Source organism: Boleophthalmus pectinirostris, unplaced genomic scaffold (genome assembly GCF_026225935.1).
Source record: "Boleophthalmus pectinirostris isolate CB_2022bp ecotype Guang Dong unplaced genomic scaffold, ASM2622593v1 HiC_scaffold_20, whole genome shotgun sequence".
NCBI lineage: Eukaryota > Metazoa > Chordata > Actinopteri > Gobiiformes > Gobiidae > Boleophthalmus > Boleophthalmus pectinirostris.
In genome coordinates, this window is record NW_026571153.1 from 15,461,953 (window position 1) to 15,522,900 (window position 60,948).

The 60,948-nt window shown below is 38.9% G+C and overlaps 2 long non-coding RNA genes across 2 annotated transcripts; one reads left to right on the top strand and one right to left on the bottom strand.

The window, feature by feature from the left end:
- Positions 1-17,411: 17,411 nt before the first annotated feature.
- On the bottom strand, positions 17,412-60,518 carry LOC129409861 (uncharacterized). The gene is made up of 3 exons (XR_008632620.1): positions 60,380-60,518; positions 57,982-58,168; positions 17,412-17,603 (listed from the first exon to the last, which is right to left on the bottom strand). It is a non-coding gene; the product is annotated as an uncharacterized LOC129409861 (long non-coding RNA).
- LOC129409862 (uncharacterized) lies at positions 25,875-26,413 on the top strand. The gene is made up of 3 exons (XR_008632621.1): positions 25,875-25,989; positions 26,068-26,143; positions 26,295-26,413. It is a non-coding gene; the product is annotated as an uncharacterized LOC129409862 (long non-coding RNA).
- Positions 60,519-60,948: the final 430 nt, after the last annotated feature.

Genomic DNA, 60,948 nt, shown 5'->3' on the forward strand with positions numbered 1-60,948 from the left:
GGGAACGCTCTGGTCTGTAAGCCAGCATTCCCCTGACCTGGGATCAGCTGATAAACATCAAAGTTAATGGTCAATAGAGACTGGTCTGACCTTCAGTCTGTGTGAGGCCGTTCTTGTGGAGCGCCCATAGCGACTGCTTTCTGCTCTCAAAGGTTAGCCCCAGCTCCTTCTTCTCATCTGGGGAGCCTTTTACCGTGAAGCACAATTACTCAGCATTAGTCATAAATAAATAATTGCATTTGATTTGTAATTCAGATCAGACTCCCCAGCATATTCCCTCCCGGAGACCTTGGCACAACAGAAAGCTTGTCAGGGCAAACACGCAAGCTTGTGTTTAAGTAGTAGTACAAGGAGCCTTACAGGACCTCAGCAGCGTGGCGTACTGCATCGGCATAACAATGGTAGTTACAGAAGCACTCAAGGCTGGCCTCATTTTAGTAAACAAAAAGAAAAGATTTAAAAGGAAATGTATTTTGGAGATGACACTTGATTTAGGCTCGACATTTATCTTTGTTCTTTTGCGTTCAGTCACTGCTCAAACAATGCGATCTGTCTTTGGTACATTTACAAACAAGCTGGCGTCAAAATTGTAAAAAATAAATAGGCTTTTAAATGACAGAAAAGGCTTTTGCTTCACTGAGGAAAAAATATCAAATGTTATTCAAGGACTGTATTTCTCTGATTTGTTTATTCACAGCATGGTTCAACATCTGGAAACCGTCTCTAGGAGCTGAAATTGGTAATCCATGGGTACAAAATAGGAGAGTGGTTAGCACTGCCTCAGTCTTTGTTGCTCGTTGCTCAGGTTATTACACACATTGCTACTGCGCTATAGAGTTGAAAACAGCACCGCACACTTACACTACCAGTCACAGGTTTGGACTCACTCTCTCATTCAATGCTTTTTTCTATAGTTACTACTTTCTACATTTGATATACATACAGAAACAAGGGCCTAGGTTTGCATAGGGACGGTGGGGACAAGTCACAACCAATATTTGGGGAAGACAAAATAGTCCCTACCAATACTTGCCATTTTAATTTAATAAACAAATAATTACATTTATTGTGATATTTTTCCAAACTCAATATTTAACACGTTTTAGTTCACATTTTGTTGATTAGACGTTCTGAGATGTATTCAGTGACGACAGAGTTACCCCTGCTGCTATTTCATTGGCTGTAACAGAGTGATGTCATCAATGGAGCCAGGAGCCTAAACGGGAAACGGCAGGACAGGTCCAGCACCCGAAGATGGCGGCTTGAGCAGGCGTGAGTGAAGATGCTGTGAACCAAACTTTGAAAAACTTTTCAAAAGGAACTTACTTGGCTTCATCTTCAGTTAAACTTGTCTTATAATGATTCACCGCAGAAAAAGAGCGACTATCACCACAAGGGCACCTCCCAAACGGAGCGCTACTCGTGCACTGTGAGCAGTCAGACTCTATTGACAATATTCCATGGAAAAATGTACGGACATGACCTCACAAATATCTCATCACCAACAAGCAAAGGGAAGTCTGCTACAAACTTCTACATCACTGTTATCTGGTAAAGAATCATTTTAGAAGGGCAATGGACACAAACTGTACATTTTGAGAACTGAAAAAGTAAACCACCTCTCACTTATTTGGACCTGCCCAGACTCTGTGTGTTTTTGGAAAGAATTCATAAAACATATACCATATTTTCCGTACTATGAGGCGCTCTGGATTATAAGACGCACTGTCATTAAATGGTCTATTTTCGAACTTTTTTCACAAATAAACCGCACCGGACTTTAAACAAAACACAACAGTTGGATGGGTCAGTGGGACTTTGTTTGGCATGTTCACGGTGACTCTGGGCTTTGTTCAGTTGTGGCGTGTAGGGAGGGTGCTGTCTGGGACGGCTGGATTGTTGACGTGTTCGCAGTGACTCAGTTGTTCAGTTGTGTCTAGAAGTGACACATTGCACTTGCTTTTTCAGTTCATTCCTCCGTTCCGTTCCTCGTCCCCGTGGAGTGGTGAGTGTGTCTACGGGTGTGTTTCGCTGCGCGGCCGCTGTCTGCTCCGTGCGTGTTCGCGTGCGCTGTGGCTGGTGTGGCTTTGTAGTTTACTGAAGTCGTGCTGGGACAACCGAGTGGATTCGTGTATAGGGCGCTCTGGATTGCGGGGCGCACGGTCGTTTTTTTATGGGGTTGGAGGCTTAAGAGCGCGTCTAATAGCCTGGAAAATACAGTACACAACTTCTTATCCCATTTCACCCTTTCTTATAAAGATGTACCATTTTGTTTTTTGCCGTGTGCATCATACAAAAAGTAAACAATATGATATAATTAATCTGTTAATCATCTTGGCAAAATTCCATATCCACAAATGTAAAGTCACTAGTCATAAAGCTGAGACCAAACCTACGTCCTTGTACAGAAGACATCTAATATAAGAAGATGCATGGAATTGGTATGTAGATTTAACCTGGACAAATCCACAATGAGAAAGCTTGTAAAACTGGAACTACTAGTGTTGTACAAAGTGTTCCCTATACAAATCTGGGTTTATCTACACATGTATAACTATACCATGGATTGAGACAAGACTTCTGGCTGCTGATAAACGATACTGGGCAATGGGATTTTATGAGTGTCATTTCCATACAAGTTGATCTTCTTAAGGTATTTAAAACATCAATCATGCTAAAACTATTTTATCTTGGATTAAGCAGTCTGGCCAAATCTCCTTCCATTTCCTGACTTTATTAGATTTGTTAAAGCAAAATTGACTCTCGTGAGCTTTTTGCCATGTTAGAATGTCGTTACCTCATCAAAAACAGACCTGGAGTTGTGTTTTGTTTCATTCACATGTTTGAGTAAGTGTTGGGAAGGTTACTTTTAAAATGTATTCCCCTACAGATTACAGATTACATACCCCAAAATGTAGTTTGTAACGTAATCCATTAAATTACTTAAAGTGAGTAATGTAATCTGAATACTTTGGATTACTTGATTTGCTGTAGAGAAGCAAAGACCAGGATATCTTTGCATAAGATATTTTGTCTGCTAAAAGACATTAAAAAGCCCAGTCTTTACTTAATCATATTAAAAATATTATTGATAGAAGAGGAGACACGTCCACACAGCATGATTTAGTCCTGTTAAATCCTGTTTTAGACCTCGTTTAGACCTGGTTTTAGTCCTGGTTTAGTCCTGCTTTAATCCTGGTTTAGGCCTAGTTTAGACCTGGTTTTAGACCTGGTTTTAGACCTGGTTTAGACCTGGTTTAGATCTGGTTTAGACCTGGTTTAGGCCTAGTTTAGACCTGGTTTAGACCTGGTTTAGACCTGGTTTAGACCTGGTTTAGACCTGGTTTTAGACCCTGGTTTAGACCTGGTTTAGACCTGGTTTTAGGCCTGGTTGTAGACCTGGTTTAAGACCTGGTTTAGACTTGGTTTTAGACCTGGTTTTTGACCTGGTTTTAGACCTGGTTTTAGACCTGGTTTAGACCTAGTTTAGGCCTGGTTTTAGACCTGGGTTTAGACCTGGTTTAGACCTGGTTTAGGCCTAGTTTAGACCTGGTTTAGACCTGGTTTAGACCTGGTTTAGTGTCTGGCAATGAGTGGAATTACGGAAAAAAAGGGGGATATAGCCCAAATGTAAAAACAGGAAAATATCGCCATGTAATCCATTTATTTCAACAAAGTAACTGTAATCCAATTACCACTCATGGAAACAGTAACTGTAACTGAATACAGTTACTCATAATTTGTACTCTGATTACGTAACTCCAGTACATGTAATCCATTACTTCCCAACACTGTGAGTAACCCTTTATTATTACTCTGTCTCCATCTCCAAAGCTCAATTTCCAATTTAACAAAATACAACTCCAGGTATGTTTTTGACAAAGAAACAAGATTATAACATAGATCAGAAAGTAGCATTAATACGGGCCCTTTAATGTCTAATGACTTTTCATCAACGAATAATCTCATATGTAAAAGGAGAGAAAATGTTCTAAATTGTTGGTTGAGATTCCCTGGGTAGACTTCATTGTCCTTTTTCTAAACTCAGTGTGGACTATTATTCCAGAAATCCATGTCTTCCATCCAGGGACGAGTGTTTTTGCGGCTCTGCTCGATGACCCCTCCACAGCCGAGCAATCACGTTGTCAGCAGTAGCTTTGCCTTCGCTCGCACAAACCACAAGCACAAGTTTTCAGCATGATAAGGTAGTAATACTGCGGAAATAACCTTGCACGGTGACGCCTGTACACCATCATTGATCCCCCAAACAGCAGCAAATCAGGAAAAGGGAGACAACGGGAGAGAAATTGGACATTTTCCATCTCTTGTGCCTTTTAATAGAGAAATAGTACGAGGGATTCTTTGCTGTTCTCAGCGCAAAGCTTCTCCAGTCTTTAACAATTTAATAACTACTTGTTTTTCTTATCGGAGGGGTTGCTGGTCGGATAAAGGACTAGCTTGTCACCAAACCTCTCTAGGCACAGAAAATAGTCTCTGCATGCTTCCCACTCTCTCTTTTCTTGTCATCTACAGACATGCAAGAAAACAACAGTGTACAAATGCATATGTTAATAGTAAAATATGTTTTGATTCAGGTCAGGGCTTCAATAAAAGCGAGCGAGTGTAGTCTTTGCACGAGTCTCAGGAGAGCTGCATCAAGCAAACTAAAATGTGAATAATTGGATGGATCATATTTTTGTCCTTCCATCTCTTCCTCGGCTCGATCCCCACTTGGACCAGAAACTACTGTTGTTGTGTCCTTGGGCAAGATGCTTCACGCACCCTGTCTAGTATGAATGCTGTGTGGGAGTGATTGGTTGGCGGTTGGAGTGGTTGATGAGGCAGACTGGCAGCCTCACTTCTGTCAGACTACCCCAGGCAGCTGTTATATTCAAGGTATTGTTATTGCTTTTATCATCATGAAAAGACACAAATGTATAGAAGTTAAATGTCCTATATTATGAAAATGGGTTATTATATGTACTTCTGTACAAGTTCTCTCCATGGCCGAACGCCAAAGTACATCTCTGATATGTTAGTGTCATATGAACCATCTCGCACTCTGAGGACCACAGGGACCAAGTCAGGACTAAACACACGGGGGATCAGTGTTTCAGATTCATGCAGCTAAAACCTAGAACAGTGTTCCTAAACATCTTAGACAGACCTCTAGTTTGGCTCAAAACAGGTCAAAAACAGTTCTGTTTAGCTGTGCATATGACTGAAAGGTTTTCATTTTTCATTCTGCACTCTTCTTTCTAATTTAAAGTCTTTCTTTCTCTTAAATTTGATAATAATGATTTATTTTTTGTTTAGTTTTTTACTGTGATTTTAATATATTTCACTTTAAATTACTTTGTGTATGAATTCTGCTATACAAATAAACTTGCCTTGCACCATGTTAGAATATTGTTACCTCCTCAAAAACATTCACACATGTAGTTTACATTAACAGCTCCATTTACCTTTAGTTCAGCAGAGATTGGCATTCAGTTTAAAAACACAGTAAAGCACTTCCTGTATTACCACATGACATCACAAGGTGGAACAAGGTGTTTTCAGTGTGAGCGAAAACTCAGCCTAAATATGCAGGGTTTGTGTTAAACATGTGTGAATGAAACAAAACACAACTCCTGATATGTTTTTGACGAGGAAACACCATTAAAACACAAACCAGAAAACAGTGTAATACGAGCCCTTTAAGGAGAGCACCCCGTCTGCCTTCACCCACCCCTCGCTGATGTACTCCTCATTGATATTCCACTGGTCAACTCGAACCAATGGGCTCTGTCTCCTTTGGGTTTTGGCTTTGGTGCTTGAAAGACTGACAAAACAAAGCATGGATTTTATTTTTTATCAAAGACTGTCCTCATCGCTAATTGCTACTGACATCTTTGTTTATTGCAGTGAGCGTGAAAGGAGCTCGGCGTAATTTTAAATAACTAATGAATTATAATAGCATATGCACTTTAAGACTGACGCTGATTAAAATATAGTGTCGGAGAAGCAGGCATCATTTTGATAAAGTGGTAAGGGGGTTTACACAAAGACAACAGGTGGCGTGTCCAACTGGTTTAGACAAGGTTATACTTTAAGTGAAAAAGTCCATAAGGCTCACCGTGCCAACCTAATTAACTCAAAGTGACCTTAGCAAGAGTGAACTTTAAATAAAGGAAAAAACACACCTTTGTAATTAACTTTTTAACACAACTATACACTTTCATTGAAAAAGCAACAGCACTGACATTATTTGGCAAATGGAAGTAGACATTTTTAATTAAGAACAGGAGACATCTGCCAAATTGCCCACTATTGTATGTGTAGCAATAAGAAAATCCATAAAGCATGTTTTGCTTTTTATTATTACCATTTATTTTGATTTATAATGAAATTGTTTTAAGCTCTGCATTTTTGAAGTTCTGTGGAGGGGAAAAAATAGAAATTAACGGATAAAATTACACATTTTGATCACCATCTTACCTTTTATTGTTTCGAAAACGCCACATTAGCTGAAAACGTCACACACCCCTAACATTTTTATAATTTTCAGTTCTGTTTTTGAAGCTCTGAGTCTCCCTTCACTTTGCTCCCCGCATTAAGGCAACGTTCAGACTGCAGCCTGAAGTGACTCAAATCTGATTTTTTGGCCCCTATGTGACCTGTATCTGATCTTTTAATGACAGTCTGAATGACACAGATCCGATTTTTTCAAATGCGACCCAGGCCACTTGGATATGTGGTCCTGAAACTGATACATATCCAATCTTTTGACATGCAACTTCAGTCTGAACAGCCAAAGCGCATTCATCCGACCTGCTCTGAAGTAGGCAAAAATTGTTAATGAACTCCGTGTCACTGAAGCGAAGCACATCACCACTCACCACTCTTGGCTACGTCTCCACATCCACACATTCCTTTCAACGGACGTTGCTGCCACTGCCCCACAAAACGCCACGGCCAAAAACCTCGTCTTTCTCCTTCTCAATCTCCTCCTTAAATCAAGTAAGTTGTTCATGTTCTGGCTCCGGTACGAGAGGAACTTTAAAATCTCCAGGTGCTCAATGCTCTCGTCCATGTTTGGACAACTTCCATAAACACAGAGCACGTTCGCTGCTGTTGACGTCGTGTCCTCCAGTGCGCATGCGGGACACTTTCGGGCCGTTTACTGTTCACACTGGAGTTCACATACAAGTCACATTTAATTGGAAATGTGAACAACCTCACAAAAACATCGGATTTCACAAAAAATTCTGAATTGAGCATTAAGCCCTGCAGTCTGAACGTAGCCCATGTCACTCCCCTTTCAGAGCGCCATCAGAACACAATCTGAATATACTGTATCCTGCTAATAAAACTACTGCACATTGTAGTTTTGTGAAGTTGCCGTGTACAGTTTTGTATCATCATTTTGGATATTTATAGAGAATTGTTGCGTGGGAGCCTGGATGACGTTACGCAGGCTTGTGGGCTGAGGATTGTACAGAATCTTACAGCTAAGTGTGAGGGTTCAAATAAGGCTGAGCTAATAACACTCAAAAATACACGGATGACATCTAAAACCTCTTCAGACATGTTTTTGAGGAGAGAACAATGTTACAGTAGAACATGGTAGAAAGAAAAAAAGTATTTACCTAATGCGCCCTATTTAAAGGTGCACTGTGCTGAGGGTCTGTCACCATGGAGATGTCGTTGTTTTCCCTGGAATTTTTCACAGTATGACATTAAACTTACTTATTTTCACAGAGACAAGCACCAAGCTATTAATTACAGATACAATTTGTAACATCTATAATTAAATAATGAGCAAGTTTAATGCAGAAGTCATGACTTGGACTCGAGTCAGACTTGAGTCACTATTTTTAGGACTTGAGACTTGACTTGATAAAATGAACTAAGACTTGGGACTTGACTTGGACTTGGAGGTCAGTGACAGGAGAAATCTTGATGCTTCTCCTAAAAATATATGTTTTTAGAAAATACTTTTCTCTTTACAGTTGATAAATGTGATGCTTAATTTTACAAGAACAAACTGGAACATGTCGCTCCCACTTCTCTGTTTGTTATTTTTATGTAACTGAAGTACTGTGAGATGGTATCAAATGTACTACACTAATATACAGTAAAACAGAGTGAAGTACATAGAACATGATCCTTTTCAGTGCAGACTACATGAGAAAATAACTGTTATTAAGCACTTTTATATCTGAATTCTTTCTATTCTGACTGTAATGATTCACACTAAGATCTTGACAAGACATTTAAAAAGGAAAAATTTACATTCCTACAACTCACATATAAATACTCATATACCATTTACATACAATTTAACTTAAAAGCCATAAAAATTGGAAAAAATCTAAGCTGTATTTGGTACTTTCTTGTTTTAAACACTTGAAATGACTTGAAGCTCAAAGCAGACGACTTGAAACTTGACTCGGACTCGGACTTGAGGTCAAAGACTTGAGATTTACTCGAGACTTGCAAAACAATGGGAAACCAACTAGGGAAACCAGTCTCCTTAGTATATCTCCATGGACACAACAATATGCTGGACTCTTACCAAAAAAGTTACATAGTGCACCTTTAAGAAACTACTGATTTAACACAGTTTGAACCAGTACACCTTGAACAAATTAAGTAGTGCACTATTTGATCACATTTGTTGCATTTCATTTCCAATATGTCATGTTTTCCGGCCCACTTTCCCCATCTGTGCCGTCTGATTTGGTGAAGAACGTCGCGTTGGATGTTGTTGACCTGAATCTCGGCAGTGAAAATCGTACTTTTGCAGAGTACACTTTGTCCTACTTTACACAACACTGCAGAAACGCTTCAAGTATCTTCTTAAATCCTGTTTGAAAAAGGAGAAGAAAAAGAATACAGGTTATGTCTGGGCAATCCCAAACCTCCTCGCCCCTTACTCTGTCAATCAATAGCGCTCTCATCGGCAAGACTTGAGGTATCATTAATAATACCTGACATGCTCCATAGTGGTAATAAACTGGAGGAATCTGGTATGTAATGGTACAGTAATGGCACCAGGGCTGGCTGTTAGGCACTGGACAGTTCCTGATGGATAAACCCAGGGTAAATAGATTTTGCCTCAAACAGGAAGGAGAGGAGGGGAGCGGGACTACAGCTTTTGAATCAGATTTGGACTTTTTGGAGAGAAAACCTCAACACTCTTTGTAAGTTTAAATTTAAAGGAATTGGGTGGAGTGGATATATCTGTCAGTAGGTCAATATCTTTGCTGTGCAATAATTTACACAACAACATAATAAAAGCATGCATATTATTAATCTGAATTTCAGAATATTACAGTTTTAAAGGTGGACTATGTTATGTTTCTGGAGGAGGGTGTGCCACTTTTTTTTGTCAGCAGTGACAGATGATTGTTTGGTCTGGAATATTCCCCAATCTGCAGAAGCTGGGAGGGGGGGTCACAACAAACGCCACAACAAATACAAATGCGACAACACAATAAAAAGCCACAACAAACCAAAAAAAGCCACAACAAACCAAAAAAGCCACAACACACCAAAAAAAGTCACAAAGGAAATGACCGCGGGACTATTTTAATGCAAACGCCGCAACAAATACAAACGCCACAACACAAACGCAAATGCCGCAACACATTAAAAAGCCACAATGGAAGTGACCGCGGGACTCTATTTTCCGACGGACCGATCAAGGGGGAAGTGAAGAAGAACTACAATGTGAAACGAATGATAAAACAATAAATTACTTTTACTTACATTTCCAACTTCTCCGTTCCTTTACTTTTCACGTTGTAGTTCTTCTTTTTCACTTGCCGCTTAAGCGGTCCGTCGGAAAATAGAGTCCCGCGGGCATTTTCGCTGTGGCTTTTTGATGTGTTGCGGCATTTGAATTTGTGTTGCGGCGTTTGCATTAAAATAGAGTCCCGCGGTCATTTCCGTTGTGGCTTTTTTTGGTGTGTTGTGGCTTTTTTTTGTGTTGTCGCATTTGTATTTGTTGCGGCCTTTGCGTTTCCGTACCAATCTGCTATTAAACAAATGTATGTCCATCGAGATAATCACTAACAACCAAGTTACTAGTCAGATTTGTGGAGAGGCGAGCCCACTCATAGCAAGTATTTTTGAGCAGTAAAAGCACATATAATTACAAAAATACAGGATAAATTCAATGGCATAGGCAAATCAAAACTACAAAGACACGCAGGTGCAGACCACTACTTATATGATGAAATTGAAGTCATTTATGTATAAAAAAATAAAGCATTATGCAAGTCATGTACACAAATGTTAGTTTAATACGGAAATACTGTAAAAAACTAATTCTTAACTTTTTTACACTTTCTTTTTTACAATATGGACTAATTCTTTTACATTGTAGTTAAATATATTCATTTTTAGAAAAAACTTTCAGCTACTTTTGGATCCAAATGTATTAATTTTTCTACTGGGAAACTTGTGGTCCAGTGAAAAAAGTGTTCTCCTCTGAACTCTACTATTGTGGACCTGGTTTAAAAGGGCTGAATAAGAATTGACTGAGTGAGTGCTAACTGGGGCATGTTAAGGCAATTGTCATCCCCCTTTTCCCCATGCAGCCTCACCGGAAAAGAACGATTTTCCACTGTGGCATTTTATCTCCTCAAAACATAGACAAATGTGGACCCAAGGAACGCCTTCAAAATCACCCCAAGAATATAGAAGTCTAGGATTGATTTTTTTTTTTTTTTTGGCTATGATGACTTGTCACTCTAGACGCTGGGAATAGGAGCTTTGGAAAAACTTGAGCTGGAGAGATGAGAGGTATTTTTACTTCTCTAACTGACAAGCTTGAAATATGGTCTATTCTGGTTAACCAAAAGGAACACATACATTTCTACATTAGAAAGAATTCCCATTATTTCTCCGTGAGCCATGAAAATCAATTCTAAAATGATTGCTTTCAGTGACGATGGGGAGAAGGGGAGAGAAATAGTTGATGTGCCTTTGGCTGGTCCAATAGATAGAAATAGAGGTTGTTTTCCCCAATTCTATTTTCTCTCAAGAAATGGCTGGAGATGGGGAGTGTCTAACTATTGCAGTTGTTCCTTCTTTATTCTCTTGTCATCTTCCAATGCAGCTCTTTCTGTTTATTTTCTGCCCTCACCAGCAGAAGCGAAAAGTCTGGGAGAATTACATGGTTTGTTCAGTGGTTTTAAACCATTTATCACACTGCGTTGTTGTTGTTTTTGTGCAGAACGGCAAAAACAGACTCTTTCAATTCGATGGCGGCGCTCATCAGCGTGTTGTGCTTTCTCCATCTAATGAAGCATTTAGCAGCAGATTAGAAAAAGAGCTCATCGAGTGTCAATTTAACAGATTAACTAACTTTGCACCAAGAGTTGGAAAATACTGCCTATTTTAACTTAGTCTTTTCATCTTTGTGAAAGCGTGGCATTGATTGTGCTCAAGTCATCAAACTGCAGCATCCATTACAACTCAATAAGTTTACTGAGAGCATGACAACATGTGCATGCATGGAAGAAGATGGTTCCTCATTTAAAATATGGCTACTGTAGATACTGTAATGAGAATAAATCACTTTTGTTACTTTATGGAATTCATGTTCTCAGTAATCAGTGATCATCCAACTTTAAGTGCATACACAATACTGTAATGATAATAGTAGCAATACACATTTCTCATGATACGATATCGTCACGGTATGAACCTCACAGTACGATATTTATTGCGATATTGTGGGAAAGCTCATGATATGGTGGAGAGGCTCACGATTAGGGATGTAACAATATCCAAATCTCTCGGTACGATATTTTTGCAGTATACATCTCAAGGTACGATATTTATTGCGATATTTTGTGGAGACTAACAAAACAGTGAATATGCTACTTTTTCCTCTTAAAATGCCTTGACAAGACTTAATCCAAAGAACTAAGACTTAAAAGTGCTTAGAACTGTTATTTCTTCATGTAGTCTACACTGAAATGAGCAAAGGATCATGGTCTATGTAGTTCCCTCTGTCTGTTTTTTGCTATTGCTGCACCATAACTCTTAATTTAAGCAAAGAGACTTGTAATTCGATATATTGTGAGGGACCACGTTATGATATCACGATATTTCGGTTATTGTTACATCCCTACACATTTCACATAAAAATAATTTAACAATCTGGAGAATAACTTATTCCTCAGTCACTCTTGTTGGCGATGTGCTTATTTCTGTTGCCACATATAAAGTGATGGTTGCCAAAATGTTTCTATGGCTTCTCAGAGCCAAACGCACAAAGGTAGAACCACTGAGCCCTTGTCTCTAATACAAAAATGGTGGCATGGTTGATTGTCCAGGTTGTGGTTGTGGCCAGGTTTCTATGTGAAGTTTGCCCGTCTCCCTTCATGTCTGGGTGGGTTTTCCTCTTGGCACTATTTTTCCCCATGAACCAGAAAAAAACCCAGTTAAAATCCTTCAGCTAAAGTACTTCTGACGGATGGGTCAAATTTCTCTAAAGGAAGATTAAAGTGTATCTTAACCTTAGATGGACCCTTTTGTACATTTCTGACCTTTGTTGCTTTGAGTACATTAAATACCAACATTACTTTAAGTATGAAAGTACCCCTGCACTGACCCCTTTTTTGAAACTCCTAAATGGCCTTATATCTAGCGCACTATTTCGGGTAGCAACGTGGAATCACTAAAGGCTCGATAGATGCTATAAAAGATGCGGAGAGAGCTTGTCTTCACTTAGCTGAATTCTTATTTCATGAGAGTCGGATAGGGTTTCATGGTTTGATCCTGCATGTAAAGTGAGCCCGCCTTGTACTGTGGAAGTGAGCGCTGTCTAAAATAAGCAGAAGGTGGTATTGCCCTGAGAAATCCACACGGGACTGAAGAAGTTCTCTGTGAACTCTACGTACTGGTACTCGTTTTAAATCCAGGCTTTTGAGGATGAGTTCATACTATGTGCCTTCAATTTAAATTTCTGTAAGAGAGGCTCGTGTGCATCAAGTAATGTATACAAAATATTGTGGCACTGATACTGAACAGGTATTAACAGGACATAAACGTTTACTTACAGTTTATTTCGATCCGGTAATCAAGGGTCCACTACCTACTCCATGGTGATGTTAATGTCTGTAATATTTGACTGTACGGCATTAAACTTCATATCTGTCAAATCTGTGGCTAAGAAAATGATACATGTCATTCTTGTATTCTCAAGTTAAACTTCTGAGCTGAAAAAATGCAAAATTTAGTCAAGGTTTAATGCCATACCAGAAAACATTCCAAACAAAGCAATAACATCTCTATGACACAAACAGGGATGGGACCCTCCATCAGTAAAGTTACATAATGCAGCTTTAGTCTGGAACAAATACAGTATTTTTTGGTCTATAAGGCACACTTCCTTTACACAATCCTTTAATTTTCTCAAAAATCAATAGTGCACTTTATAATCCCGGTGTGTTTTATGTGTTAATTCTGGTTGCTCTTACTGAACTTGAACTGATTTTACATGGTACACGGTGCTCAAAAATCTGTCAAAATGTTTTAGTATGACTTTGGTAAGCTACGAAGCCGCACACTTGATTGATTGTTGGAGCATTGTGGCCACCGTAGTCAGGAGTCTTGCGGAGTAACCATCAGCAGCACATCCTCTGTCACAGAAAGAACACACATATTCCACTGACTCATGTCCTTTAGTTCAACAGAAGCTGAACTGCATCAGCGCACAAGGAGCGAGCTGTTTTTTCAGAGCTTATAGTTTATGCAAATTAGCCATGTGGTTTTAAGTTTTGTTTCCGTAAAACGTAAACAAATGTGTACAAAGCTGCATTAAACACATTATTACTCAATGTATATCTGAGTCCTCCTCGTAGGAAACAAAAGAAAACTAACTTAAATTGTCCACCCACATTCACATTCATAATACACATTCACCAAGACAGGGAGGCAATTCCGGGCGAGTTACACCACGATCTGCCAATGGATCGTGGACGCCTGGGCTAAGGGATCAGTCTTAAGTGTCGTCCATTTGTTTCGCTTAATGCGCCTTATAATCCAGTGCACCTTATGTACAATAGATGAGAGATTTGAACATTATAGTCCAAAAAATATGGTAAACCATCTAATTTTCAAGTGTCTGCAAAGTACTGTTAACATGAAATCAGGCTTAGATATTATGAACTATATTCCCCTAATTAGTTTTGCATCCAACAGGTAAAAATAAAAAAGTCTTTAGGTTCGGAAAATGATGTTTACCAAATGCTTCTGCACATCTGTCTTTGTGGCCCTTGTGTCGTACCTCATTCAAAATCTAACCCAGCTCATCTGCTAAGGTTCTGCAGCCCTATACCCGTGAGATGCCACTATAGAGCACATCCCCGCACTAAATCCCACACGACAAAAGCAGCTAAACATGGAACATACGGACACAGTCATGCACTTGAACTGAGGTGATCCCGTTAACCTATTTACTCACACATGCCTAGGCTCTTTCAACATCCATGCACTCGCCACATCTTTTCATGGGCTTTCCTTTCAGTTTCATGATGCCCAGTGACCCGCCGAGGCTGACCCCACAACTGCAATTTGACTCTTCATCCATGTGGGTATTAAAGATAAATGAGGAGGACTCAATATCTCAAGCGTGTTTTTTTTTTTTTTTTTTTTTGACGTGTACCCATTTTACCATCCCTGCTTTCCAACCATCTTCATACAGACTTTTTCTGTCTCAAGTTTTGGTTCTTTCGTTCTTCACAAAGAATATTCATCAGTGTTATTAGTTTCTTCCAAAAGATTTCACTTAGGGGTCCTATATTACACAAAATTGACTCTTGTGCGCTTTAATGTTCTAATCTTACCTCCTCAAAAACATACCTGGAGTTTTGTTTCTTTCGCACATTTGAGAAACCATTTATTATTCATCTGCCTACATCTCCAAAGCTCTAAATGCTCTGTTCCACTATTTTTTTTAACCTTTTGTTCAGTAGAGTTTGGCAATTTCAGGGCTGAAGTGATACAAATGGTTCAAGTCAAGGTGTATGGAGTTAAAAAACACAGTGGAGAACTTCATGTATGAGTAAAGATATTTAGTCAGAAAAAATAAATATGCAGGGTTTGAGTGTTAAACATGCATGAATGAAACAAAACTCAGCTGTGTATGTTTGTGATATTATAACAGATCAGAAAAAGAAAAAAAAAAAAAAACATTATATGGGCTCTTTAAGATGCTGGGATAAAGGAACAGTCTGGAAGAAACTCCACAAAGCACTCGAAGCAAAACTAATATTATTTGATGTAAATGTCTGTGTTGATAGAATAATGTTTGAAATAAAACTAATCTTGCATCACATGAATCGTCGCATGTTGAGGGACTATTTTCTCATATATCAGTCCACCGCTGCCAAGCTTTCTATCAGGAAGTACAACTCGCTGCTGCTGCTCAGACATAAATCCTTCAAATGCAAGGTTGGTTTTACTTCTAAAACTATTCTATCGACACATACAGTCACACCGACCGTCTGCCTTTATAATTGTTTTGCTTCGGGTGTTTTGTGGAGTGGGTAAGACTGTTTTTAGTGGCAGGCTAACTATGGCCATTGACATGCACTAGCCTAGCACCAGCGACCTCTGCAAATACAAGGACTGGATGGAATAATTAAAAAAGTATCTCCACACGTCTCCAACACTCTGGCTCACTAGGAAATGAGATCCTATGTCCAAAACTCCGGACTGTCCCTTTAACTCTTAAATTTTTACGTTTCTAATTCAGCCGTGGTATAGTTCATGACATACAATTGTTGGCTTGGATTCAGAGCAGGGGAGAGCCTTTATGCTATGGGACTATATTATACATTAAATATTGAAATGCAGGTGGCGTTCCTTGTGTGCTGCTGACCCCTATCAATATTTGATTAAACTGGTAAACACATGACAGAGAAACCTATATTTGGGTGAAGGTACCTGGTGGGATTCTAACTTTAATTTCCTTTCAGACAATAAAAGAAAATAAAACTAAAAATAATAGATTTTAATTCTCTCTTAGGAATAAAAATTGAATTATATTATACAAAAATACTGAACAGCACATAAAAACAAAAACAATATTAATCTTTAAAGAGGAAGGCTGCCACAACGCAATAATATTCTATCCCCTCCCACGCCTTTGGGCAATACCTTATCGTACTATTTCTGACCATAGATGTATTTTTATTCCTGTCAAAAATGGTAAAAGACTACTGCATTAACTTGGGTCTTTAGACGGGGCACATTCTGCACCACGAACCATAAATCACCACCCTGACAACACTTTAAAATTCCTATGAGCTCTTGATATTAGCAAGTTATGGTAATTACCTTCCCCAATGACCCAACTCACCATCTCCTTACTCGTAAAAATATGCCAGAGGAGGAGAAAAACCTTCGTGTCAATCATATCTCCGGACAGTAATTGATCAGACGTGTGTCACATTGTTCTTTTAGGGGCCAGTCAGTTCACATTTGTACTCGTCTTGAACCCAAAGAGGTCTGCAACGTTGGAACATCAAGTGAAAGCCCCATTCCAGAGAGAAGTCCACTGCCTCTGGGCTCCCTTCACCCTTTGACCCCTGAATAATTGATGATCTCACAATTCTGCTTTCAGATATAAAACTCATCTGCCTCAATGCTTTCCGCATAACAGCTTTGTGCTTCATATTTGTGATGTGCAAATAACTTTATTAACACGCTATCAACGCACAACAGTCAACCCATGACGCATGTTCAAAGAGTTGTGTTTACGTTTTATGCAAATTGTTGCATCTCTTAATTCGTCTATAAGGATTCACATAAGGAAATAGGTTGAGCATTTGAATAAACTCGAGGCATAAAGAAGAGTGAATGTAAATATAGAATAATATAGAATGTAGAGAGATCTTCAATGAAACTGGCAAATTTGGGTATCAGTTATTACAACTTTTATTACTCAATTTTCAAAACAGGAAAAGAGGAAGTAAGTATTTACATTAGACACACTAGTCTGTAACTCCCACAAACTCTTTGGTACACCTCTTGTGTTCACATACAAGAATTCTTGGAGACATGCTCAGCTTTACAATAAGTTATGTGATGAAAGAAATACTCAAATTTACTCATTTACAGGAAAAAGAAAGTGAAGAGGGAGCTGAGCTGAAAGGCAAAGCTCTAGATTAACCTGTCAATCTACGTTCCTGTCCTCACCTATGGTCGTGAGCTTTGAGTAACTGAAAGGACAAGACTGACTGAAGATACAAGCGGTTGAAATTAGTTTCCTCCGCAGGGTGGTGGGGCGCTCCCTTAGAGATAGGATGAGAAGCTCAGTCATACGGGAGGAGCTCAGAGTAGAGCCGCTGCTTCTCTACATCGAGAGGAGCCAGTTGAGGTGGCTCGTGCATCTGTTCCGGATGCCTCCCCGGGCGCCTTCTGGGCATGTCCCAACGAGAGGAGGCCCTGGGGAAGACACAGGACACGCTGGAGGGACTTTGTCTCTCAGCTGGCCTGGGAACACCTTGGGGTCCCCCCTGAGGAGCTGGAGGAAGTGTCTGGAGAGAAGGAAGTCTGGGAGTCCCTGCTTAAACTGTTGCCCCCATGACCCGGCCCTGGATAAGCAGAAGAGAAATTGATGGATAGACCTCACCTTTAAAGAACATTTTAACTTTAGGTTGCTTAAACTCAGAATTTCAGATAATGATTTCTCAAATAAATGATATGGTAACAATATGGCTAATTAGTAAAAGTGGCCACGACCAGCCCACTGGTCCAGTCCATCATCTTATTTGACCCAACAAAGATGGCTCTGACTACTTGTATGACCAAACTGAGGCATTTAAGTTTCCTGTATCCTGTGGTGAGAAGATTGCTAGACTAAATCATCTCAGAGAAGCTTCTCCCGTCAAACTGGCAGTGACTTTAATCAAATTATGACCTTGTAAAGCATGCTCTTGTCATTTGGGACCCTAATCTCTCCGCTAATGACTAATTAGCCCCATCACCTGTTCTTTAAGGCTTCCATTACACCCCCAACAAAGCTTTAAGATAATGCAATCAACAAAATGGAAAAACAATATGTCCCTCGCAGAGCTGCTAAAAGGGGTGAAAAAAAGCCAAGGATCTCAATCAAGAGAGAAGAGATTGATTAGGAACTGACAGATTTTTTGTTACAGGAGAGCGCTCTTCAGGGCTCTAGAGGACAATAAGGATACTCCAATTCATTAGTAGTAATTAACCGAAAATAGAACCAGAGCACAGCGAGGAGTCGGGCAGCCGCTACCCCTGAGCCAGGTTACAGCAGGCAGTCACACAAGATGAACATGATCTAGTGCTGCTACGATCAATGAGGACACAAGTGGAGTGCAGCAAAGTACTGCAAACTCCATTCAGTTGTTTTTTCTGTGTTAAAATAATAGCACACAAATTAAAATGTTACAACTAGTAGAACAACAACAACACCAGATTACTGTATATACTATAAAGTTGTCAATCAACCCAAACTAAAACAGGGACATGCAACCATTTAAAATATACTTTAAAAAACATCATATTTTCTGATCTAATGTTGTTTCCTCATACCCGGAGTTGTGTTTTGTTTCATTCACACATGTTTAACACACGACCCCTGTAGATTTAAACACTTGTGAAGTCATGTGGTAATACAGGAAGTGCTCTAATATGTTTGTCCATAAAATTTCACTAGAATCATTTGAATCATTTCAAACCTGGAATTGCCAATCTCTACTGAACAAAAGGTAAAAAGCAGCAGTTAACATGAGAACTAACACTTCATGACATCAAAAGGTGGAAGAGAGCATTTTGAGCTTTGAAGATGTAGACAGACTAATAAAGGATTACTCAAACGTGTGAAGGAAACAAAACAACACAACTTTAATGAGATGGCAACATTCTAACATAGCTAAAAGCTCACAAGAGTCAATTTAGGACCTTTAAGTTCTGGAATAGAAAACTAATTTGTCTCAATCCCGCGAGGACCTACTTTCAGGCAAAAGGGCACATAGCTGCTTTTGGCTCCTTGCATGATGAAAAATTAGCTATTAACAATAAAAGGTAAATACCCTATCTTTTAAATAGGGATGTAACAATAACCAAAATATTGTGCTATTGTATCGTCAAAAGTCTCACAATAATATCTTTGACTATATATTGAATCACAAGTTCCTTTTGGTCAGCTGCATGGTTTTATAGTAGCAACAGCTTATAAACTTAGGGAACTACATATCCCATGATTCATTTCAGTGCAAACATGAAGATATTTGTTTTTTACTTGAATTCTTGGGATTATGATGGAAATAATTCACACTAAAATCTTGTCAAGGTATTTTAAAAGTAAAAAAGTGTCCCATCTACATTTATATTCACCTCGTCAAAATATCGCAATAAATATCGTACTGTGACATGCATATCGTGATAATATCATACCGAGAGATTTGGATATTGTTACATCCCTACTTTTAAATAGTCAAAAGTCTTCAGAATGTTGCCTTTGAACCGAAAGCTAAATCCGTAAAAGTTATCCTCTGGCACTAGTTACAAATTGTGAAATTCTGTATCTGCAATGCTGATCTCGAGATTTTGCTCTTTTTTTCTACTTGTTTTCTCCTCTATTACAACTTAACTTCCCCTTCACGTGATAACTAGAATGTACTCCACACCTTTGCTTGACTGCACATCATTTCGTGCATTATACACATATCCCTGATTCACTTTTACACTGTGCTGGGCCTTTTGTCTGCGCCGTGCTTTCCAGTGCTGATGCAGCTGCAGTACTTGGCGACAGGCACACAAACAGGCGGCACCATTCATTACACCCTTTCATATCAGAGACTGTCTCCTTCTGGGCCCCCTCCGAGCATCTGCCTCCCCATCAGAGCGGTGCCATGGAGGTGAAAAATCAGAGGGGATAGTGACAACTTAGAGTGGTAGACGGGAGCAAAAAGCCAAGAAGACAAAATCACAGGATCTCGACTGGAAAACGTGTTCTCAGTCATCCTCATTATGTGGTCGTAGTCTCCTCTTCATCAACTCTTCCTCACTCCACAATCACTTGCACATCTGGCGCCCACAACAATAATAAAAAAAGACGGGGTTTAATTTTTCTCATCCGTAGTTTTACAGAAGTTATCCAATAGCACCCATGGGAGCAGCGACGCAGTATGCAGCTGTAAATTTACACAACTGTTTAACGTGCACCTGTTGTTTTTACTTTTGTTTTGTAGGGTAATAAACTATTAGAGGCGTGGTATTTTCTGGTAAAAAGTTTGTCCATAAAATAAGTGTTGCTGTTTTGTAAACAATCGGACATGTGTATGAGATCAGTTCTAAGTGAATAAACTTCTGTGAGGGATTTGCCAACATACAATTCCCTGCTTCAGTCTTCATGAAGTGAAATGCTATTTTTACAGTAATGTAGTTTACTCAGAAGATCAAATAAAATCTCAAATCATCCTGTGCATGCTTCAGTGCCGCTGGGGTGACCTGTCTGGAGCAGTGGGATCATCTCCAAATGTTGAGCATGTTCTGGGTTGATAGGGGAAACCAGACATGGGGAGAAACAACACAGAAATTGTCTCATGTATATGTAGTTTTCCCTGTTCATTTGGAGCAATACCTGTAGTGCAGTTTGAACAGTTTGCTAAATGAGATAAACATTGTCTAGAACTAAATGCTGTGGAACATGACAGTGTTTTTCTTATGGTGATAAATGAGACATGCCACATCCCAAACTCAGACATCCCACAGGCCCCACTGCTGTATCACTGTTGTTATAATGAAGCTCTTCAGAGTGATACGGACAATCTCAATAGAGAATGTGCTCAATTTCATCTCACTGAATTTCATTAAAGTCTATGCCACTAGGTGCAAGGACAGTGGCAGCCTTTGATTTCCTCACTTTTGTTTTGTTCTCTACATATAAATGATGACACCCCCAGGGCAGCTGCAGGTTGTCTCCGAGGGCACAAATAAATAAAACATCAGTTATATCTTCATACAAATCAAATTTGATGAGAAGAAACAGAGGAGTGAGCAGAAGAAGTGTTGAGCTGTCAGCGCGCGTCGTATGACTCCCTTTAGCATCGGAAATGATGACAAAGACACAGACGGATGTGAGTTATGGAGATGAAAAAGTTTGCTTGTAAAGGATTAGGAGACATATTGTTCCAGCAATCCCAGTTATATCAATAACACAATGATAAGTACAAGGCTGCCAGGAGGCTTGCCAACCACTGCTTTGAAAAATAGTAGCAAATTACCAAACCTGAATAGCTAATCAGATTCATTAAATCCACAATCTGTAGAAATTAACATCCATAATTAACCTTTATTTTGTGCAGACAATGCACCTCTGGCCAGGTTAGACAGCCCATTTGCATAGAATTTACTATTAAGCATTGCTGGATGCATTCACGGGGTGTATATACCTTAAAACAGTGCCCAGATCTAAATGGAAATCGCCCAGGCCATGGACCCAGGAGGAAGAAAATAACATTCTTTTGTTGAACTAGGCCCAAAGAAAACAGACACAGGAGAGAGAGGAGGCGCCAGGTACAGCAAACAGAATGATTACACATTTTAGAGCAATTTCTGGGTCCCGCGCTCATAATCATTTTGTCAATAGCCGTGCAGTGTGCAGGTGTGCTGATACAGATGCTTTTATGAAGATCCATTAAAAATAATTTGGCTCCTGACGAGGGCCAGGAGGGGCCCGGCTCAGTGACTGGAGACAAGCCCAGATATCTGTTTAGGCTGTAGATTTAACCCCACTCAGCCTGGACCACCCGCTCTCCAGAGAGGGACAACACACATTCTCATACATTCACTCATATTCAGCTTAGTGCCGTCAGGAAGAAAATGTACTGGAGCCTATTCTGGTAACAATAGGTGGGAACACACTGGACAAATGGTCACTGTTTTCAGAGCTGCCAAATCAAGCATGTCTGTGGACTAAGTTATATAAAGTGGTCTATTACTTCATGTACCAAAGTTTACAAAGAAACAGCAGCTATTAAAACACACAAATCAGTGTCTTTGTCTTGCTAAAATTCATAACTTTAGATGGGAACATTTTCAGTTTTGTTTATACTCTTCATTCTGTTAGCAAAACACGAGGCAGCCTCTGAATGCCAACCTGCTATTTTAAGAGCAGAAGACACTTTATCATATTATTCATATTGCATCAACGCCCAGCACAAAAAAATCACTGCTCCAAAACAAGGCAAGGCGCAGTGAGCAGGGAATTTTTCTGACACTGTTGTCCTTGGTGGCAAACATTTTGATGTGTTTTGATTAGACTCTGGTGGGGGGATTATCAAACGCTACAACAAATCAATGTGCTTTTAATAAAGAGGGGTCGGGTGGGAGGGGAGACAGACAGTTCTGCTCCTGACAGCGCCTTATCTGTGACTCCTCAGATCCTCCAGACAGGCAAATATTTTAACTGTAAACAGCACGCGCGACAGGATGCGTGGGCTCCTGTCAGCGAGCTCTGTGCTGCACCTCTCATAAGGACTGTAGGCACTCTGAGCACTAGAGGAGGAGAGCAGAGTCAAAACAGGACTAAACCAGGACTAAAACCAGACCTATAGACCTGCCCAAGACCAGGGAGAATGAGACCATAACAAGACTATGGACTATGTCAGGATCAAGACAAAATGATCAATGCATTTGAGGTATATAAGGGCAGCATATTAAAGGTAAATTAGGACTTACTACTAAAGAAACTTTACCTGGACTAGGCCAAAACGAAACTAGAACCGGTTCCAAGTCAGAAGGCAGTGAACGCACCCCAACAATAATGCTGCAAATATTTAAAAAAAAATAAGGACCATTGTTCTTCGTTATTTACTCTGACAAGAACATAAAACATCCATTGGAATAAAAAACAACTTTGACCAAGAGCTATGCCAACAAACCAAATAGGTCTAAAATTACTTTCCAAAATGAATGGCACAAAAATCTTTGAGACGGCTGCATTTACAATCCAACTAAATTGAGTAATGACCCAGCAAAACCTCGCAGGTCTTGCAATTAGACCTGACCAGCCCCATGGCTCTAACCCCTGCTAATGTCTGGATCATGTTAGTGTATATAACTGGCTTTACAGAGTCCTACCTGCGTCCTCCAGCTGCACCACAAATCCACTGTCACCCAGATTAGCCTGAACACCAGCGGAGCCCTCAGAGCCTCCGCACAAGAGAATTCCAGTAATTAATCCCAGATTACATCCTGGGCCTCTCCATCAGCCAGTCAGAGCCAGGGTGCAGGGGATCACTGGAGGACGTACAAGGGGTAATACCGGCTCATATTAAACTGCTCGAAAATGTCTGACAGCAAAACTGGAACACTGACTTTGTTAGGTGATACAGTGAGGAGTCTGCTAGGTCCAATGACTATTTCAAACAAGTTGACTGTAATTTAGTGATTTACATTATATTTATTATTCAGAAAACACCTCCTTTTGGACATTAAAGTGTTGCTTCTTGTACCTTCCACTTCTTCTTGGCTCCAGGTCCAAGAGGGAGTGTAGCAGTCAGATGAAGAAAAGAGGTAGAGCGCTTCACTGGGTCATAAAAGAGCCAGAAAATAGCAGTACAGGTGCTCTACGAGGGCCAGACTAGTAGTTGTAAACAGAAAGTTGCCCTTACTGGAAATCGTAAAAGTGGGCAAGGTCCAAACCCGTGGCACTCCGACCGAATATATTAAAAGTCCTTTATTGCATGAAGGGACGCCAACGTGTTTTAACTAGCAAGATGGTCTTCGTCAGGGCAAAAAGCAGTGTAGACAAACTCAAGAAATTAAAAATATATCAAATCGTGCAAAACGTAGTTCAGGATAATCTTGTAAATTATAAATCCACTTTATTCTTATTTTTGAGTGTATTTACAAGGAATCTTCCACCATTTACATTCACAACCACACGCTGTTTCATATACTCCATCTTATATACGGTGTCTTACCAAAGTTTACAATAACAGTATGCAACATATGGAACATACTGAACCGTCAACTTTGGTCAATATCTTTCCGACACTCGAGAGCATCTGGCTGCCCCTGTTCTTGTGTCAACTATCAAAGACTGCAGGCCCAACCTTAAAGAGAGCATGTCAAGAGCCACGCTAATGTGATGCACTGTACACTGTGAAGAATGGGACAGGGGGTAATTGTGAGTCAAAGCATCCTGTACATGTGCTGATAAATACCACATATAAGTAAAGCATGTTTGTTGGTGAGAGGGAGGAGATAAAAGCAGGCCGTGTACAGGATCACCCTCCGCATACAGATTACCTACACTTACACCATCATCAATACAGTTTGGAGGATATTAAGAAAAAAAGGAGAAAAAAATATCTGTTACAAATAAAGAACAAGACTATTTCAGTAAAAATGCACTGTAACTTTTTGGTTGGGGGTCCATCACCTGTTTGTTTCTATGAATGTGTCATTGCTTTGCCTGGAATGTTTCAGGGTATGACTTTAAACAGCTCTAATTATAGGTGACTGAGACTACATTTATATGATGACGGTCTGAACAGAAGATGCAAAAGTAGCGCCGCATCTTCACTTTTTATTCCGTGTTTAGACTAGTGTTTTTGGGAAGAAATTTGCGTGCAAGTGTGTGGAATTCGATATGGTATGCACGCCAGGTGTTTAGGTGGTGACGCTAGGTGGTGATGTATGTGACGAAAACTCGTACGCGACGTGAGCAGATCTGACCAGAGTTTTGCGTCTTGGGCAGTGTAAACAGAAACGCTACAGTGGAACGTATTCAACTTTTCCACTGTGGAGGGTGGATTCAGAGTTTTACGTTTTTAAGCCCCAAAAATGCCGTCACTGTCTAAACCAAAGGCACTTCCGTTAAAATATTTTGCCATTTTTACCCGCAAGCGTTCTCGTGTAAACAGGCCCTGGGTGGTGTCGCCTCTCCACAGATATGACATGTCTGGTTTGGTCTCCAGGAAGATAGAAAGGTTTAATGCCATACTGTAAAACACTCCAAGCCTGATTCATCAGCCGGTTTCACTTCGTAGGAACCATCTGACCTTGCATTGTTATAATTCATTTGCTCAACGGTAGGTAGGTAACGATCGCTGCTATTTCGTCATAATGTGTGTAATGCACCACTAATGGGGCTAACTGTATACTAAGCTTTTCCCAAATCCTGTAGGAAGAAGGGCAATAACCTCTTTCCCCTTGATAAAATTTACCAAACATTCTCTTTATTCCAGCTTTAAATCCTCGATCTTGGGAATCGTTGACAACACTGAATATATGACTCTTCGCTGATTGGCTGTTACCCAAACTTGGACTTCTCTGGGGTTTTTGCGAACCGTCTAGTGCACTGAAAAAACGGTCCGAGAGGGGTTGCTCAAATTGCAAAAACATATTTGACAACAATAACATCACTTTTTTACGTTTCTCTGTCAAGCATGTTTAAATCTTACAAACATCGCTTGATTGTGGCCGATGTGAGACCTGCATGTTTTAATCAGGTTGAGGAAACATGACTTTATTATAATTTCTGGTGAGGCTCCTCCCTCTGGAATTCTCCTCCGCAAAACTTTTGGAGGGAAAATTCAAATGTAACAGGACACAGGACAGTTACAGGAGCAGAGGACACAGTGTGGAGCAGGAGGATTATGAGAGCTGATCTGGAGGTAAGACTTTTCAAAGATTTTATTATGTGCTTCTCCGGCCTAGAATGTCGTCATTGTTAAAACATGTTTGTGTTGTTTTATTTGAAATTAGAGTTAATGTAAGGACAGCTTGAAACAAATTGTTTTTTGACTGTCCATCTACAAGAGGGTGACAGTTGTACTAAGATTTGAATGTGTTGCTTCCAGAGTCGTCTACAAACAAGAGTGACGTCCAGAGCTCTGCTGGAGCTGTGGGGAAGTTCATGAATGTTATAGTTGATGTTTCAGAAAAAAGGAAGATGTTTGAGAACCAACAAAACACAGACCACAGATGAACAAAGTAAGTAAACCAACTAAAATTATTTTAAAATTTTTCAAAATGAACTTCCTATTGAAACTGTTATCGTACTTGTACAAGGTGATGTGGCATTAGGAGGACTTTATACCAGATGCCCTCCCTGTTACTGTGTTTAGAGGAAGAAAAGCAGCACATGGTGAGTTTTGTTTCTGCAGATACAGTTCTAATGTTCTTGTGATTCTGTTCTGGTCCATTATTGTAGTAATAATTGCTATAAGTGTATTTAAACATGTACAACAGAGTAGATCATCAGAATGTGATCATCATGTGTTATTCTGTGTCCACAGGCAGAGACCAGAGCTTCTTCACTGGAATAAATCTTCACACTGTCCAGCTCCAAACTGTGTGTCTCTGTCCCTGTGCTCTCTTTGTGTTTGATTCTGTTTAAGACAATACAGAACTGTGGAAAACTAAAGACTGTTTTTGTATTATTTTACAGAATTAGATCAATTAAATAAAATTATACATACTTATACATTTCATGATAAGGTACCATAAGATAAATATGCATATTCAGCATGATTTGTTCAAATTTCATCAACATGAAAAAGTGATGTTCATGTTCCGAGAAAAATATGTGTAGAGGGGTTCGAAAAAAGTTTCAAAGCCTAAACATAATTTTATTGCGTGCAACCGCTTTCCATAACTTTTTTACGCAAATCCAGCAACCTTTTTTTTTCACTGTGTGTTCTGATTCCTGACCTAGTCACTGGAGAGAAATGAAATTGAGCGGAGGCACTCGGTGGTATCAACCTGACTAAAAACACTCAAAGCAATGAAATCTCAATGAGAAAAAGCATTTGACGGATCCTCCACTAGAAAACTTAGACAAATATTTTAAAGGTGAATTGTGTATGTATATCACGTTACCCAAAATGCGTCTGTTGAATTTTAGAGCTTATTCTTCACTTCACGATGCATTTTAACACCTAAATTAAAACAAGGGATTAATCTGTCTCAAAAAGCAGACTTATTTTTTTTGTAAAATCTAAAACTTTAACCACAGTCTGCTTCATTTTGTCCTCAGGAAATCAAATATCAAATTCCGCAACGCATCGGTGAAGCATCTGCTCACACCACATCCTCCTCGAAGACAAGCCAAGAGCCCTCAAATTAAGCCAATCATTTAGTCGTAACAAATTAATTAAAAGAATAATTAAATCATTAACATGTTAAATACAGCAATTAGAGATGGTGTCCTACATGAGTGAATATGGGGGAATCTAATGGAGGAGAGCAAATGGAGCAATGGGGTATGCCAAAACACCATTTTCACTTCATGCTTTTTCTACAATAACACACTTTGAGACATTTCCTGTTAATTTTATCCTCCAGTAGTGCTATGTATACTTTTTTTTTTTAGACCTATGAAAAATATTAAAAATTTTCTCCAAACTTGGTCCATGTCGAAAGAAAATGTAGCCTGTGTGAAAATGAATAATGAAATGTTTAAAGTCAGCAATAATAAGAATAATTTAGAGGACAACATTATATCTGTCCAGCCAAATTAATTAGTTTTATTTATTTGCTTATTGCTCATGCCGTTTCATTTTCCTGGCATAAAAAAAAAAAAAAAACTAAATAAATAAATAAATAAAAAATCATTATCATCAAGTCTACCAATAACATTTTTAAAGCATCCGCTGGGGCTTCTACAATTTTCAGTGAGGAATCAGCTGCATGTTTTATATAATTTATAGCTTTACACAAGCAAGCCTACAAGTATAAGTACTCTTTACCATGAAATTATTTAGCTCATAACATCAGTTTGACCCCTCCTCTCTCCCTCCTGTTGCTTGGTAACCATATTACAGAGGTCATCCGGGCATTGGGAAACCTGCGATGGACCGAGGCTACTTCCACTGGTGGATTCGCCCCTCTAATACCCTCCATATATCCTCTGTCAGTCCACATGATCTTTAAGTTTCCAACCTGCTGATGAAGGCACATTAGCCCAGAGAGCTGGACAAATCCGGTTAGCGTGAAAACCAGTGATGGGCTGAAGATGGAGTGTTAGCAGCCAGGGAAGTTTAGCGTTATATGTTGTGTGTACGGTTAAATCAAATATGACCGAGCTTGCTTCACTTATACATTATACAGTGTTTTGGAATATACAAACACTATAGCCATGCACTTCTTCTCGAAAACGTCATTTAATTTTAATCCATTTTTCTTTGGGCATAGTGTAGAAATAACTTGCTTTATATCACGTGCAGATAATTTGTTAAAGTATATGGCCTTATTGATTAAACCTGCATTCATTTGTAAATAAGAATTATATTATATGGTTTGGAAAAATAAATGGTAAAATTAAAATATCTGTAGCCTTTTAATGACCGTATGGGAAAATGTCTCTAATTTTGACCACACTGCAGTTCCTGGGTAGCCAGGCTGGCACCGCCTAGTGCCTCTGCTCAATTTAATTTCTCTCCAGCGACTACGTCAGGAATTGGAATATACCAGACAGTTTGCAAGAACCCAGGAGGTTGTAGACCACGTACTGGTGAATCAGCGAAGAGCTGTGAAGCCAAGACGTCAAACTCAAGCACTTGTCTGGGTCCCTTTTGTGGTACAGCACAACAGTAAACAAAGCGATCGAGATGGATGTAGACGAAGACAGACATTCCGAGATTGACGATTTAAAGCCAGAACAAAAAAGGATGGTGAATTTTATCAAGAGGACAGACATTATTGCCCTTCTTCCTACAGGATTTGGCACTTTACATACGTCACGACCAAACCAATTGGTTAATTAAAAAAAGTACCCACCTACCATCGAGTGAATGAATCCTAATGCTGCGAGGTCAGATGGTTTCCACAAAGTGAAACCGGCTGATGAATCAGGCTTGTTCCCGGGGAATCATCTCAATATCTTGAGCAAGGATCTTAGTCATAGGAGTACCTAACTGGAGGATTTGCCTACTGTGCATTGGTTAACATAAAACCGGGCATCAATGTAAAACTCATAGACTCAGAGAACTTTGAATGGAACAAGGGATCTTCATGTTGTGAGGTAAGAATGCTTATGCTTATTTTTTCCATTATGATTGAGCATGGAAATTACAATGTTATAAAATTAAAGGTGCTATATTACACAAAATTGACTGTTGTGAGTTTTAAGCCATGTTATAATGTTGTTACCTCATCATAAATCACTGGAGTTGTGTTTTGTTTCATTCACACAGGTTTGAGTAGTCCTTTATTACCTCCGCCAAGGAGGTTATGTTTTTGCCGGCGTTTGTCTGTTTGTTTGTCTGTCTGTTAGCAACATAACTCAAAAAGTTATGGACCGATTTTGATGAAATTTTCAAGATTTGTTGGAAATGTGAAAAGGAAGAACTGATTTCATTTTGGGGGTGATCCGGAAGAAATCCTGGATTCTGGATCACTTTGAAATTTTTGTTAACATTGTGGTAAATGGGGCCAAAAATTTTGTTTCTCAATATCTCGGTTAATTATTGACCAAACCCCATGAAATTTGACTCAGGGATGGACAATGGGATCCTCTTTCATATTCCAAAGGCTGATCCGGATCTGATCCAGAAGACTGATTTTATTGCAATTTATATAAAAAATGGGGGTAGTCCTTGGCGGAGGTCTGCGCTCTCTGCTTTTCTAGTTATCAGTTTGTCTACATCTCCAAAGCTCAAAATGCTCTGTTCCACCTTGTGATGTCATGAAGACGTAGTTTTCAAGTTAACATCTACCGTTTACCTTTTGTTCAGTAGAGACTGACAATTCTAGGGCTGAATTTATCCAAATGATTCTAGTGAAGGTGTACGGAGTTTAAAAACACAGTGGAGCCCTTTCTGTATTTCTGTGTTTCTGTGTCCTATTTGAGAAAAGAACTGTGTGTGTTAAACATGTGAAAATGAAACAAAACACAACATAGAGCAGGAAATACACTGAAAAAAAATAAAACACTGGTTTAACTTATAATTTATATAGTAATAATTTACATCCAAATATTGTTAATTGATCATAATGATATTTATAAATTGGTCAAACTAAAAAAGTTTAAATTATAACAGTTAATAAATTATAAATTGGTTCAACAAGAAAACATCTGTTACCTCAACACACAAAAGTTAATTGAGTCAATTCAAAAACATTCATTAGCATTTATGGGCCAATTTAAAATTCTACATTAAATGAATGTACATGTTATAGATTAATACAATCTATTTGAACTTTTTTCTCCTACTTATAGTGGTCCTATAATCTTAATTATTTCACAACACATTGAATTATTATACTTTTTATTAACAGTGCATAAAAGTGAACATCACTAAATACAGTCATTTAGTAGTTACATAGCAACCAGTGACAACTTATGACAACTGCCATTGTCTCCACCACACTGCATTCTTGCTGTACCTGAAAAACATGAGTAGATTAGTACAAAATATAATTTTCAGTGCTTATGATCAGTCAGCATGTATGCATCTGTATGCATTCTAAGAATTTGCAAAAAATACTTCATATTCTAAAATGTTATGTAATGATTTCAGATGGTGGGAATTGACTTCATAACTATGTATAAAAAAGATTTACTTTGAGAGAAGTCTCCATACTTATGATGCATAAATGTAAACTTAGTGCCAGTTCTTAGTTTCATGTGGCTAGATCCAATGATTATAGAGATGGAGACCATAGAAAATGTTGGGTTCATGTTACATCACAACATTCTACAATCCCTACAGTTTAACACTGAGCTGGAGGTCAGTGGAGAATTCTATGGTAGAATTTACAGTTTGATTGTTAATATTTAAAAATTTGTATCAACTAATATTTTGTTATATAATTAATGCTATGTAATATATTGGTAAAATATTCCCAACAATATAATGGACTGTGCTTTTTTTTTTTTTTTCAAAAAATAAGATCACTGCAAATGAATTTATTCACTAACAGGACCACTGTAAATGGCATTTAGAATCAGAATAGGCTTCAAGGCAAGTTTGCTCTACACGGTTCAAATAGGGGAATAATTCAGACTGAAATAATATGTGATACTGATTAAAATCTACATCTAAACTAGACCAACAAACACTTTAAATAGGTGCATTATGTAGTTTTCTGGTAGAGGGTCTGAAACCATCTATTCTCCATGGAGTATTTTGGGGGAAAAGAAAGCTTGAAAAAACTGAATTAACACATAGATAAATGTTTATATCACACTGTGGCGCTTCAAAACAATTTCATGAGAAAAATCATGTGATGGAACCTCTAGAAAACTTGCATAGTAAATCTGTAAGTATTGTCCAAAAATAAAATAAATTACCTACATAATTACTTAAGTGCAAACTGCTTATATTTAAAAAAAAATTGTATTATATTTATTTTATTTTTTTTTTATAATTATCTATTCTCAATCAGAATATATTAGACTTATTTTGGAGCATTAAAGGGTACATATTATGCTATTTTCTGATCTATGTTGTTTCCTCATAAACATACCAGGAGTTGTGTTTTGCTTCATTCACATGTATACAAAAAAGGGGCATCAATTACAGGCTGCCAATTGGTGAGGAGTTTGATATTATAAGACAGGTTTTATTCTCTATATAGCATTATCATACCTGATGTTCTTTTATTATTTCATTAACAGGGTCTCCAAGGAAAATCATCAGCAATTTGAGGGTGTATTGCCTCCATGTAGATATATCCACTGCATCATTCAGCGAAGCCTGCAAACATAAGAACAATGTTATTTTTCTGTCTTTTTTTTTTTTTTTTTTGCATTCACATGTGACATAAACATATTGAATATTTGTAATGTGAATATTTTCACTATACAAAAAAAAAACAAAAAACTTTTTTCCTGAACCCACCTCTCAGAATTACATGAAGAGTTTACAGAATATAACCTAAAAGGGGATATGATTAAATGTTGACACTTATGAGAATGATAATATAAGGTCTTTATGTTTATTCTTTCACTTCTCAAAACGAGCTGATATCCAATCACTGAACAGAAAGCGAGACCCACACCATGGATTGCCAAATCCTATTGCTCAGTGACTCTAAAACTGTGGTCAGGAAGTTCATGAGAAAATTATAAAATAACATCATGCAAATGTATATTGTAAATATTGTTTTGAAAATGTAAAAAAAAAAAAAAAAACACTATAGAAGAGCTTATAGTCGTCCACCCCTAATGCGCACACAGCAGTCACAAGCTCATAGGCAGACGGAGAGGGGAAACGAGAGCAGGAGACAGGTGAGTAAGGTGTGTCCTGTCATTAGCATCCTATCTTGTTGTACAGAAAAAGCTCATTTTGTCCATATAAGGCCCCTATGAGTTACCATGGAGTTCCTCTCAGGTCATATAGAAATGTAAAGAGGAATGGTGTAACAAAAAGATTTTTTTTTAATTAATAATATTAAATACAGTACTTTTCAATCCTTGAATTACTTTATAACTAATTCATACATTAAAACAGTAGGCTACTATACGATGTTAAGTTATAACTCCATACAAATGTGCATGCAAATGAACCAGAGCGCACAGCTGATCCTCGTGTGGGCTTAGACGCGCTTAAGTTTCACTTTTGTTTTCTTCGTGTACCCCTCCTTACATTAAAGGCAGCGCACCAAGCACGTGCTCGTTGTTTTGATAAATAATTTTATGCATCTACCGAGCCGTTACCTGGACGGAGGAGGACGACTACGGAGAACGTTTAGCGGACTCGTTTAGCTGGATGGATATATACACATTTGTGAAATACGCTTCAACTCGGACCAACGAGTAGGAGGATTTTGGCGGAGTTTTAATTCATATTACCAGTTTGGCTTCAACTTTACGCGTCTGGCTGCATCTTTACACGCTCCACACAGGAGTTTGGTTCATGTTATGTGTTTGGCTTCAATTTTACACGGACATTACAGACTGAATAGATGTAGATTTATTATTACGCACTTTGACTTTTAGGAACTATAAATGGCTGGATGTATTTTTCGGGTGGTTCCAAGTTTCATGCGGCACACTGTTTCTTCATCTCTTCTGTTTTACCGGTAAGATGACACACGGCGCTTTATTTGGACACATGTAGAATTATGTTAAAACGTGAGTACTGTTTGTGCCTTTGAGTTAGTTTAAGGCGCAGTCGTGATGCGGGAGCACCTTTGCTGTTGTGAAATCGCTGCGGTGTATTTATTGGCTTGTGGGCACTCGCATTTAAAGGTTGTATAGAGGATTTTCCAAGGAACGAGAAATCCAGCGACTGTTTGTCCCTTTTCAAATGTTGCGCATGCGTGAAACCACCCCCCCTCCCCTACAGCTCCCTACGTAGAAACGCCTCCTCCCTCCTCCTCCTTACGCCAGAAACAGGTTTGTTTACAGCCGGTGCTTGTAAACAACTAACTACAGTGTTGGTTAGGCAAGGTGGAGAAGTGAGGAGCGGGGGGAGGGGGTGCGCGGACATTTCGTGCACGGAGAAGAAGTGAGGAGCAGGGAGAAGAGCGGAGCAGGGAGAGGACAGAGGAGAGGGGAGCAGTGCGCAGAGATTCCGTGCCCGGAGAAGTGAGGAGCAGGGGGAAGAGCGGAACGGGCAGCGGGGAGAGGAGCAGGAAAGGGGTGCAGAGAAGGGTGCGCGGAGATTCAGTGCGAATGAACTAGCTACAACACGCAGCAGCAACCGGACTCTTTCTTTGCATTGAAAATTACGTTTTCAGACATAGGATATCCGCTTTCGTGTCCTGAAAAACGTTTGACTAGCTCTTGGAAATAAAGTACGTTTTCATAATAAGCAGAAGTGACCTGTCCAGGAGTAATTTGGCGACCAGTGCGTCAGTCTTTAGACCCTTCGTCTGCTTCAGTCGCGCCATTGCTGGAATGAATCTACAAGAATCACCTTAGTTTGGCTTCGCTGCTTTTCCCCTTGTCTTCTTCTTTCAGCAACCTCAAAACTGACTTTCTTTTGCGGCTAACTGCTCCTGGATTTTTGTCGCCATCGCAACAAACTTTGTGCTAACTGTGAGGAAGATATAGGTCAAAAAAAGCCGCTAAGAACTGTTGCGTTGGTGGAGTAAACAGCGTCTGTGCGTCTTGCATCTTGCGTCTGTGGACTGCGTGACAGACGTACGTAAAACACGTACCGGCGGCGCGCAGGCAAGTCAGTTACGCTAGAAACGTAGGGAGTTTGATTGACAGCCTGTCAGCTAACAGATAACGAGGCAGTGTCGTTATCTATTGGCAAATGTTTAGCCCCACCACGTCCAGAGTTGATGAATTTTTATTCTCTTTTTTTTGGTCATCATAATTACAAGGCTACTGCACCTCTATAATGCTATCATTGACAATTTGAAACCAAAAAAATCCTCCATACAACCTTTAAAGGCAAGGAAATCTGGCACCGAAAGAACGTTAGTTTTTCAATACCAGTACCGGAGTTTCTGTCCCAGCTCTAGGAGCGGGCGAGGGGAGGGCTGCGCGCTGCAGTGGAGAGAGAGCGCGTTAATTCATATGTCTACAGATTAACTCATTTAGTTTCATAAAGGGTACAATTCAGGGGCCCTTTCCAGCCTGGAGGAAAGGAACACTCGCTGCTCTATCAGCCGCTGCCCACTCGTTTGACCCGGGTACTTATGCCTCCACTACACTGGGCTTAAAAGTTATACCTAACCGTAGCGCGCAAAATGCGTAAATCTGATGGTGACTACTCGCAATCTGACAAGTTCACAACATCGTAAAATAAAAGCTGGACTGGTTCACCTCACGAGCGTTGGCGATGTATTAATGTTAGCCCAAAATGGCGGCCGCGCTAAACGACCCAATCTAAAATCCAACTAATCACTCGCAATAAGCAAACATAAGGGTAAAATCGCACATGCTGTCAAAAATAAATTCCCTCTTTTTATCGTTCTGATGACCCAATCAATGAATTCAGTATCTAGAAGACACAATTAAAACTAGCTAGTACTTTATTTTTTTATCACCTCCAAGCAGCTTACTTTTTGTGCCTCTTTACATACAAATGGGACACATATACTAAGTAAAACAAGACTAAATGTGTTTTTTGTGTTTTTTCTTACCTTTTATCGTGGAGAAGCTTGGCAGTGGGATGGCGAGGTCTCGGTCCCGCTTCTTGGGATGATCAGAGGCCAGAGCACATGGCGCACATATCATATTCTACTCTGTTATTGGGCAGAGTCAAGTGAGGCCGTTGTCAGTGCTGCCCCCTATGTTGGATGGATTGACTTGGCACAGCGCATGCGCAAGACATGCTTAATGAACAAACATTCATTGGATCAATTAACTATTGTAAATTATTGCTGATTTGCTTTAGCCAATTAGTTGTACATAGAAAAAATAAATACAAACACAAGATTGAATGTGTATTGTTTAAATTGTGCAGGCCAATTTAATTTTCTTTCTTTAAGCCAATGGGAAAAAAACATATTGAATGAACAACAGCAATGTTTCACTTTTTTCAGTGTAGAGTAGACTAATATGGGTCTAATATTTGGCACAAATGGCAAACCAACTTTACTTTATCGATTGCTATAAAATGTATATTGTGCATTTTCAGATCTATTCCCTGATTGGTGCAGCCACTTACTACAGAGAGGTTTGATTCTCTGCATAAAAGCCCCATGTTGTCTTTTCAGAATTGCTGGATCATGACTTTTTCACAAATTTATGCCATCATATATGTAGTAGTGACTTACTCTGGTATTTCCAATCTCAATTAGCACAGAGCAGAAAATGGCCAATGACAGCATTTTGTGTGACGTGCTGTAAAAGGAATGGTGGTAAAGCTTCCCATTATCTTATTAAGTGCATTAGACAGATCACATGCACAAGTGAAAATCAGGTCACACTGGCTCTGCCAATGTAATGGATTCTCAACAACAGGTACAGCAGAAAGCACAGAAAGGTAAGCAAAGATAATATGTATATTTGGGGGAGGTGATTGAAAATGAATACATTTGATAAGCTCACCATCAAGATCCAACAATTCTGTACAATTTTGGTGTAATTTCAGAATAGTAAAGCATAAAGGAGACAAAACGCAAGCCAAAATGTGCAAAAAGTATAATTATGTTATATTGAAATGTTAACAATGGAATTTGTAATACTATTATTCAGATGATTCTATTTTAAGGGTGTATTGTGTAAACTTGCATTCTTACTGTGACTGGGCTCACCTCTCCACAGATCTGACACGTAACTTGGTCCTATGGCATCACCTGCTGTCTCAGTAGAGATAAATAATTGTGCCCTATTTTTTGGACTATAAGTTGCTCCGGAGTGTAAATTGCACCATCCAAAAAATGTGTAATGAAGAAGTAAAACACATATTTAAGTCGCACCAGACTATAAGTTGCATTTTTTGGGGGAAATTTATTTTTATAAAATCAGAGACCAGGAACTGACATTTTATCTTGAAAAGCAAGTTCTAGTAATAACAATAGAACAGAGAACAACAGACTGTTTACGTCACATATGAACAGTTCTTCAGAGAACTAAAGCATAAACAACAGAACATAACAAGTTTACCAAACTCTCCATCTCACTCCAAATCACTAAATCCACAGAGGTAAACGGAGCACTACCTCCTCTGTTGTCAGACTCAGTATCAGTTCAGTATCAGTATCAGGATGGCTTTGTTTGTCATTGACGTCACTTAACTAAACTTTCAGTGGTGCAGAAGTAATGGTGCTATTGACTGACATGATACAAACAGGACAGAGGCTCTTTCTGCAGGAGACATGCGTAGTAGAGTGAAGTGACAGTGGTACAGGAGTAATAGGAGCAGCAGATACTGACACACAAGCCGAGAGTGACCTCTCCCGGCTGTCAGTGTAAAAATTTTAATCCATAAGTTGTATGGTAGTATGGTATAGTACGGTAATGCCATACTGTGGAACATTCCAGGCAACATCTGCATGCAGAGAAGTTGGTGATGGACCCTCCACTAAAAGCTACACAGTGTACCTTATATTATACTTTTGCAGTATCCCTGGTTGTGGTCCTTTGACTCATATTTCTGGCTACTCAAAAACAAAATATGTCCCTCACAACTTTGAGCTCGGTGTATCTCCTCTCCACACATCCCAAATTGAAGCATACACGACAGGTCGCGCATCGGCCTTTCACCTATATTATTTAGCGCCTGAGGTTTTGTATTGTGCGAGACGGGCTAACGCGTGCAATGCATTATGGGATGTAAAAGAGTGCACGCCGGGGGAACAGGAGACAGATATAGTAGTAGACTCGAACAGCATTCAGCCTGAGGGCACTCAATACCGTCAATGCTCTATTTGTGTATACATACAGTATCTCTCTCATCGATCTGCCAGTCCAAATATTTTTAGAAAGTCATTGATTATTGTTCTGGGAAGTGCCATGTGACCGGGATTGTTTATAGAAAATATACCAGAGATGCATACGTGAGTGTGTGTGTGTGACAGTAGGAAGAGGTAGAAGGAAAAGGTTGTATTTCAGAAACGTGGCTGGATTAAGAGCTCATCAGTCTCCGCTTGTAAATAATTTAAACCTATAATGTCTGAGTACAAATAGATTTAGTTATTTGTGTAACGTGGCTGAGGTTTATACTTGTGCAACGATTTTCATCAAGTAGATCCAAGGCCATCACGTTAAAATGTATTCCAAATGTGCTTAATGACAGTGGTGGAAGAAGTATTAAATTAAATGTGTAACATGAAAAAATCTACTTAAATAAAAGTATTAACGTACCTGTTTAAAAATTTACTTAAAGAGCAAAAAGTTAAAGTAATTTGTGTAGATTTTGAGATCTAATAAATCTTCGAATGTAGTGATTTTGATACAGATTTGTGCTGAATTTTGTTCAACAGGAGTGACTGAAATGGTCGATTGAATTTTTATGAACGTGTTAAAAATAAATCCCTGATAAATCCCTTTTCAGCAGGTCACACAATAATAAATAATACTTTTGCTTTTCACTGATGTTGACAAAGGTACTGGAGGAGAAAGTACAGATACCTGCTCCCAAATGTACAGTATCCACTTTAATATGTACATACAGTACAGTTTTGACATGCTCTGTAAAACATAATCTGGATAGGACGTATTATGACCAAAAACATGAGGACTTAAACATGACTTCAGAATGAATGATTAAAGTGAGGTGAGAGTTGGAAGGAGAGATTACTTAGGGTTGCTGACAAACCTGATTACAATCAAACCTAGAGTAAGTAAGCAAGCAAGTGTGGGCCTATAGGTGCATGCAGAGTTTGTGTTTCTCACCGTGTCTGGGTGGGTTTTTTCTTGCCTGACCAGCCAATTCCTTCTACATTGTGTTTGAATCCAGAAGGGACTGGATGATATAAGATGAAAAACCTCCGTCCAAAGTGAAACGATCCAACCACAGCCTCTAATTTGTAGCACGTATCTCTCAAATGCTGAAGACATGTCTTTTCCAAAATTCTTGTATCATTCAGAACAAAACTTCTTTTACCTGATAATAATAGTTTGGTGTTTCAATTGTTGCTTGTTGATTCTGAGAAAATCCGTGCCGTTTCTCAGTCCTTCATGTTGTTTTTTTCCCTTTCCCAGCCATGTTTGTTTTTGACACAAAAGGCGTATGTGTTTCTCTGATTGGTTAATCTGCCTCTGAAATCAGGGAGACAGGATATGGCTCCAGATTCACTCATCTTCGTAAAGTTTTGTCAAAGCATGTGGTTGTGGCTGATCAGTTAAGGTTTTCTCTGGGCACTGCAGTTTTCCACATCAACCCAAAACACTTAATAAGTTCACCTTAGATCTTATTTACCACTGGGACAGTTCTTCGTTGAAGGGGCAATACGCTCTCGACATTTTATTTCATTTATCTAACATCAAATTGTTCATAGACAGTTCAAGAATGTTGTTGACATTTGCAGCAGCAACTTGGGATTCAAGACAGAATTTACTTTTGCAATATGGTAATATGATGCACCGAAATGTTCATAAAATAGTACAGAAAAAACAAGGCTTATTCCTACATAGAAACAGGATATTTAGCATTCAAAATGATCAGAATTCTCAATTTTCAAACATTAAATACTGCTAATGTAACCTGCATCCAATTCACCAAAGCATCACATTGTGAACAAGAGCCTATTATTGTGCTGACTGATTGCCTGCATATTTCTCATCACCAACAAACAGTGCACAGAGACACAGACACAGCAGCAGCAGCAGGTGGGTGTGGGCTGCCTCACACAGACACAATCACAGGGGTAAATAGTGTAAATAGATGCATGGAGAAATTGATCTCCTAGAGCCATTAATGTATTGTTGCCTTTTTAATGAAACTCCTGCAAATGAGCGCTAAGCGACATTACAGCACATAAAGAATGGATCCAGTTGGAGAATTTCCCAACGAGGTAATGCTCACGATGTAATTGCACAAATGTAAATGGTGTGTGACCCTGGTGTGTGTGTGTGTGTGCGCTGGGAGGAATCTCAGAAGAAATGACATTATTCTCAAAAATATTTTAAAATCCCAAATATGTTGTTGTATTTCCCCCCCGATACATTCAAAAATATTCTTTAATAACAGAGAAGTGTTTAGCCATTATACATATGTATCCAATTAAAATATATTCATGATGATAAACTGTATATTAATTGCTAGTGGTATGATTTGCCCCTTTTTAAATGTGCACTATGTAACTTTTTCGGTGGAGGAAAGTATCTTGTAGCCAGGCTGGTGCCACCTAGTGCCTCCTCTCAATTTAATTTCTCTCCAGCGACTAGGTCAGGAATCGGAATACACATGGCAGTTTGCAAGAACCCCAGAAGTTGCAGACCACACACCAGCCAATCAGTGAAGAGCTGTGAAGCCATGACATCAAACTCAAGCCCCTGTCTGTGTCCCTTTTGTGGTGCAGCACAACAGTAAACAAAGCGGTCGAGATGGATGTGGATGAACCCATAGATTCTGTGTTGGAAATGATTCCCAAGATTGAGGATTTTCACTCTCTGCTTTGTTTGCTGTTGTGCCAGCAATTACTTGGGCACTACTGAGCTTTCCGGTGCATTACATATGTCACGACCAAATAGCAGTAATTGGTTAAATTAAAAAAAGCTACCCGCCTACCATCGAGCGAACGAAACCTAATGCTGCGAGGTCAGACAGTTTCCACAAAGTGAAACTGGCTGTTGAATTAGGCTAAGCATCTTGTATGTCTCCATGGAAATCTTATTGCCTGAACTGATCTGACTGTAACTTGGTCTGGTGGCATCAGGTGCTTGAGTCCATGGAGATAAATACATTTAATAAAACTGTATGACATCTCCATGGAGGCAAGCAAATGGGCCCACCCTCCACCAGAAAAGTTAAGCAGTGCACCTTTAAGTTGTTGCTTACCATTAATTCCGTCTTTGCCATAGCATTATCAATTAAGCTTATACGATGCAATTTTTGAAGAGATGTGGTATTCTCGAGTATTCATAAACAATAGTAGTGTATATTTTTACGATAAAGAATGTTTTATCAAGAAAAACATAAAAGCTCGTGCTCTGATATAATGGCATAATAATACTGTGCCATTTGCACCCAGCCAGTGCAGGGGATAAAAATAGACATTTGTTCGAATGGGGCCAGAACAATGGCTCTAAAAGAGAAATATGACAGTGTTTTGTGCTGCCTTTAAACCGTTTATAGTGGCACACGCAGGCTCATTGTTTGATTATGCCTCAATGACCACCAGCCATTTGTGTGACAAAAATACTATTAATATGCTTATGAAGGGCCAAAAGGGATCAACACATTTGAATAACACCCCTAAAACCAAAGCATTCAGCATCTTTGAAGTGGGCTGGCTACAAGGCTGGGTTAGATAAGGATTTCCTTAAGTCCACCAGTTTTGTAACGCAGGACTTGCTGTTGCTGTTATAAATGCTGTGCTGATTTAGGCCAGTGGAAAGTATGCTTTATACTTCAGGTTTTATCACTACTTAAACTGCAGCTGTAATTTGCATATTAATTTGGCATATATGTCAGAGACCTTACGTCAGAGGAAAATGTATATTTTTCTAGGTAATTAAATCAATAACAACAACACCTTTAACACCCACAGATGTAATAATTACCACGTTTGTGGGTGTTACAACACCTCTAATTAAACAAGTGCAAGATGGATACATTTATTGCGGAACATTTCAGGCAAAACAATAACACCTCCACAAAGACAAGCAGGTAGCAGACCTTCCATCAGAAAAGTTTTATAGTGGAGAAGCAATAATTACATGATGCCATCTTTCAAACAACCCAGAATAGAGTTATCGATCATGTCCAGTGAACAAACAATCCTAAATAAATTAACGTAGCCTACATCTGCTTTCAAAGAGAACAAATTGTTGTTCAGCCTGACAGCGGGGCTCATTTTCCCTCCATGGTCGACAGAACTGCCTTGACCGCCCTTTTATGAGCTTGCATCAGTTCCCCTTGGTGCTCTGCTGACTGTCCTCGCCCTCGCCACGCCAGTCACGCGCCATGGCAACGACACACCCACAACAAACTTGACAAGGACATGACAAGATTAGAGCTCATGCTTAACCTTATGGTCCAAACAACTGCAAGTGTTTCATCATGTTGTTTAAATCCAGGGCATTTCTGCTGTACCACCCACAGCATCTCAAACAACTTTACTCTTTCCATATGAGGAGGAGGTGTTGGAGTCACACCAAGATGCGATGTTGGAAGCGCGCACTGACTCAAAGAAGATGTATATGTGTATGTCTGCTAAGTTACAAACTATGACACCAGTGGATACTTATTTTAAGTACATTTCTGGTAGAAAATTGCTGGGTCTCCAAATTTAAGTAGCTGGTGACATCACACAATACTGTCCTGGTTACTGGAAGTTAATATTTATTGATCCAACAAGTGTGTACATGCACATTTTTTTCAACTTGCAAAAAAAATAAAAATCCAGGAGCGTTGTCATGTGTGCCTTAGTCTTTCAGGCACTGCCCAGTTAGGGTGAGAGGAAAATAAGAATCCTCTGAGCAATGGTGTCTTCAATGCACGAGAATAAACCTTACTAAAACATATATGAATCACCCCACTTCTTTATGCTTCTTTAAGCATTTGCCCATTTACTTAAAACATTTTTATGATGTATCAAAAAACAGAAAGCACCAAATTCCAGATCATTTGACCAAAACCCAACCCAAAAGACTCTGTAATATACTAGTATGTTCTCAGTATAAAACAGACCATCCAGTAGAAGCCCATATCCATTACCTTTAAAAAATAACAAAAAGAAAAAGTAGATATTCTCTTGATTTTTGGTAATTTTATGCATTATATGACCACGGCCATTTGCAAGATTTCAATGCACAAAATTACCCTTTTCCTCCACCACTGGGGTAAGAAGTGTATCAAGAACAGCATGAACCATACAGACTCCCTTTCTTCATCACATGTACAGGGGAAGTCGTCTGGTGACCTGATTCATGACTACATATTACGCCCCTACACATCCAGGAGAGACAAAACGTACATCTCTGAGCATTGGTAGTAAACCTGTAGTGTTGTAATGTTCCACTGGTCTATAGGGGCTTATTAGAAGGCATAAAAGCTCCACGCTACCTCCATTCATATTCTCCATAAACACCCCAGCCACATCTCAAGCTTATTCACCCCCCTCCCCCCCCTCTTTCTCTGACTTTGGGCAGTTGGAAAAATATAAGCCTCGACGCCACTATTTTGTGCTGCATGATTGATTTGCAAAATAGGCCTGTAGTGGAAATGTATCGGAATAGGGCTAGGATTTGGCCCTGTGTGTAAGTGCAAATTGCAGTGTCAGATCTCCGCGTGGATGCTGTTTGTCAGGCGTAAACTCGGCGTGGAGGCAATTTTTTATTCCTCTCTTTTTACACCCATGTCTGTATAATCTGCAGAAAGAGAGGCTGGCTTGATTATAGGCGAGGGGAAGAGAATGGAGGAAGTTATGCGGGTTTGAGAGGAATGCAACAGAAAAAATAAGGTTTACGTTGCGGGAGTGTGTTAGTCCATATATGACTGTTGTTAATGCGTAAAGCTACTGATGGGACTTTCAGCTCTTTTATACAAATCTTTTGGATCTGTTTATGTCAAAGAGGTCCTTATGTCATTCAAAAGGCTGGCACGGTTTACATGTATTTACCGTATTTTCCGGGCTATGAGGCACTCTGGGTTATAAGACGCACTGTCATTAAATGGTCTATTTTCAAACTTTTTTCACAAATAAACTTTAACTTTAAATGAAACACAACAGTTGGATGGCTCAGTCGGACTTTGTTTGGCACGTTCACTGTGACTCTGGGCTTTGTTCATTTGTGGCGTGTAGGGAGAGTGCTGTCTGGGGCCGCTGGATTTTTGGCGCAGTGACTCAGTTGTTCAGATGTGTCTAGAAGTGGCACATTGCACTTGCTTTTTCGGTTCGTTCCTCCGTTCCGTTCCTCGTCCACGTGGAGTGATGAATGTAGCTGTGGGTGTGTTTCGCTGTGCGGTCACTGTCTGCTCCGTCTGTGTTTGCGTGCGCTGCGGGTGGTGCGGCTTTGTAGTTTACTGAAGTCATGCTGGGATGTCGTTTTATGATGGGGTTGGAGGCTTAAGAGCGCGTCTAATAGTCCGAAAAATAGGGTATATGTCAGGACTCATTTTATCTGCAAACCAATCCAAACTAATCCCAATGAAACCAACTGATAGGTTACTTGTACTTCCATGTAGGTTGCTTTACCAGACAACAGAGATGTAGAAGTTTGCAGCAGATTTTCCTTTACTTGTTGGTGAGGAGATATTTATCTGTACATTTTTCCATGGAATATTGTCAGTAGAGTTCGGCTGCTAACAGTGCACAAGTAGGACTCGGTTTGGGAGGTGCACTTGTAGAGATAGTAGCTCTTTTTCTGCAGTGACTCATTATAAGGCAAGTTTAATTGAAGATGAAGCCAAGTAAGTTCCTTTTGAAAAGTTTTTCAAAGTTTGGTGCACAGCGTCTTTGCTCATGCCTGCTCAAGCCTCACCACTAATGACATCACTCTGTTGCAGCCAATGAAATAGCAGTATGGGTAACTCTGTCGTTATATCACTGAATACATCTCAGAACCTCTAATAAACAAAATGTGAACTAAAACGTTTTCAATTAATACTACTGAGTTTGGAAAAATAACTGAATAAATGAATATGTTGTTTCTTAAAATTAAATGGGAAATATTGATAGGGACGATTTTGTCTTCCCCAAATACTGGTTGTGACATGTCCCCACAGTCCTTATGCAAACCTACACCCTTGAACTAATCACAGAGAAAAAAAAGAACAAGGCAAAGGTTTGTTTAAAACTATTCAAACTGAGAATGGAAATGTGTTACCCTTTGAGAATTATGCATAATCTAAATAAAACGTGATAATAATTTGAAAAACAAACTTATAATGCTAACTTACAGTGTTTTTGTTCACAAAGTTTTCACTCCAGTTGCCTATTGCTCATTAATCAGGTAAAAATGCATAAACAAAGATCAGTCTCTTTAAAAAATGAGGTTCCAACAAAAATGTTACATCACTAGACAGAGCCCTGAATTTACAAAACTGGGGCTGAGGGAGCGATGCTGTGTATGCGCTTACATTTCACTTCATACTGCCATTGAGTCCTTAAGCATAACACTTTATATAACTAACTTGAATAATGAATCAGAATGCTATCGACAGTAGCGACCCCCTCCTGCCACCCCCCCACCGTCTTGAATTTATTTATTTATTTTTTCAATTTTATTCATTATTCATTTATTTAATTCAAGTTTTCACGCTTTATTCACGTTTTTTTTTTTTTTTTTTAAGTACCGGGGGGGAGTTCCTCATGCCCCGTTTTGTTTGATATTTGGTCAGATAAACAACAAATGTACATTTTTTTAATTTAAGTTGTCCAAAAAAGTAAACAGTCCAAGACCAAAATAAGGTGAGGTTATGGATTAAAAAAGAAAATAATGAATAAAACACAGATCTTGTTTTTAACATGTGTAAACTGCAATATTTCTTGATAGTATTATATATAATATAATATAATATTTCATATAGTCTTTTTTTAATAATATTTTTCTTTTTTCATAAACCATTATCACAAATGTAGATTCTTTTTTTAAATATTGTGCAGATGTAACCACAATGTAAAGAAAACGCAATATGTTACAAAAATGTTACAGCCTTCCGTCCTTTGAAATAGCCATTATATTTTCCTATTTCTCTCTGAAAACAAACTTCTCCCTCCTCCTCCTCCTCTCCCTCCTCCTCGTCCTCGTCTTTCCTGTGGCTGTCACATAACACAGCGACCTAGTTCTAGAACCAACAGTTTGATTTGGAATGTCGGAAAATTCTCCATGAGGTGCCATCTCTGTGACTTGTCCCTGTTTTCCAACCAGCATAATGCCTTTGTAAAATCAGATTCCCACAAGCGCCCACTGTCCTCTGTAATTGTCTGCACTCGAGCTGCGATGGACTGAACTTTAGTAAGACACGCCATGAATAATTCTAGTCTTCAAACACATTGCAAGTAATGTGTCCCCATCCGAAACCCAAATTCCACCAAGGACCAAAATGAAGACGTGACCTAAAATTTGGGTTCATATGAGCCGAAAATACAAAAGAGCAAACTTGTTGTAACATCTAGTTTTTCATTGTACAAACATTTTTCTAAATAAATGTTATCTTTAATGTTTTGTTTTGGCGGTGGATATTATTTTTCAAAGAGTAAGGTTACATTTATATGCAGTAAATTCGGCTATTAAAGTATATGGAGTTAAAACTTAAAGATGCATCATGTACTGTATTTTCCGGGCTATTAGACGCTCTCTTATGCCTCTAACCCCATCAAAAAACGACTGCACGCTCCCACAATCCAGAGCGCTCTATACAGAAATCCACTCGGGTGTCCCAGCACGACTTCAGTAAACTACATAGCCGCACCCGCATCGCACGCAAACACGCACAGAGCAGACAGCGACCATGCATCGAAAAACACCCACAGACACACTCATCACTCTAAGCTGATGAGGAACGGAATGGAGGAACGAACCGAAAAAGCAAGTGCAATGTGCCACTTCTAGACACAACTGAACAACTGACTCACTGTGAACACGCCAACAATCCAGCCGTCCCAGACAGCACCCTCCCTACACGCCACAACTGAACAAAGCCCAGAGTCACCGTGAACACGACAAACAAAGTCCCACTGACCCATCCAACTGTTGGGTTTCGTTTAAAGTCCGGTGCGGTTTATTTGTTAAAAAATAGACCATTTAATGACAGTGTATCTTATAACCCAGAGCGCCTAATAGCCCGGAAAATACAGTAGGTTTTCTGGTGGAAAGTGTACAATCTAGTTCTCTCTCTATTTATTTGGAATATCCAATAGTATAGCATTAAACCCATCCATCTTATGTTAAAATATACACTACCAGTCAAAAGTTTTAGAACGTCCTAATTTTTCCAGTTATTTATTGCAATTCAAGCCGTGCAAGTCCAATGAAGAGCTTGAAATGGTACAAAGGTAAGTACTGAACAGCCAGAGGTTTAAAAAAAAAAAAAAGACAAAACATACAAAACACAGTCCAAGCTCTGCCAAAACTACCTCAGGAAAAAAGAACAAGATGGTGAGATTGAAAACATGGAGTGTTCAGCACAGTCTCCAGACTTAAACCCCATCGAGCTGGTTTGGGATGAACTGGACAGAAGAGTGAAAGTCAAGTGCCACACATTTATGGGAACTTCTGCAACAGACTTGGGAAGAATTTTTGATTGAATATTTGATTTCTATTGTAAAAAGAATGAGCCACGAGTGTGTTCAGCTGTTATATCTGCCAAAGCTGGACACTTTCATGAATCAAAAGTTTAGAATATGTTTTGGTCAACAAGTAAACAGTAAAAAAATGGAAAAAGTGTGGTGTTCTAAAACCTTTTGAGAGGTAGTGTATATTACCCAATATTTACTCTTGTGAGCTTTAAGTCATGTTATAATGGAGTTACCTGATCAGAAACATATTTTTGTTTCATTCACACATTTGAGTAACCCTGCATTATTAGGCTGTCTACGTTTCCAAAGCTCAAAATGCTCTGTTCCACCTTGTGATGTCATGTAGTTTTCAAATTAACAGCTACGTTTAATCACTAAAATCCGGCAACTCCAGGGCTGAAATCATCTAAATGATTCTAGAGAAGGTTTCTGGAGTTTAAAAACACAGTGGAGCACTTCTTGTATTACAACATGACATCACAAGGTGGAACACAGTGTTTGAGAGATGAACTCAGCCTAAATATGCAGGATTTGTGAGTTAAACGTGAATGAAACAAAACAAAAATCCGAGTATCTTTTTGGTGAGGAAACAACATTATAACAACGATCAGAAAATGGTGTAATCTAGACCCTTTAAATTACCTTATAGAAATTTCTGGTGCTAATAAATTCCTTGAGAAACATGCATGCTGTGCACTAGAAAAAGTTACACAATGCAAATTAAACAACTTTTAAATGGATAGGATTTTAAAATAGGCATGAATCTATTCTACCAATGGCAATATTTATGATCACACACAGGTAATTTCCACACAACACTGTAGTGGGGAATGAGCTACACCGAGGCTACAAGTCATTTGGACAGCCCCTACCTTTTCGAGGAACATCTGGCTTTAACACGGCCCAATAAAGGAGGGAGGGAGGAAAGGTGGGAGTGAAAGTGTGAAGGAGAGATAGGAAGGCGAGATGGAGTAGAGGAGACGGAGTATGAGGGGGAGTGTGGAGCGCTCGGGGCCTGTCATAACTGCAGAAAACTGGTCCCCTTCAGATGACATCCTTCACCAAATCATCTGCACACGAGCCTACAAAGCCCCCGTATTTAGAGCACGTCGGCCCCTGCAGAGAAGAAGAGGAGAGAAATCCCAGATCTTCATTCTCTTTCTATACAGTAAAATGTCGGCCATCTTTATAGTATGTAATAAAAAGACATGAGAGCGGATTTGTAATTGGAACGGTACATGTTGAGACTTCAAGGAGAGGTACTTACGTGTAGTTATAATTGATACAGGTGAATATAGAATGAACTGGGTCTCTTATGGTATATTGAAAATGTGCATATTCTGCTTTTGCCATTAATAGTTAAACCCAGAGTGTGAAAAGAGGTGCTTGACTCACATGTTCCTGTCTTGAAGCAAGGAGGCTGTGGTAGCATACCTAGTCTGAGTGATATGATGACAAAAATGGACAATATGCTAATTTGATAATATTGTCATTCTCTACTTAATGTTTAATGTAGCTCTATGCACACTTACACCCCTCTCCTCTTGTTCAGCCTCTGTCAAGCTCTGAGTGACAAGTGGATTTAACCAATCACAGTGAAGTGTGAACAGAAGCAGCAGAGCTTTGGTAAAGGTTCATTCACTCTTCTGTTTTAAACGTAGACGCTGCAATTATTTTTGTCAGACAAGTATAAATCATGATGAGGGAGCATACACCTTATCACACACATGCGATGCAGTCCTGAAGAAGGCGTCTGACAGTAGGAGGCATTGTCTTCCCCTACTGTCTGTCAAAAGCAAGTAAAGCAGCCTTTAAGACACATCACTACACCATCACTACACTATGGTAAATGGTCACATTTTTCTATAGCGCCTTTCCACCTTCAAAGCACTCAAATTTTACAACAAGGAACCACTCACCCATTCACACACACACTCATACACCAGTGCATGCAGACACTATGGGTGAGGTGGGTTAAGTGTCATGCCCAAGGACACAATGACAGCATTCATCTGTGGAAGCTGGAACCACACCAGCCAACTTAGTGGATCTGACCACTCAACCCATGATGTTTATGTTGACTACACCATCACATGACTCTTCTGAGGATGGATACAGGAAGTAACTGAAACATTTAAAGCAAGTAAATAAACTCCTGTCTGACAAAAAGAAAAACAAATTCTAAGGATCATCAGTTGGCTTCAGTAAAACTTTTAAAAAAGTTACTTAATGCATTAATTATTAGGGATGTAACGATATCCAAATATCACGGTACAATATTATGACCATATGCATCTCACGGTACGATATTTATTGCGATATTTTGGAGAGGCTGATATAATAGTGGATAGGACACTTTTTTGCTTTTAAAATACCTTCACAAGATTTTGATGGGAATTATTACCATCATAATCCAAAGAATTCAAGTAAAAAACATATTTCTTCATGTTGTCTGCACTGAAATGAATCATGGGATATGTAGTTCCCTATGTTGCTAAGACCTTGCTACTATAAAACCATGCATTTAAGCAAAGGAACTTGTAATTCAGTATATTGTGACAGCCCACAATGTTATTGTGAGACTTTTGACAATACGATACAGTATTTCGATTATTGTTCCATCCCTATTAATCACCATGCAATAAAAATTGTGATGTCTGTTCAAGAAAATATTTTTTGATTCTGATTGTTTTTTCCATTATCGCCCACCTCTCTACTTCTTAGTCCACTTGCTCAGTAGCATACATGCCAGTTGATGTGTTCAATAACTTTACTACAAATTATTGATTTATATATTACTACTTGTTATATAATTTTAAAATGCATCTTAAGATTCAAAATGACAGCTGCTAGATACATAAACTATAAAAGAGAAGATAACCCAAACGCTACGCCACAGTCAACATTAATTCTTATGAGTTGGTAATTTTGACAGTTTACCCAAAAAAGAAATGTTCTAAAGAAACTTGCATACTATTCCTACACATGAACACGTTTCCAAAATGGTTGCCTACATTTTCATATTACCCTCCTGTGGTAATCTTTAATCCTCAGATGCTTTGTACTACTCAGGGTTCTGATTTTTCCCTGGATACAACAGGCATTGTCGGTGGACCACATCGTATGGGGAAGACCATCACTAAATCATTGATGAATTTGATAATTGCTGTGACCAATGAACTCTTTATTGATTTGGACAAGAGTGAGTATTTGCCCTGCGCCTGGTGTAATGTGGTACAGGGGTTATTCCATCGCTCACAACTGTAATCATCTAATGGCCAATTAAAAAGCATTGCATTAGATGGTGTAACATGCCTTCTCTCTTCTCATGGTGCATTTGTGGTCATGGTGAACAAAGGGGACTGTAAAATGGTTCTTGTCTGTAGCCTCTAATGCTTAAAATATAGAAATAAATTGAAAAACGTCAAGCTGTGCCTCAGGATTACTCCAGCCGTTTGTAATGACCTATGGAAGCTGTGAGGGTCAGCCAAAAACACCATTGTTCAACTCGCCGCAACTTTTCTATTTATTTAAAAGTTTGAAACACATCAGATTTAGAGGCCAGTGGATGCAGGGGAACACAAATATTAATGCAGTGAAATTCAGCCAAAACAATAATGAATGACACGTAGGCCTGTCACAATCATTGTTAGATCAACATATGAAAGATGGAACAATATGTCTGTGGTCAGTATTTATCGTGTGTACTTTTTCTTTGCTCTACTGGGACATTTTGAATTCTTTTTTGGCTGTATGATATGATTTGAATCGTAAAAGGCTGAATTAATAACTTCTCTAACTCATTACAGATGCAAACTAAGTACTAAAGTGTTTCATTCTGCAGTATTATACATTTAGAATATTTTTTGTGGTTTAAATCTGCTCTTGGGTTATTGTATCAGTGGAATAAATGAGTTTCAATGTTATTATTAGTTTACTTCAGCAATTTGTTGCACTTCAAATGTGTTATTGTGACAAGTCTAGAGACACATTTTTCTTCATGCAATTTAATGTACGGTTAATGGTCACTGGAATAAGGAACCGATTGTGTAATAGTAAATCACTGGCAATTCTCTCTATGCATTTATCCAATCTTATATATCTCCAAATGGTGGGAACAACTAGTGTGACTCATCAGCTTGTTTCACTTTGTGGAAACCGTCTGACCTTGCAGCATTAAGATTCGTTCACTCTACGGTAGGCAGGTACTTTTTTTATTTAACCAATCATTGCTATTTGGTCGTGACGTATGTACTGCCCCAAATCCCGTAGGAAGAAGGACAATAACGTCTTTCCCCTTGATAAAATTCACCAAACATTCTCTTTGTTCCGACTTTAAATCCTTGATCTGGGGAATCGTTGCCAACACAGAATGTCTGGCTTCATCTACATCCATCTCAATGATTTTGTTTATTGTTGTGCTGTACCACAAAAGGGACCCAGACATGGCTTCACAACTCTTCACTAGTGCGCAGTCTACAACTTCCGGGGTTCTTACAAACCGTCTAGTGTATTCCGATTCCTGACCTCGTCGCTGGAGAGAAATTAAATTGAGTGGAGACACTAGGTGGCGCCAGCCTGTCTACAGAACAACCCCAGTCTCCAAGGAAATATCCACAAACTCTGATGTGTTCCAAATTTGCCTGGAATGTTCCACACTGTGGCATTAAATCTACCATTCTACCTCCATAGAGACATGGTGTCAGGTGTGTGGACAGGAGTGGATCATAAGGAAGCATGATTTTCAAGGTATTTGAACATTAAAACAGCTGTAATTGAATAAAGGGCCTATATTTCACAAAATTACCTTCCATTCATACATGAGTAATCCTACATTATTAGTCAGTCTACATTTCCAAAGTTCAAAATGCTCTGTTCCTCCTTGTGCTGTCATGTAGTGGTAAATACCAGCTACCTTTTACCTTTAGTTCAGCAGAAATGGCCAATTCCAAACGATTCTAGTGAAGGTGTATGGAGTTTAAAAACATAGTGGAGCACTTCCTGTATTTCCACATGCCATCTCAAGGTGAAACAGATGATTTTTCAATATGAGAGGAGAACTCCTAAAGCCTAAATGTGCAGTGTGAATGAAACAAAACACAACTCCAGATATATTTTTGATGAGACAGAAAATAAAACAGAAAATAGTGAAATATAAGCCTTGTAAACCCAAGAGAGATAATGTTAAACAAATACTATGGAACATTGTAACAAGAGCAAAAACATCTCCGTGGTGACAAGCTGCATATGTTTAAAAACTATTGTCTAACATGGAAGTCCACAGTGTATTACCCATGTGTACAAAGGCGTCCTCCAACCAAAGACAAGCATATTAAGTGATCATTGACTTTTGATTACCTCCAGTGAAAGAGCAAGAATAAAACTTATAGTAAAGGCAAACTGAGCACACAACTAATAGAACAGACTGCATTCTCTGCCATTCTAATAAAACCATAAGCCTGCAGCCCAGCGGGGTCTTCATGGCTCGACATCATTACAATTTCAGCTCCAGCGCGTTCTAACAAAACCCTGCATATTTACAGGGCATTTGTGTATTCACCATTGTCTTGTTAAACTTTTACAATGACTGCCGAGCCCCTAAGAATGCTGAATGCAACAATGTGCCTTAATACGGTTCTGTATAATGCTGAGGTTGCACATTCGAAAGCATCTGACAAAAAAAAAAAAAAAAAAAAAGAAAAAAAAAGCCAGGCATTCACCCCTGAGAGTGCAAGGCGAGGGGGGCTTCACCTTTTGTTATTATTTTGGGAGGCAGTGATTCGTGCTGACCTACTTTGGGAGACAGACTACGCGCAGGGAGCCAATGCAAATGCTATCTGTTGCTTCTGCCTGTTGGATTTTTCAAGGCGCATGATGCAATTGTAGCAAAGAAACTGGGATGTCATGTTTTTTTACAGCATTTTCACAAAGGCCGTCATATCCTCTCCTTGGCCCTAAACACCGCCGGACAGCTCATTATTCAAGCTTTTCTGGATCGTTTTTCGCAAAAGTTGCTGAACAAATGCTCTTGTATCTATAGGTCTATTACGATAACTCTCTGTTCAATAAATTAGGATGTGCAGCAATGTTTAGGACTCAATATTTGAAGGAGCTTTTATTTGCGATAGTAAAGAAGGAATTAACTTTTTGTAGTATATTAAAGAAAGGCTGTCTATTTTCTGGTCAGGAGTCAAACACCTGCTTGCCTCCACTGAGATGTTAATACTTCGACAACAGCTTGTTCCAGAGTTTTACTGAAAAAATTAAATAAACAAAAATCTTAAAAAAAACATGCATTCTTACTTATAACAGATTTAACTCTTCACAGATCTGATATCATTTTCTGAGATCAATTTAAAAGGCATAATGTGAAACATTCTAGCCTGACTCATCAGCCGGTTTCACTTCTGACTTCACAGCATCAGGATTTGTTCGCTCGATGGTAGGCAGGTACTTTTTTTATTTAACCAATCGCTGTTATTTGGTCGTGACATATGTAATGCGCCAAATCCCGTAGGAAGAAGGGCAATAGCGTCTTTCCCCTTGATAAAATTCACAAACAAACATTCTCTTTGTTTTCCGGCTTTAAATCCTCGATCTCGGGAATCATTGCAAAGAATGTATGTCTTCATCTACATCCATCCCCCTTTGTTTACTGTTGTGTTGTACCACAAAAAGGACCCAGACAGGTGCATGAGTTTGACGTCATGGCTTCACAGCTCTTCGCTGATTGTCCGGTGCACGGTCTAAAACCTCTGGGGTTCTTACAAACCGTCTAGTGTATTCCGATTCTTGACCTCATTGCTGGAGAGAAATGAAATTGAGCGGAGGCACTAGGTGGCACTAGCCTGGCTACTGCTTGCCTCAATTGAGATGTTAATACTTGTTAATAACAGCTTGTTCCAGAGTTTTAGTGAAAAAAATAAAATAAGCAAAAACCTTTAAAAACATGTATTCTTACTCATAGCAGATTTGACTCTTCACAGATCTGACATCAGTTTTTGAGATCAATTTAAAGGCATACTGTGAAACATTCTAGGCAAAACAAAAAACATTTTCATGGACAAAAGAACATGGCGAATTCTCCACCAACAAGTTGTAGAGCACTTTTTTTTAGTCAAGTTAATAGTTTGTTGTAATACTTTCTGTAGCATACTGTAGTGCTCCTCAAAATGTGTCATTGTGACAGGCCAACTTGCACCATTTTGACACGTGCATGGTTGGTTTACATACAAAACTATAACTAAACCCGCTCAGCATTGCAAATAGCAGGGATCATGCGGCGCTGCCACCACCACACTCCACCTGTGTTGACTGCTAGCTGTCAAAACGAGCTGTCACTCTGTCACCCAGCCTCTGCCATCAAGTCAGTGTTTGTGCTCCAAGATCCAGGCTCCGGCTCCACAGCACAGTACAGCACAAGGTGAGCTTACAGTTTACCCCAGTATTATGTCAGTTTGATGTGCAACATGTAGTCCACCTGCTGGGACTGGAGAGATGCTCTTATACTTCTCAAAAGGTAGTTTTATTTAAGCTGTTGGCAGTCTTTAAACCAACTGTTATTTTAAAGGTGCACTCTGTAACTTTCTAGTGGAACGTCCAGCACAATCTTTTTTTAAAGACATGTAGCTATAAACTTGGCTATCTGCACGGATACAAGTGCCATCCACCAAGAAAGTTACATAGTGCACCTTTAAAGTAATGGAGAAGATATAAATCAAAATATGGGTAATGGTGAGCTGCAGAACTAAGCAAAATTTCAAACATCAGAAATGCAGATACAACCATTCCTACCAATAACAATGATCTATCAGCCAATCACAGCTTTGCCTCTCAACCAACCAACTTCCTTTCTTCAAAATTATAACAGGGTTCCTACAGGTTTCTTCAAGTTAAATGTAAGTTTTATAAAGATCTTTTATAGACCATATATATAAAAACTTAATACCTATTTCATTGCCTATTTCAGACCTACCGGCAAAGAAAAACTAAATTCTTGAATTTGTGTTCATTAATTTCTCAAAGAAAGGAGTATGGGGAAGAAGAGACTCTTCCCTATAACTCCAGCATGAAATGGGTCATTCTGTAATGTAAAACCAACGTTAAAAATACAACATAACAGCGTTAGTCAAACCTTGTACTCTGCTGAGATTTTACTTTATTCTGCTTAGCTCGTTGCTTGTGGTGCTGTAGCGCGTGATCATCAATGAAGTGTTCGGAGTATTTTGACCTGGAGCTGCATCGTGTTCTCAATTATTAGTATCGCCACTCTTTATTTAACTAAATAATGGTGGTCGACAAAGAGAAATGTGATACAGAGAAATTACATACTGCACACATTTTAAGACCCTGATATAATAATTCAAGAAATTTTCAAGTCTTTTTAAGGTATTATTTCCAAATTCATAAATGTAATGCTTTTAAGACTTTTTAAGAGACCACGAGAACCCTGTATAAACATAGAATGAATGAGTGTTGGTGTTCTTCAATCCAGTATGTTACAGGTAGTTCGCAAGTGGGCAAACTGTATTTAACTATGACCTTGACACATTTCTTTCGTTGATTTCTTCGTTGTAAATCTTACTCAGTGTAGAGAGAAAACTAAAGATGAGAGATGAGCCCATTTCTAATCGTCTCTCTCATCTCAGTAGATGTAACTGGCAGCTGAGAAATCACAACCTTGAACCTCAATCAATGAACTTCTCACGTTATTGTGGATACTTCAGAGAAAGACAAATGATTTACATATTTCAGGGAAGGACAATGGTTTACAGGAATAACACTGAGTAACATTGAGTAATATGGACTTTATCTAAAAGTCATAGAGCTGTATTTCACTTGAGTGTCCAAGAGAAAAATCCCTGTGTCCTCGCTGTGTCATTGCCCTCTCCCTTTTTCTTTCTCTCTCTCCACACACACTCACTCACACACAAACACACACACGCACACACACACGCATACACACGTTCGCTTCAATGATATTTGTGGACATTACATTAACTTACATTCATTTCCTGGAGACTAACTTCTACTTCTACTTGCCTAACTTTAACCATAACTTATTGTAACCCAGATCTGAACCTCAAAGCATGTTGTCAATCTTATAATAAAGTCTGGGTAGGTGCCAGGTCCCCGTAAAGCAAGTGTGTATACAGATTTTAGTCCTCACGATGCGCCGTACAGGCCCACACACCGACCTACCTCTGCACGTGCCCACAGTTCACACGGCTAATGTTGTTGCTGTCTACATGATTAACGTCGGGCCGTTCTTCATTTGTAAAAAAGGTCTAACCCCAACTCGACTCTCCTCACAGACTCACCTTACATGTTCTGTGAAGTCCTGAGCTCCCTGCAAAAATAGCTGTCCTGTGCCCCACTCTGTCCAAACAGTATAAAAAGGTAGTATTTTTGCATAGTAACATTGAGGTGATCGTGCATTTGCCTGTGAAAATTCTAACTCTTGTATCTTTGTATCTTCCATATAGCTTTTTGACACCTGCTGCCACATTGGTTGTAAACAATTGTAAACTCCAAATTAAACGCACATTAAGAGCCCAAATTATCACTGTTAAATTAGTTTGTGATATGTGATTTTGGACTTTCAGCTCTCATAAAGACCCTATATTATACAAAATGGATTCTTATGAGCTTTAAGTCATGTTAGAATGTCGCTGCCTTATCAAAAACCTACCTGGAGATGTGTTTTGATTCATTCACACATGTTTAAACCCTTTATTATTAAGTACAGTGTGTACATCTCCCAGAGGTGGGACCAAATCATTGTTTTGCAAGTCTCAAGTAAGTCCTTAAGTTCCAAGTCCCAAGTCAAATACAGGCAAGTCCAAATTGAGTCTAAAGTCATTGGCCCATAAGTCCAAGTCAATTCCAAGTCAAGTCCAAGTCGTCTGCTTTGAGCTTCAAGTCATTTAAAGTCTTTAAATATCAAATATAGCTTAGATTTTTTAAAAATTCATATGACTTTTAAGCTCAATTGTACTTAAAAAGTCATGGTATATTTATATATGAGTATTTATAGAAATGCTTTTTTTTTTCCTTTTTAAATGTCTTGACAAGATCTTAGTGTGAATCATTACGACAAATTCAGATTTAAGAGTGCTTAATAACAGTTATTTTGTCATATGTCTGAAACTGAATGATAAGGTTCTTTGTAGTTCCCTCTGTTTTACTCTATTGTACTGTATATACTTTATTGTACTGCATGACATTTGGGAATATGTAAAGAGAAAAGTATTTTCTAAAAATATATACATATTTTTAGGAGAACCATCAAGTCACAGGCCTCAAGTCTGAGTCAAGTCCCAAGTCTTAGTCCATTTTATCAAGTCAAGTCTCAAGTCCTAAAAATAGTGACTCAAGTCTGACTTGAGTTCAAGTCATGACTAACAAGTCCCCACCTCTGACATCTTCAAAGCTCAAGCTGCTCTGTTGCACCTTGTGATGTCATGAAGCGGTGGCTTTCAAGTGAACAGATATTTTTTAGCTTTAGTTCAGTAGAGATTGACCATTCCCTGATTCATTTGAGTGAAGTTGTATTGAGTTTAAAATCACAGTGGAGCACTTCTTGTATTACCCCATGACAGAGTGTTTTCTATTTGAGAGAAGAACTTTGAGAGAAAAACAGGGTTTGTGTATTAAACTTGTGTGACTGAAACAAAACAACAGTACGGCGCTGACTGCCCTGCATGAAGGCAAAAAGAACATTAGCTATTTGTTTTGGTGCAGTTTTTAGTATGTAGCTTCACGACGAGTTACAGAGCAAGAATAACAATTTCTGGATGATGATTAGAACAAAATATAGGATGACAAAAATGTTATAGGCCTGGGGAGTTTATAAAATCGAACTTCCCCTAGTGTCATTTTGTCCTCGTGAACCAACTTCATCTTTTTATTTTTTCAAACTTTCAAAGCAGAATTTGATCCCCGCGGGACAAATCAGCTTGATAAACTTCGAACACAATATGTCTAAGCACACTCCGAAACATGTGGGCTGGCAGTTTGCACTTAAAACTCCTTCGCAACAGAATGAAGAATGAAAAAGTCGACAAGTACCAGCATCACTCAGACATCTGCTTGTTAACAGCCTGGCCCTGAGCGCTGGAGTAGGTGATGTATATTAAAACTTGTTCTCTTGTTTACACGTGTTTGCGCCTCTGGTCTTCACACGTCGGTTAATACAACTTTCGAAGGCATTCAGGGAGGATTTACCTTTTGACAGGAACGGCAGGGCTGGGGCTTGAGTGATGGGGCTGCAGTGGAAGTTGTTGCCCATGGCCACAGCGCGCACATTATAGTAGCGAGTGAGTCTCTCCCTTTATGGACGTCGATAGCATCTGCTCAAGGCGCTGACATAATCCGAGAAGAGAGCCATCCGGTCGGCATGCCAACGAACCACCTGACAAGCGATCCAAAGAATAACAAAAAAACAGGGAGAGTGTAATATTAGCGTGTCAGAAGATGTTAGCAGCTTACATTGTGAAAGTTTAACCAGGGAGCTCATGTCTTTGGGCGATACGCTTAAAAAGTGCCATGCTATTGTTGAGTGTTTGGAGCTAGGATAATTTCCAAAAGTGCACAGATTTTTGTTTCACATTTTAAAATCTGCCAAATATAGTTTCTACCTCAAGCGAGCATCAAGAAACTATTATACTGGAGAGGGTTGAATGAACTTTTGGATGGTGTCACCAAGGTTCTCAAGGTTTTTAAATATAATATTAATATAAAAATATATCTGTGCATGCTACAATTTGCATGACTCATCCCTGCATTCTGAATCATCACTGACAATGCACAGCTTAAGGGTTTATATGAGTCAAAAATTTTAAAAAATAAAAATAAAAATGCTACAACATGGTTTGATTTGAGGACGTTTTCAAAAGGGCTGCAGCGGTTCACGACACGACTATGAAAAAAATATTTGATTATTTTAATGGCTTATTGGTATCTAGTGAAACCAAAAATGCATACTGAAGTTCTTGTAAAGGTGAAAATGCAAAGAGCAGCAGCTTAAAAGTGAAAAAAGGAGATATGAGCACCTGGGCTGGCAACCACTTTGTGTAGGGATGGGCATGATTAGTCGATTAATCGATAATTGATCATTAAGAATTTCATCGATTATGTTCATTTTAATCGACAAACCGAATGTAGGTTGCTGTGCGTAGTGTGACCAAACAGGGGTCCGTACATGTAGCTCTCTGCACTCAGAAGGAGCGAGACACAAACAGTCGGTCAGCTTACAAAATGCCGAAGTGCAAATGCGTATTTAACGATGACTTGTACAAAAAATTCCGCGCTTTCCGTTGTGGTCGGGACAAGTGGGAGGCCATGTGCACAGTGTACAAAGCAGCACATATGTTTCGATGTCCAGTGGGAAAAAGCTCAACAGGACACCAAAAACATGAAAAAGCTTTGCCAGGTGAGAGTAGCCCGATGTCGATGACGAGGCCCCACCTCCCATCCCCCGTACGGTGTCCTGGTTTTGACAAACGCAAATATGGTCACACTAACCTGTATTCCACCGAGTCGTGTCACATTAGCGCACAAGAGCTTTTTTTTTTCTTCGCTTAGTTTATGCAAATTAGCCATGCGGTTTTAAGTTTCATTTCAGTGAGAGTTGCGCAAATCTGCATTAAACACATTATCATGTCAAACGGGCTGATGTGGCTCTAGACTCGTTATGGTTTATTTGTCGTAAAGTTGAATTTATTTATGCAGATTAGTAGTGCAGATAGTAATAATAATGATGATCATTTTAATATAAAAACGTGAATGATTAATCGATAATCGATCGTTAATTCTCCCGACGATCGATTAAGAAAATTTTATCGAATGCCCATCCCTAGTCCAAAGCAAGAAAGAAATAATCTGAAGAAGGCTTTTTGCCAAAATGTAATCTAAAATAAAAATAAAAAAAGTTTTGGACATCAGCCATTTGAGTGTACTATGTATTTTTTCCACTTTTTTATTGTTATCTGGACCATAAACCACTTGCTTTTTATAGCAAAGATGGGATTGTTATTAAATCAGACAAGAATACATATAATGATTATGATTTTTAAGCAAAGTGTCTCCTTATTTGTATCAAGATCAAGATTTCATTTCATCCATGCATATTTTAGTGTCACCGGTTAAATTTGATTAGAAAAATGATTAAATTCACAACAGAATAGTTAACTAATTGAAAAACAAATGAAAAGAAAAAAAAAGGTTAACTTGTTTACTAGTAAAATAATCAAACACTAAAAATCTGGAATAATAGTAACAAATAATTATCCATTTGTTGCATGAAAAAAAAATTAAATAAAAATTCTAGCCAGGTTAAGATTACTTTGATTTGAGTAAATTTCACTTAACAATTCAAATGATCTACCAATGGAAACAAGACTTTGCGTACTTAAAATATAAAAACGCATCTGGCGACACTTAAGATAAGATAATCTACTCCAATAAAGTACAATGTTCTTAATTTAAGTAATTTTAACTGAGCTAGATATTGGATTTTGAAGTGTATAATAGGATCACTACAATCGTACATTTACAACTTTAACTATTCCAGGAAATCAACTGATAATACAACTGATAAAACAACCGGTGAACATTAACTTACATTTACACAATCTTCTCATTTTATAACATTGATGAATAATCCACGGTACTATTTGGAGTAATCAGATCTAGTGGAGCTCTCCTCTGTCCTCTCAGCTGTGGTGGTGTGGGCACCGAGCCACACCTCCATCACTGCAGATTGAGTCCAGGTGCAAGTGTGTCCTTCCAAGAGCCGCCATTTTGAATCAATACCAATCCAGGCCCAAAATGTACCTCGAGTCACGACAAACTCTTAAATTACAGGACGTCAGGTTTTATACTCCAGTGGTGTCCGATGCACGGAGCTACGCTGGCATTTCTATTTTAAATTTGTCCTTCCCCCGACCATCCTGCTGTCCTCACTGTGCCTGGTGTTGCATGCTGGGAGGAGAATGTCAATAAGTTTTGTCAAGAGGTGTGGGTTAAGGTTAACTTCATTATATACATCTGCTTGGAAAACATACTGTGTGTTTTTTTGTTTTAAAAATGCGAATAAGCTCCCGTGCACACTCAGTTTCAAGGGTTTGTTTTCTATAAATCTATAAATCTGTAAATCTGTAAATATATAAATCTGAGCCAAATTCAGACTAC